The sequence below is a fragment of the Drosophila rhopaloa genome, unplaced genomic scaffold (genome assembly GCF_018152115.1).
Source record: "Drosophila rhopaloa isolate 14029-0021.01 unplaced genomic scaffold, ASM1815211v1 contig_163, whole genome shotgun sequence".
NCBI classification, from domain to species: domain Eukaryota; kingdom Metazoa; phylum Arthropoda; class Insecta; order Diptera; family Drosophilidae; genus Drosophila; species Drosophila rhopaloa.
In genome coordinates this window covers 2,852,698-2,924,786 of record NW_025335043.1, presented here as the reverse complement: position 1 = coordinate 2,924,786, position 72,089 = coordinate 2,852,698, and the positions used below count along the sequence as shown (strand labels likewise).

The 72,089-nt window shown below is 40.8% G+C and overlaps 2 protein-coding genes across 3 annotated transcripts; both read right to left on the bottom strand.

Moving 5' to 3' along the window:
* Positions 1-28,270: 28,270 nt before the first annotated feature.
* LOC108041223 (glutamate receptor 1) lies at positions 28,271-57,169 on the bottom strand. The gene is given in 18 exon segments (XM_044457872.1): positions 28,271-28,405; positions 28,949-29,420; positions 30,146-30,390; positions 31,440-31,900; positions 33,907-34,021; positions 36,398-36,565; positions 36,632-36,726; positions 37,397-37,637; positions 38,399-38,500; positions 38,687-38,854; positions 38,857-39,030; positions 40,808-40,972; positions 41,821-42,074; positions 49,890-50,019; positions 50,539-50,666; positions 51,329-51,481; positions 52,433-52,817; positions 56,675-57,169. Coding segments are annotated over 17 exon segments (3,339 nt in total). The 5' UTR covers positions 52,566-52,817; positions 56,675-57,169.
* Positions 57,170-57,873: 704 nt separating this feature from the next.
* On the bottom strand, positions 57,874-60,371 carry LOC108051862 (protein C activator). Of its 2 annotated transcripts, none has more exons than XM_044458031.1 (3): positions 60,090-60,371; positions 59,760-60,036; positions 57,874-58,348 (listed from the first exon to the last, which is right to left on the bottom strand). In XM_044458031.1, the coding sequence occupies exons 1-3, from the start codon at positions 60,362-60,364 to the stop codon at positions 57,998-58,000; spliced, it is 903 nt and encodes a 300-aa protein (XP_044313966.1). In that variant the 5' UTR covers positions 60,365-60,371; the 3' UTR covers positions 57,874-57,997. The 2 variants fall into 2 exon arrangements, with proteins under 2 accessions (XP_044313966.1, XP_044313967.1); XM_044458032.1 differs by having other exon boundaries at positions 60,123-60,371.
* Between the last annotated feature and the right edge of the window lie 11,718 nt (positions 60,372-72,089).

Here is a 72,089-nt window from a genome sequence, read left to right as displayed (position 1 = left end):
TCGTTTTTTTTTGGCTGGTTTTCCCAGCCTGCTGGTTCGAGATTTCGGTCCACTTCTCTCTGGGTTTTCCCTCCTCTATTTCTAAGCCCAAGAGCTTGGCTGGCTTGGCTTGTGTATAAACTTGTCAAATTCAACTGTCAAACGCACCTGTCAAGCGTAACAATTAGCACGGCGAGCACGCTGCAGCCGAACGACACCAGCAACAGCAATAGTAACGGCAGCAACATCAGCGATGGCAGCAACATGAACAGCGACAACAGCAACATCGACGACTGGCATTTGGCATTTGGCAGCGGCCAACAAAGGCCTCCACTCAATCCCAGGGAAGCCGCCGTGGGGAATTCCGGTGGCCGGTTAGTCCGACTGGCCAACTGACTGGCACTGGCCTTTCGGTCCCAAAGGTGGCCATGATTTACGAGCGTCTGTCGAATTTGTCAAATTTTCTCGTTGCTGCTTTCATTTGTTAAGTTAATACACAGCAAAAAAACTAAAATTAGTTTAATATTGTTTTGAGCTCTTTCTATATCTTTTTGCATTGCCTAATTGTGTCTATTATTAAATGATTAAAGGAGTTTTAAGGATTGTGGGATGAAGGGTTTTTTTTACTTTAAGCAAAATGAACGTTAAATTTGAATGTATGTATGGAATAACGGCTTAAAAGTAAATGCAGATAAATAGGTTATTAAAAAACAAAGTATTAAGAATTAACCACTTTTATTTCTGGCTTTAAATGTTTATTTCTAATTAGTGTTATATCTTATTTTTTTTTCGTAATATATAAATACCAATAGACACATTTTCTGAAAATATTTAATGGCTAGAAATTATCCTGTAACGTTTAACATTTTTGAGCCATACCAGTGTCGAAACTAGTCGCTCCTTTTAGTTTTTCATCAATTACAGCCAAAGAAAAATTAGGCAGTTGGTATTTTCTTTGGCTGTAATTTGTCGCACGTCCATTACTTAGCTGGTCAATTAGGTGGCAGCAGCTTCATTCCGCGACCATTGTCAATTGCAAAAACTAACGCAAACAATTTGCTGGCTCATGGTGAAAGCCTCGTCCCTTGATGTTGTTGGCCAAATTGCGGACCGTTTTATAAATGGCGGCAATTGCGACGGAAATGTGGCGCGTTCATGGCGTTTTTATGCGGAAATGACATTGTTAGTTCGGTAGCGTCGAGGAATTTGCATAATAATAAAGCAAAGGCAGTGCTAGGCCTGCACGGTGGCTTATAATATAAAATTGGGTGTCGGGTGCCACTTAGGCGATGCAGCTCCATTTGCATTATTCGGCTGCCGTGTTTTGGCTAACAGGCCGCCGGCCATCGCGTAGACCTGGCCAATTACCTGCGCCAGGCAAATGAAATCAATCAAAAATATTCCACGAGCTCAAATTGTTTGCTTTGGCATTCTGCTTGTTTTCCTTGCCGTGCAAATTACTTCAACAATGGGAAAACAGGAGGCAGGGAGGCGAAACAGAAAAAATAAACATTACTTGGCAAAGTTTCATGAATTTCCAATCGAGCCCTCGGGCTGGGGTTTACTGTGTACTGTGTACTGTGCACTGTGCTCGAAAATTCAATAAGAAATTATTGTGTCCATTAACGTGGGGATACTCTGCTCTTAAAGTCTCCATCAAAATCAGCTTCACCTTCAAATTTTAAGTCAAAGTTTTATTCCTCGCTTTTCGCTGCTTCGGGGCATTCTGCGAAAAAGTTTGCTGTATTGGTAAGTATTTTGATATCAAAAAGTTATTTGGCCAGACATTGTGAACGCTTTAAGGCAGAACTCTGTGTAAAATGTTTGCTTTTCATGTTGACCCACAAAAAAGTACAAGTCTGCGGGTGGGGAGGCACGTAAAAATGCGTCACGCAATTCATGAAACTGCACAAAAAGTCCTGGACGAAACAGGTGTGGTCCTGCCAGTGTGCGTGGGTTTGTATGGGTGTGTGTGTGTGTGGGAGAGTTATGACAAGAGGACACAAAAAACTCAAGATTTATGTGCTGGAGTTTTACAATTTGATCGTCTGTTGCTGACATTCGCTGTTGCTATTCTAGTCTTAACTCCCGACTCCAAACATGTCGTTAATAAATTCGAAAGCATGACAAACTTTAAGTGCAGGTTGCACATGTCGTATACGCAATTCGCACAATTAGTTTTGTTGCTCATCCGCAGCGTTGTATCTGCTGCGCTCGCAATTTATCAATTTTCATCAATCAATGTCGATTGGCAAATCTCTGGCGTTAAACTGGAGGACAGAGGAGCCATTTTTTTTAAAACAAAATTATTTTTCAATTTTGTTTTTTCACAAAATAAATGGCCGCCATTCTGTGACATGTGCGACTGTCTCGCTCCCTCTCTCTCACTCCCGTGTTCCCCCCGCCATCTCCGTCTCTTTCTGGCTGTGCAAACGTTGATTCATTAAAATTCAATTTTCGCTCTTGTCCGTGTGTGTGTGCGTCGTTTAATTGAACCCTGTAACAGATTGCGTTACATCAACATATAGGTTGAACAAAAAAAGGCTCAATCTATGCGCCTGTGTGCACGACCTTGAAATAGTTAACTAAATTGAAGCTAAGCCCCGGTTCAGAGGTCACCAGTTAAACTGCAACGTTTTCTATCTTTTTTCTCCCGCCATTCAAATTCTTGCACATTTTAGGAATAATATTTTGCTTGCGGTTTTTTAATAAACTTTTACAGCTCTCATAAAACTTGGCCAAGAAGTTTTGTTCGCAAACTTTTTGCCAAGAAATTGATGTAAAAAGCTTCAAAGCTTTTTGCCTTTGCCTTTCGATTGGGACGCGGAAAATTAAGTTGCAACTTTGCAAAAGATTAATTCAAGTAGGACGTAACAAAACGTGATGGAAAAATATTTATGCCCAAATCGTAATCGCCTGAATCACTGCCGGCAATTAGTTGGGCCCAAACTAATACTTGCGGCGAGCCGCAGAAAATCAAATGTCGATTCCCATCGTCATTATTCTAATCCCCCGACATGTTGGCCATCCATCACTTGACTTGTTGAAAATGATTTCAATCAAATGTTGCTTAAGTTTTGTGGGCAGGTAACATGAGAAATTAAGTTGCCCCCGTTTTCGACTGTTTTTCGGCGGGCAGCGGGGGGATGTTGATTGATGTGCGTGTGGCCGGAGCTTATGGCCCAGGAATTTCCCTGTGTAAGATGTTGCCCCGGAAAATGCGTTCGAAAGCCAGTCGAGTGGAAACTTTCAAGGAGCCCGACAACGATGACTCCTGTTTGGCTTTGGCCAACGGATTTGAGTATTTTTATTTGTCTGTTTGTTTGTTTTTCGCCTTTGTCTTGGCTGGCTGCTCACCCCCCGGAATCCATCGTAGTGTGTGGGTGCTGTGGCGTTGACGACGACTTGGCAGTGCCAAACGTCAAGCATCATTGGCCACATCTAGCAGCTGGAGAACTGCACTGCGGGAAATATCACTAAAGAGGCCATCAATTCTGAACACCCATTAAAATACAAAAGCGAATTTTTAGCTAGTTTTTTATGAAATATATGAGCTTGGCTCTTTTTTTATGTAATTTGTCCTTCAATCCCATTTTAGAATTTTATTGGGCCTTTTTTTTTTAAGTGTACTCTCTTACACAACAATTTTTTTTAAATTTATTTGTATACCAAAAATCTTTTATAAATTCAAATGCATTTTATTCCTAAAATCTGCTTTTGTGTCTGCTAGAATTATTTACTTAAATTATTGGTGTTATTAATATTGTTAATCGAATTAAAAATTATAAATTTCTTTCCCTAAGTAAATCCTTCTATTGAATGGAATATTTATTATATTTTATTTTTTTTCTCTGTGCTGCAACTGGGAAAAGATCCGGATAAATGGGGGTGTATATTTAGGGGGATGCAGCAGCCGCAAGGAGTATATCCCGAGCTGAGTGTCCCGATTCCTATTTCTAGTTCTGTCTGCGTACCCTGCATTATTTGCTAATCTGTACAACGACAAAAACGATTTTCAAATTCTATGGTCTGTGTGCGTATTTATATTTTATTTGTGCAATTCTGGAAGCATTTCGAAGAGCACCCCTCTCTCGGCCACCCAGCTGTTCCAACTCTAGCTGGATTTACATCTTGATTTGTTTAGCTTTTCGGTAGTTTTTCTTGGTTTTCCCTTATCGTCAAAGTGCCCGAGTTTTGGCAGTTCTTTCCCTTTTTTTTGACAGCAAGTGCTGAATAATGTAATTGATTTAGATGACTTTAAATGAATTTCCAGCGGCCAAAAGTTTTCTATTTTGAGACAATGCATTAACAATCTTGCGTAGCACCTGGCAGCTCTCAACGCATTACTCATGTTTTGTGGTGGCGAAACACACAGATGCCAGGAAAAAAGGAGGAACTTCAAAGACATTGCCGCGTGTCTCGGTGTTGAAGTGAAAAATATGTGAAATTTAATTTTCCTAAGTGATTTTTCATGTAATTCGGCACCTGTTATTATTTCTTTTCAATTTTTCGTTGTTGTCTACTCGTATACTTGATAACACTTTTTTCGTTTCCCCATACCGCCTCCACCCGTTGATCAATTGTTAATGCCATGTGGATGTATCCTTGGCGTTCTGGTTTTTTCCATCATCCTACTCAACTCCCATTCTTTATAGTAGACATTTCAGCGCCTTGTGAACTTGGTAAGAGGCCAGCCATGCATCACTGGGAAACTTTCCTTCCGTTACTGTCGTTGGCTTGCCAGAACTTTTGGCAAGAAATATGAAAATTACATTTTCTATATGTTGCCTCTTGGTTTGGGGCTTTATGGTTTGTGGCTGCTTTCGGGGCAAATGAGCCCTGCAAATGGTGCATGCAAAGCGTGTGGGCCCTGATTGCGCCCAATGATTGTATGACGGAGCGTTTTGGCCATGACATTTCCCCGAGAATTAGGTTAGCAGATGCAGTAAGTGACTGCAGTGGCAGCAGAAACAGCAGCGGCACATTAAGCGTCCCACTATCGTTTATCGCACTCAAAAACTCCCCCGCCCCCTCGCCACCTCATCCCATCACCCCAAAAATGACCCCACGCAGCGCCTGTGACCCCACGCACGCCGGAAAGTATGCCACAGAAAGTTTAAAGCTCGGCGAAGTTCATAAAAATCAACACAACCCAAAACACAACTAAATGGAAAAAGCAGGAGTTATGCACTCTTCATGAGGTGTATAAAATTTCCCAACAAGCAATTATTCGGCAGGTAATTAAATAATTTTTCCATTTTGTTTTACAAGGAATTTTGATTGGATGTGTTATTTGAGGCAGCAAGACAAATATTCAGTGAAATACATTTGTAAAATGAATAAATACATAATAATTGGGTGTTCCGTGAAACCAAATGTTGTAGTTCAATATTCTCCTAATATTGACTAAATTATCTAAAATAAAATTATGCAGTAGTAATTACCACGGAAATACATATCTGCAACATGTTGATAGCCAAACAATTTCCAATGAAAGTTTTTTTTGTTGAGTGATTTGATCCAGTAATGGAACAGCTTATTACAACAAATGGTCTGTTTTTTGTAAATTTAAATTAATATGATATTGGATGTTCTATGCCACACATAAATAATATAAAATATGAGATGAACATTATTATTGGCAAAATAAGTGTGTGCAAACAAATAATTAAAATATTATTTTTAGAGATTTTTGATTAATTGTTTGCAAAATAAATTAATACTTAATATATTTGTAACATTTAAATTGTGAAATATGATATTAATTATATTAATTAAATTGAATTAAAAGTAAATTATGTAAAAATGTAGGGTTACAGTAAACCAAAAACAATACCAAAAACAAAAATAAATCATTAAGAAGTGTATTTCCTAGTCAATGTTTTAGCTTGGCTTTTCACTTGTGTTTTTCTGCTTTTCGGAGAAAGTTGCGGGCAGAAGGGTGCTAAGTTACCCGAGAGGGGTGAGCCTCATAAATTTGCGGCGCTAATGCCATAATGCCGTTTTATGAAGATGAAAGTCGTGCGTTTATTTCATTAAACAAATAATAACAGCCGAAAATAAACCGCAGCAGCAAGGCCCCAACGCGACCCCGTCCCAGGGCTTTTCCACCCCCATTTCCCAACCCAACCCAACACAAGCCGAGCCAGGACATCCCTTCCTATCCAACGGCTTAATGAGTTGCTGCCGGCACATGCCTCATTGAAGGTCGAAAGGCTTACTCAAGATACACTACCCACAATTGAATTTATGGCAGCACAGCATACACTCGTGTATATAAATAAGAAGTGGGAAACTGTGTAAATATTTCATATGGCATTAACACAAATTTGTTAACAAATTTGTTTGTGCCTACAAATGAATTAGCCGACATACCCAATTAAGTCGCGGTTGATTTTTAACTTGCTGTCTCAATTTCGCACTTTTCACCCTTCTTCCTCACTTTCCCCCTTGAGTGTGGGGTAAATAAATCAGCAACAATAAAATGTGCAGAAATTTAAGTTCGAGCTTCGGCTGGGTCTCATATTTCAAGCTGCTTGTTAAGTGCATGTTTTATGATTATTATCGCAATAAAAACTCCCGAGCATCAGCCAACAGGCGCCTAGGAGCCCTGCCCTTGCCATTTCCCTTGCCTTTGCTTTTGCCATTGCCACAAACAAGTAAATGATACGCCCTAGTCACAAACCCGGAATCCTGGCAGGATGCAGGACTCGCAGGGCAGACAGGTGGGCCCAGTGCCTGGCCGGGGCATTATAAAGGCAATAAGATTTTCAAAATACGACAATTTATGCAATAAACTTTGAAATTTATGCCATTTCGTCGGCACAGACGCAGCAGACATCCTGCCTCTGACACACCCCTCCTCAAATTTTTCCAGGACTAAGCCAGCTCTTTTGCTCGGTGCCTTTTTTCTTTATTGCCCAGCAGAGTGCTTACGTACCCAGTGGCTGACGTCTTAAAGTCAATCCTTGCGCTAATCCCCAGCAAGTGCGTTCCCGTTGACGTTCACTTTTGACTCGGTTTTCCCCCAGCTGCAACCTTATTTTGAGAAAAACGCTCCCCGCTTTTCCAGTTCATGTGAAAGTCGATTGTCGCTAATGTAAATTTATTTGCGCTGAAAGTTCTGTGCTTTTTGGGCTTGGGCTTGGGATTTGCATGAAATGAGATAAGCAAGTAGCATTTTGCCTGGCGGGCATTAACTGGGCTCAGACTTTGTGGGGTTAATAAGTGGAAGTTTCTGGCGGCTGTTTATATTTATGAACTATTTACACAAAAAATCATAAGGGAATGGGAAGATATAGCTGTGCTTCCATGGAAGGAGTTGTCGTTGTTTTAAAGCTACATTTTAATTACTTGACATTTAGACCTGATTTATTTGATTTTTCTTTATAATAGTTTTAATCCTTTGATGAAAATTTGTTTAAATATATATATATATATATTATAAAAAGTTTGAACTTCTTTTTTGCAATTGAAAATAGACTTTCAAATGTCTCTGTTACATCTTGAATATTATGATTTAAATAAATTTGCAAGAACAACGAATGTTTTATTTGGAATTCTAAAAAAAAACACCTAATAACCCAAAACTCCTTTGCTTTCCTTCGTTTGTCCATTTGATAATTAAAATTTTGTAGCCTCTGGGGATGGATCACTTCCATTCCCCCTTTTTTTAGCTTTATTAACTCGCAAAAACGGTAAATTATATTACTGCTGTAGGTGTTTATATAGCCATAGGGCCATAAACATTGTTCCGGGCTGGCTATTGCAGCTTTTGTTCACGGAAATATAAAAAATATATTGCCTACTTTCCAGCTGAACTTTTAAGGACCCCCAAACCCCCCGGTCACGACAACCATTCGTCAGCTGAGTGTGTTTCTTTTTTTTCGGGAGTCTCCTTTTTGGGGATTAGGCCAGCGGCCGACCGCCCCTAATCTTTGGCAAATCAACACCCCGAAGAGGGAAAAAAACATTTCGGTGGAAATCTTTTTTTGGCAGCACACCTGCACCTTTCATTTAAGGCCATTCGGCTGGCCATTTTGGCTAAGCTACCGCTTTTTTCCTTGACAATATATTCGCACCTTTTTTGCTGATTTTTATTTCGATTTTATTTCGGCATTCGGCATTTTATTGAGGCCCTTTGCCACGCCCCCTTGACGGGGCAGGGCAACCTTTCCCTGTGATTATTACTATGACTTTGATGCCTGGGGACATTTCTCTGCTTCTGGTCCCAGATCATAAACGGCCAAACGAGCTTTTGAGCGTAGTTATGTTTTTCTTTTTTCCTCTGGCCTACTTGGCCACGCCCACACTACACACACACACACGCACACAATAAAATAAATATGTGTGCGAGTGGGCGGTTGAGTAATTTCCTAGTATGACCATAAAATATGGCAACAAATTTTATGCGCAAGGAAAAATCTCAATTATTTGGCAATCAATATTATAGAGTCTCCAATGGCATTCGGCGCCAATAAAGAGGCTATAAATTATACAATAAATGTCATTGCCAATGTCCTTGAAACGGGGATTGTTTAACATAATTTAAATTTATGTTTGTATTCTACGCCGGAGGAACAAGGCCGCCGACAGTTTGACCGGATGCCGGTTTAGTTCGTTTCGCACTAGAGTCCTGTTTTCCCCAAGGACTCGTTAATCAGCGTTTTTTACGCTTGCCTGCTAATGATCTGTCTGTCAGTGTCTGTGTGGGTTATACGACTAGGTATACGTGTGTGTTTGTGTGTGTTGGCCAGGTGTTGTTGTGTCCGACGCCATTTCTAGGGAACTGTGGTTTTTCGCTGAAATTGAGTTAAGTTAGCCTGGCCAGTCGTGACTATGGCAATTGATTTGCATTGGGAAAAGGTTTTAATTTTAAAAACTTTGAATAGAGATTATCTGTTAACTGAAAATAAACAAGTCTTAGCAAAAGGTTATCTCAAAGTGCCCTTAAAGTTATCGTCCGAAAAATACCGCATTTGAGACTTTTGTTTTAAATGGACTCATATTATTTTAAAACGTCCCCGAAAGTGTTTGAAAACTAGACGCAAAAAATATAAAAATCCCAGAAGTCTTCCATAAATGTAGCTCTCAAATAAAGATTAGATCATTCACTGGTAAAAAGATAAAAATAACATTTAGTCTTAAAACCAATTATGGTCTTTTTAACAAAAATATGGTATCCATTTAAAAAAATAAATAAAGGTTAGCAATTGCAGTGTTAGAACATAACCTTTTTATGTTAAATAGAGCTAGATTTTGCATATTGAAAAATAAACAAGTAAGGTTTTGCAGTTTTTTATAGAATATTTTAAAAATAAAAACTCGTAAAGAGCGACTATTTTTGGTTCCTAACTAGAATGGTATAAAACTTAATTCAACATATAAATCATTTACTAGGAGTATCTTAATTTACTATAACTTTTAAATCTAGAATGGAATTCTCTTCTTTGTTATATTGGTTAGTCCTCGTATACTCGTAAGTAGTTAGTGATAGGTGATAAAGACTCAGGGCTGCCCTGGGGATCAAGGAAGGTGTTTAGTGGCATAATAACGGAAGATCAAACAATCTATTGGGGCATCTGCTCCAAGGAAGTTGCAGGTTGTTCTCTCGACGTCTCCAAACACTCGGTTTGGTCTGTCATTTTGACACACTTTCAGCAATTACAACAATGTTTGTTTGCACACTGCTGTGGCCACTCCCCCGCACCCCGAACAACGCCACCCCCCCCCCCATGCACCCCGCCCCTTTTTCCTGGGTGATGATGGTGACATACTTGCAAACACCTACATAACACGCCAAGCAACATTTATAGCAGTCCCCAGGAGGCGAGTGGTACGGGGGGCGTGGCAGTCGTCTCGTTGGGTAACTCGATTGCTGTTGCATATTTGATTTCAATTGAATTGCCGTTGAGTGCTGCGCACACACACCACACACACACACGCATGTGGGGCTATGGCAATGCAACGCTTATTTGACAGTTGATTTGACTACATTTTCAAAGTGATTGACATTTGGCACACAGTATAGGCCAGGGAATGGCCATGGCTACTGCTCTGGAAATGGCTATGGAAATGGCAATGAGCGAGGGCCATCGATAGCCCCAAGCCCCAAGCCCCTTCCCTTTCTCGGTCAGCTTAGATCGGGGTCGAAGAATTCACAGATGCGGGAAACATAATAGACTCCCGCTAAATGGAAAAAATTTAATTCAGTATATTGTGCCATGCTTTTAGGATTAAAACAAATATAATTTATTGTATATAGGGAATATTCATATAATTCAAATGAAACTTAAAAATTTCTGAAATAAAAAAGTTAAGTTCGTAGGTAAAATCCAACTGAATTTCAGGGGAGGACATTTCTGTGTCTCACCCGATTAAACCTATTTCAACATACTCTTAAAAGTATTATTTTTGTTGTAATTATACAAAATAAATAATCTATAAAAAATGTTTTTAAAATATTATTAAATATCAGATTTAATCGTATCTTACCTTTGTCTGTAAAAACAATTTGTTAATTATTAAATGCTTTTCTAAGCAACGTAAATCAGTATAAGTATAATATTTAAGCTTAAATTTCTAATATTCCACCCTTTGGTGTACTTAATTCCCCAGTTTTAGGACTCGCTTTAATGCAAAACTTATGGCAAATCATTCGAAATTGCTGCTGGCCGAGTTGAAATTGTTTTGCGTGCTGCTGCATAGTTTTGGGGCGCATTAGGCCAAAGGCCTCTTGGCTTCCACTGGGCCACAAGGCATCAAGGAGCCGGGGAACAAATTAGACGCCATCGCTGTTGCTTCGGACCAACTGGAGGTCAGGACAATGGGACAGGCTACATGCAATGCCTGTAACTCATAGCACTTAAGGGTTCAATGGGGTCGGGCTCCGTTCAAATGGGTGTATATATATGTATGAGCGAGTACAATCCCCTGGCTGTCCATAAACTCATTTGCTTATCAGCAGCAAGAAGCGATGTGCGAAAGCGCGGCAAATTGTTTCGCCAGCCAGAAAACTTGTTTTGAAATACTTTTGCTTTTGCTTTTGCCGAAAAACCAGAAAAGGATACTCGAGTAGCAGTAGCAGAAGCAGGACCGGAACCCGCCCAGTTACCAGAAACAAATGATGCAATAGAATTTTATGAGCCACACTAAATGTGGCTAATAGATTTCAACAACGTGGCAATAGAAAAGATACAGCCAAAGTCTAAGCCAAGCAGCCTCGGCTCAGATGTGTGTGTGTGTGTGTGTGTGTGTGTGGGCTTGGCGCTTTATTACAACAATTTATTTTTATATTTGTTTGGCAAGTTGCTTAGAAATGGGCCAATGTGAGCGCATTGAGCCACTGAAAATCGCTCAAAAACTTGCAAAGGGCGTAGACCGACACACAAGGATATTCGCCCAGGACTTACACTAATGTGCATACTTGTGGGTTAGTTGTTCTGGGAAGTATTTAGCCGAAAGTATTTTAATTTGTCGGGGCAACTTTTTTATGCCCCTCGTAAGTTTTTGCGGCTTGGCTCGCATTTGAATTTATGCGACTTAATATTTTGTCAAATTCCTCAGGCTTCCCAGGCAAATGATTATCAATTTGCCCCTGCCTTCCGGGGGAAAGTGGATTTCTCACACAAACTTCCTTTAGCAGGAAAATCACATAAATGCGACACTCATTTCGCTTGATGCCACCTTGGGGCGTGATTATGAATTGTGAGCGGAGATTTGATGTTCTGACTTTTTTCCATGCAAATGTTCAGCCATCAAAAATTCCGGCGAAAATTCCGGGAAAATAACAGAGAAAAATAAAGACTGAAATGAAGCCATTAGAAAGTTGGCCAAGAAATTTAATAAGCTACCAGAACCTGCCGATGAACTGGCAGCTGAACAAACAGCGACTAGAAACCCGGTCCGGAACCGAGTGGCCAAGTCAACCTTTTGAGGTAACCGGAGCGCGGCCAATTTGGTACGCAAAAAATAGAAAATAAAAAATCCCCATTCGCCGAATCAATTTTCAGGCTGAGAGAAATTCGAAAAAATTCAGTGCAAGCTGCTGGCCAAACAAACGACCCATGTCAATTACGAGCTGAAAGCAAATATATTACAATATCATAAAAATGAAAACTCAAACAGCCAAAAGTCGACTCGGAATAAGAAGGAACTTAAGTCCCGTCCCGCCCTCGATTCTCGCTTCCTGGTATTCCATTCCGTATTGCCGCCAAAAGCGCAGCTCAAACAGAAATGAAGAGGGGACGAAAAGAAAAATGGGAAAAAGGGGCGAAGGAACACTTTGTAGCAAAGACTCAAGTTACCAATGGCCCTCATTATACCCTGAAATCGAAGAGTACGTTTAGCAGTTACTAAACTATTAAGATATTAGGTTCTGGCCTCAACGTTAATCGAAATACTTTTAGGCTCTAAAATCTCGGCAGGCACTCCTTCTTTTTAAAGATATTTTAAGCTTAATAAACACTTATGCCAAAGCGGAAAATCATTGATTTGTAAGTGAGAAGCAATCCCTTGATTGCAAAGCCTCAGGGCATTCGATATTCCGCTTTCTGCCCAATATCGCACCCATCCTGACTTTTTTTCCAGTCTGTTTATTTTTAGCAAATTGCGCGCATTGACTAACTTTCGCTGAGCACGAAACGAAACGAAAGTTGCGAGGGCCAAAGGCCAAAGGCCAGTAAAGCCAGAACTGGCAATCAAATGTTGCCGATTTTACTTTGTGTTGAGTGCAACTTAAATAAATGATCGGAAAGCGGAAACAGCGTAGTTTCTGTACCAGAATCGCTGTGATTTAAGAGCCAGTGAGCCGTGTTTCATTTGAAACCTTTAAAGTTGCACGACCATAACTTGCCTTTGTCACATGACCAGACTCTGGAAGCTGGGCAACGCGGCCAATTGGCTTCCGGCCATAATGAGCAAAACCCAGGAGAACGGCCAGAACTATGGCCAAATGATAAGCAAGCATGGAGGGCCCAAACGCACAGCTCCTGTTTGCCATGAGGTCTGAAATCTGAGGTCTGTACCATGTGCAATGGTGCACGAAGCTGGGACATGGGCGATAATTGAAACTATCATTAAGCCAGGCCAAATCCTTTGCCAAATAAGTTACCTCCTGTTACCGCCTGTCGCATTTCCACCCTGCCCGTCCTCTCCTTATTTTTTGACACACTTCTAAGGCGCTTTTGTTGGGCCAGGTAAGCTGGACAAGCCCATCAATGGCGCCCTGCTGAAATGATGGTCAGGCAACTTAAAAACTTTAAATCTGTAGTTTCAGTCATTGCATCTCTACAAGTGCACTGGAAAAATTATTATTTTTTACCCTAAACACTCCTATTTTAAGGAGAACTGGATTTTTAAATAACTTTTGCTCTGTGACCTACGAAACTTTAAAGGCCTTTAAAGAATAACTTTTTATATAAACTATACCTATATATATTTAATTTGATGAAGCACAATTAAATTTGGTAATTTAACATTTATTTATTATTTAAATCGATTTAAAAAGGATTTTTTTAGGGCCAGCTTAAAGAAACGCTACCTTTTGGGTACAGAAACATTATTAAACAATTTCAAAACCGTAAAACGTTACATACAAATTTTAACTGTGACATTTTTTGGGTACCTAAAATCTCAAATTTTTGTTCCTGAATTTTCTTTTCCTCTGTCCCCATCCAGCTGATCCTGTTAACTTTTCCTTGACATGCCTTCCCAGGTGGGTGGCAACACCAGGCCTGTTGGCTTATGAAATATGCAGCAGCACCACTCATTGGCAGCACATTTATGCGATTAGGTGCAACAGGAAGAGGAATAGAAACAGGAACTGCCAACTACCAACTGGCAACTGCCAACAGCCGGCTGTCAGCCGACACTGGGATTTCGAGGACCCGGGCCGAAAGAAACTGCTGCGTTGACAGGGCGCATAAAAAGCTACCCTCTTCACACACGCAGCGAAATCGAAAAAAGGAACGCAATAAAAAGGCAACAAGCCACTGACAGTTGTTTTTGCCTCGCTTTTCCTTACCAGCTCCTTGGCCGGCAAGAAAAAAGGTGACAATGGTCCTGGGAAAGGCGGAAAAACGGCCAGAAAATGGACAATTCCGGTCCTCAACTCTTTGCCGGATCTGCAACATATGCGGCTTTCCGTGCGGTGTGTCGGCAGGCTTGTAAGAAGCGAAAACGAAATCAAAACTAAACAACTGCTGGCGTCGGCCAAAAGCAGGGCCCATTAAATTATTAATGCCAAACCAATAAGCTGGAAATCGCTTTTGTGTCCGTTTGCACATTTTAAATCCTTCGCTCTGCACACACGTGTAGGACACTTAGAAAATATGACTAAAAGATCACTTTTGAATTTCATAATGACGTTTGCCGTTTGATTAACAAACCTATTATTTTCTAGAATGTAATACAAAATGTTTTAAGAAAGTAAGTTGTATTTTTCTAACATACATTTATAAAATTAATTCTAATGTCAGAATATTACAAGAAATATTTATTTATCAATAATTTGAATTATTATTTGTACTAAAAAACTACAAATCAACTCTAAAGTATGATTGAAATCGGAATTTAAAAAAAACAATTATGTGCGTTTTGAAAAGTAAATAAAATAAAAATTAAATGTACATTTAATTTACTAAACATCTGTTAGGCTTGCAAATATATTTAAAAGTACATTTTTCCGAATTATGCTCAATGAATAATATATAACATGTAAAATAAAATTTAAAACATTGAAAACACATATACAAATGTATTTTATATATAACAAATGTTAAAAAAAAATGATGTCAATAAAAAATTTATATAATTAAAATAAATTTTAAAAACATTCAATGTTTTTTTTCGAGTGCATGTTGAACAATGACGACTGGCTATCGGACCGCAATCGTTTGGTGGCAGTGTAAGTGGCTCCATTTCTGATTTATTCAGAAAATTTTGCAATGGCTTTTGCAATCCACTCGACTGCTAGTCTCCGCACTGCTAAATGAAGCATTTATTCGGAAATTATCGGCATTAAAATAATACGCAAATTCCATGGCCAGCATGGGCGAGTGCAACCGAAAATCTGGCATAATCATTAACTTCCGAGCGGATAGCCGTGTGTTTATCTCGGCGAGTGGGCTCGGACATTCGCACACTGGCCATCAGCTATCAAACTGCACGGGAGAAAAGATGATGGCCAGCAGGATGGTTGGCAGGATGTTCTACCCGGCCCGATCCTGGTTTTCGGTTAATGCTCTCCAACTCGTTTCGATGGCAGTAAGCCCCTTTCGCTGTGCCGCATTGTGCAAATTACAGCTGATTGAGTTTAAGCTGCAAATGCACTCGTCCTGCCGAAGGACAGAAACAGGAGGCAAAAACAGGAGCAAGGGCTATAACCGAAACTGCAGCAGTTGTTGGGCATCAGTCGAGTGGCTTGTTTGCAAATGGGCTAGCATAATTTTCGGAGCGCTTTTGTTTCCCTTTCCGTTTTCTGTTAGCCGCCTTCTTGCCATTTCCCATTTCCCCATTTCCCGTTTCCATTTTCCCATTTCTGCGGGCGGGGCGGGGAAATTGATGAGTGGCGAGCGTGGAAAAGACACGTCGTAGTCTTGGCCGCTTCTTCTGCCAGTGACAGACAGCCCGAATAAAAGTTAAAAATGTTGCCAACAATTTGGTCCGAAATGAAATGGGCCCGGGCAACGAGTCAATCGATCAACGTACGATGGCCCGCGTTGGACGGAAAAGTCTCCTTGATTTTGACATATTTTCGTCACAGTCTTCATTTGGCTCTGCCTCTGCCCTTTCCGTTCCATTCACTGCCTTTTATTCCCGCTTTGGCGGCAAGTGTCCTTCGGCAAGTGTCCTTTAAAGTGGCAGCACTCGGCGAAAGTTTAATTAAATTTTCACAAAATTGTTTGCCCTGCAATAACAAAAGTAGCAAAGTTGCAAAACTACTGCAAGTTCTTAGGCAGCTTGCTAATTTGTTTGACAAACAGCGCGGTTACCGTTTGGAGCCACCCCTGCTAAAAGCTGAGGGGTTTTCCAAGAGGGCTTTGGCTTGGGCTTAAGCCGGCAAACCGCATTACCACAATTAAAATTAGAAAGCAACGTGCTGGCACTTTTTGTGCAATTTAAATTGTTCGGCTTTGCGTTGCGCATACGCCACATAAGCCGCTCACAAAACTTTTGTCCTTCGCCACATGGATTGCCTTACGATGGCGAGTGACACACCGGAAGTACTGGAAATTGCATTGAACACGATAGCTGCTTTGGCTTTTTCTGCCCTTTGATTTTGCCGATTTTAATTAAAATATAATATCTGTGCTGTAATTACATTTCGATGGCTGTCCACTCAAGTGACGCCTTAAAAAATGATGCCAACTGCAACAGAACAATTTCCCTTTCCCTTTCCGCCGCCTTTTGGCACATAATGAAAAATGCTGACATAGTTCTGTTTGCCAGCAAACAGAACAGAAAACAGAAAAACAGCAAAAACCAAACAACAAACAGCGAACAAATTCGTTCGCTTTTTTCCCCACTTCCCAAATCGCATTTTGCTCGTTGATTTCTGTTGTTTCTACCGTGCATGTTATTACTGTCGGTTGGCAAAAGACCAACGATTTTATTTATTAATGTCGCTGATTGCCATTTGTGCCACATGCATTTTTCACTGCCGATTCTCGATTCGGGGGCCCACAAAAAATCAAAACCAAGCGGTCCGCAAGGTGCAGGCCAAAAAAGTGCACGGGCGTCAGACAAATTGTTAAAGTGGTAAACTGCATTTATTATATTTATTCATGTCAACGTTTTTAAAAACCTTGCACCTGGAAAAAAGGCAAAAGGGGTGTGGAATTGCCACATTCCCAGTACATCGCAAAAATATATCAGGCTTAATATTTTAGATATCGGTATAATATGTAAAACACGCTTTTCTATTGTTCATTGTTTTATTTATTTGGTATTAAAGAATTTTTGAAAAATTATATACATAGTAGTAATATCTTTGACTTGTACTTTATTCTGTGTAGCTTGTAAAATGTTTTGTTAAGCTCCTGTTATTAATTAAATGTACCAAATTGTGTAGTAAGTAACTACATAGAGTCTTCCACGCCCTTTTGATACCCTTTGATGGCTCTACATAAACCGAAAAAAATTGGAATTGGCTCGGTTTGAAACTCATGAAAAAGCGATGGCACAGCCGGCAAAGTAAATGCGTAAAAACCATTGCCAGCTTGATTATGCTGCTTAACGGCGCGTTCTGATTGACATATCCATTCTTGAATTTGTGCCAGCAATTGCAGTGTCCCGAGGCCAGGCAGCCCAATATAAAGCTGTTCCATTTTATTTACTCCTAACGTACTTTATTGATTTCAAGCACCCTGCACTAGCATTGATTTCAGCTTCTGCCCTTTTACCAAAAGTTCCCCGAAATTTCTACCCACCACGAGAAACTCGCGCAACTTTCATTTATCATGAATAATTTATTAATTTGAAAGTTGCCACTGTGGCAAAGGAAACAGCGGCAGTAGCAGCAGTAGCAGCAGCAGCACTTGTTGCAGTTGTTGTTGCTGCCGCTGGCTGCCTCAGCTTTTTGTTTAAATTTTCAAATGACAAAACTTTGCACATGGCAAGCGTTTTTTGCGCTTTTGGCATTGGCCAAAGTTTTTAATTAGTCTTTGATAGGAAAGCCACCAAACGCGCGATCCCGATCCTTTGCCATACTAGAATGTCCCAGTTTAGTGGAATTTTCTGGAATCTGTGTCTTTGTCGCGTACCGGCAAAGGGGTTAATCAAAGTTGGGTGCACCTGGGGCCGCTTGGCTCTCAGATTTTAGGATTGAAGTTGCAGTGTCGGCTTCTTGTGATGTGGCCGCTAGCAAAACCATAATTACGCATACGCCACGGTGCACGCTGGAAAATTGTCAGTGTAAATGCAAATGCATATCAAATTACGACTCTGGATCGGTTGAGGGGCGGGAAAGTTGACTGCCATGTCAGTTTGTCACACTTATCGCTGTGGCAACGGGACGTATACTTCATGTGTTGCTGCAAGGAGTTACATAACGTATACGCCCCGTTGACGCTCCCTCCAACTTCCATTTGTATTTGTGTCTGCCATTCGAATTCTTGTACTTCCTCGTCTGGCATTTGTTTAATGTTTTTATGTTGCATTTTTGCTTGAAATATGCACACGCTACTTTTATTGCCAACTCCCCTCTGGCAGCTCTCTGGGATTTTCGTGCTCGCCTGCATTTTACACATGGCAGCCCCATAATATCAAGTTTGCAGAGACAGCATCGTTTTCCCTCTTGCCCCGTCCCCCTCCTCTCGTCCCCCTGGCTCCCATTGTTTAGGTCTAATTGCTTTTTCGCTTAGTTTTCATGTCGGTGCTCGACTGGCTTCTGGTTCTTGATTTCCCTGCCGCATCGCATCGCATTTCCGCTTCCTGTCCCAGCTACATCTATAGCCCACACCCTTTGGATGGCAAAGTGAAAGTAAATACTTAATTATACCGAAAAAGGATGGCGCATTTCTTGCTCGGCTTACAAGCGGCTTACATTCTGTGCATCCTGCTCGGCTGGGGGACAATTTAAAATCGAGTTTAAGCAGAACATCCCATGGCCATTTGCGGTAATCAATTTGGATGGAAATAAATGTGCCAAGTATCTCATAAATACAATGAAGCCGTACATCAGTTTTCCCCCCACTTCAGCACTCAATTATCTGTCTCCGTCGTCTTGGGTCGAGTAAAATCAAGTATGTGCCAGGGCCATCTTCAATTGCAATTTATTTCCGACAACTTCTGCACTTGCAGAACTCTTATTACCTTTCATTGGCTTCACTTCGATTAGATGCAGCCAAAGCCATAAAACTAAGCAATTTGCATCTAGCACTCTTCACTCTTCACTCCACACCCTTCCCCCGCCAGCCCTTTTCCGGGCTCTTTAAGTTCGAGCTTGATCCCCAGCCAATTTATTTTTATGCAGCAAATTGCAGTGCGTTCCCTTCGTCGTCCTGAGGATTTGCTGTCATTTGCGTACTTTATTTCTGCCACTGGTCAAAGGCAAAAGTTTCCTCAGAGGCAGCGAAACTTTCTAATATTTTTCAGCACCTCAGCACAAGCGATAAGATCTCTCGCACGCTCTCCTCAGTCTTTCCTCGCCCTGCGTCTTAATTAGTTGAATTCTATGCATTTTCCACCGGCACACCGGGGAATTGGCCTGGGAAAAATTGGAACCGGCAAAGGTAGAGCGGGTAAAAAAAAATAGAAAACCCGGCAAGAACAAGTTTCGCTCTTTTGGCATAACTTTGCTAATCTTTTGTTACGCCAAAGTTTCGATGTAGATAAAATGTGGCAAATAAAAATTGTTCAGGCGTGTGCTGAAATTCCCTTGGGTCTTTTGCCACCGGGAAGCGAAGTAATGATGTTTCCGGAAGTAGGTAGTGTCAGAAAGTTAAACAACTGATTTATTAAAACTATTTATGTTCTTCAACAATGTACATTTCAAATGTAGATGATGAACGTTTAAATTAGTTAATATGGAACGATTATAAACTGAAGTTAGGTATGTTAATGGTGAACACTTGTACAAGCTTATTTGCAAAGATATTTATTTATTTTTCTTACAACTAGCATACTTTTATTTTCAATTTTTGAGACACCTCTTCAAATAGTTTAAAACCTGTTGAAATATTTCTTGGCATACTTGATTCCTTTATTCACAGCCACTTGAAAAACTAACTTATAAAAGTTAAAAAATAAACAAAAAGTCACATTCAAATAGGTTACAACTATTCAATTCCTCCGCCCTTTTGAACTGATAAATCGTGTTAACAGACCCATATCGTTGTCGCATCATTTATGTGCATTTTCGGCATTTTCCGCACTTTCCGTCAATGCAACTGACAAGTTTTCAATCTCAGCTCGCCGGCAGCGTCAAAAATAATTGCAAAATGCATCAATCAGCTGTCAGGACTGGGACTTGTCTGTCCTTCAGCTGGGAAAAATGTACCATAAAGTTTAGCAGAAGTTGCCGTCGTCGGTCTGTCAGATGCAGTCGCTGTATTAATGCCACGACAGTTCATATTTTGACATATCCAGAGCCACGAACACAGCAGCCAACCAACCAACCAACACAACGTATTTCAATTTGTCCTTTGCGACACTTGAAGGAGTCGTAACTGCTCATTAGCCAGGATTACGTCTAGACCGCATTTCCGATAATTACTCTTGTATTGGCAGACGGCAAAAGTTTTTCGGCCCGAAACTAAATCGAGCACAAAGGCCACCACAGCAGCCGCTGGAGCAGTGAAGCAAAGGGGCGGAGGATCTGCAGGGGCGAGGCAAATACAAGGAGCAGGACTTGGGATTATGGCCAGAGGACAAAGCGCAATCAGCAAGTTGACTGCGGTTTCTCGGCCTTCTCGCTCCTCGTTTACGTCTGTTCGCCTAGTTGGCCAGCTAATGCGGTCGATGTCGCCATCCTCTGATTGATTTTTACATGCCGCTTTGTGGACGATACTCGTCGTCCCTATCCCACCCTCCCCGTCCCCTGGGCCTGGTCGTAATACTTTTAATTGACAATTGCGGAAATGCAAGGATACAAGGATAAAAATCCAGCAGCCGACCGCACAAAAGTTTTCAATATTTCAGCAGCAGTTGACGGGCGGCGGACAACTGACGGAATGAGACGGCAGTTCAATATCCAAAATGGCATCCACATGTAAACGGGAAACAAGCAAATTGGTTAACAGAAAAACCACAAAACCTTTTAATAATGGATAGGCCATGGAGGAGAGTGGGCCTCGAACAAAGGGGCAATGCCCTATAAACGTGTGTAATGACTTATTTGAACTTTTGGCGATGCAGTAATAATTGTGATACAACACAAAGGCGTAGTTGATATAAGCTGCTATTCCTGAATATTCGTAAAAAAAATAAAACCAGCAATCAAGTTGGTTAACAAATAAGTGAGTGTTTTTGCGCTGTAAAAGGTTGTTTTGCATAGCAAATAATGCCTATATTTGTTGGTCTAAATTTGAAAAATGTATTGTATTCTCGGGGTTAAAAGAGACTATATCACAATTTTTCCGGCAAAATGAGTTTAAATTTAATCGCTTGAATTTCAATTGTTAGAGACTCTTTTTACTAGTTTAAAAAGAGTATGAAATTACTTGTTTTGGCTGAACCGTTCAATAGTTGGGATGGATTATTATAAAGATTGTATTTGTAAGGTGTAAAATTAAAACTAATTTTTAAATGGTGTTAATGAATAGGTTCATTCTTTTTGAGTAAACTACTTTCGTATGAATTATAGCATTTCCATAAACAGCCAAAGGGCTCCCCCATCTAAAAGACTCGTTTAATATTCTTGAAGCGTTTTGAATGTTACGCAACACGACTCGTCCGCCCAAGGCAGACCCGCAATTCCCAAAATATCAATTATAGGACCGAAAAATACGAGCCGGGGAGTGTCGGAGTGGCTCTAATATAACTGGTAATTAAGGCGAACGCAGACAGGCGGACGACGCAGGACGAATCTCTCCGGTTGCCGTTCCTCTTGGGTTTCCCGGCCACATTTCGAATGCTGGGAACGTAATTTGGCAATTTACGTGGACGCTGGTCGGCACTAGTAACACAAAACTTATATGCGGGTGTTGAATTTCAATAAAATATGCAAGGTAAGTGATATGGCAGCCAGCAACTGGCATTACTTGCCACTCCAAATTGCCATCCCGTTCCGCTCCCATTCAACTAGGCCGTTGCGGAAGGATGGTTAAAATAAATTAAAAATGGTGAATGCATATTTTGCACATTAATTGAAGATGACCGCTCATTAAGCCCGTCGGAACAGTGGAATAAACGGGGCTGCACTCGAAGCACGCATGCCACGTCCTAATTGGAAAACACCAATCAACAGAAGTGACGGAAAATATGTAACTTACTTTTTTCCTTTTTTCAATATTTATTTTCAATGTTTATTTTGAAAAATATATTAGAGTTTTAACAATGTGTTATACAATATAGTGATTGAACATTTTGATTGTAGCTTTATAAAGTTTTGCATCAAAAAGAACTAAGGTTTTGAAACCGTTTTTAAAGGTGTCTAAAAGTATGCATTGAAAAAAGCTAGTTATGGTTGGGTATGAATCCTTTAAACTTGCGGACTTAAGATATATTGTTTCATAGTTATAGACCCATTTTAAAGCTATTTTATTACTATTAAATAATCGGTGTATAGATAGATTTGATTTTTTTCTACGAGTTTATGAAGTATACAAAGTATATAAAAAGTTTTAAGCTTTTCATGAATATTCTCAAAAAAATACATATATTTGCGATTTTTTAATGGTCATTGGTTACATAATATTTTCTGTGTTTCTTGTAATCCAATACATTTTTTTCACTGATAAGCCATGATCCTGCTGGCCAGTGTAATCCACTGTGTATTCGCTACTCCATTGCCATGTAAATTGAGGGGCTTTAGCCCGCCCTCATGCATTTTCATTCAACTCCGGCCGATAATTAAGAAGTGAGGCAAGTGGACGCCAATCATTTCGATAAATATTTAAAACGACAAACGCGGCCGGCATAAATCAATGGAAAGTGTAAGGCCGCCGTGACAGGCTCGACCGCTACGGCAACCAAATAAATAAACACATTCGGGCAGATTTATTAGCACGTATGCAAGCGGGGCGGACTGGACAATCTAGGCCCTCATTATGGTAAGTGATTCGCTGCCTTGGCCTCCTCCTCATTGGCCTCTTCCCACTGCCACTTCCACTACCATTTTCGCATCCACATCCAGAACCCTGAATCGCAGGAGGCAATCGCGGGCAATTGATTTGGCGTTTGCCTTTGATCGATTAGAGTCATCAAAGCTGCGCCCTCTGGCCCCGCAGCCTATTTACTTTTGCTATGAGAAATTGACGGACCCGTCCGGAATGTTTGCCATTTCATCACGGAACGCTCCACTGGGCCGCCCGTCGAGCGAAGTGCCAGTACACGTTTGGGGCCTCATTTGTTTTTATGCCGCAGTCGAAAGGGACGGAATGGAGGAGAAGGCCTAAAAGGGAGGGGTCTGCACCAATTCGAAAGGTATTCAAAAATTTGCTAGCCTATGCTAGAGATGGGCAACACTTTCGTGAAAACTCTGAGATTTTTCTTTGCCTTGTTTTGGTCTTATTTGTTTCAGGCTAAAAATCTCGTAATTTTTCTGAGCAACTTTTAATAATTAGAAAAACCTTAATTAATGGTTTATTGACTTTTTATTGGTTTTTGAAATTCCAAATCATTTTGTTGTGCATTGGGTTGTCCAGTTAATCACCTCAGGGAAATTACTTATATTTTTATTTGGTTTATCAACTTGCTAAACTTTTTCTTTAACAAAGGTCACACAGATTCAAAGCTGGCATTATTCTTTTCACCTTATGATTATTTTTTATTACCAGGTGTCCAGATGGAAAAATGGTTCAAAATATGAAACCATATAATTTTAAGAAAAATGCATATTACTTTTATTTTGAAAAATTTTGAAGTCATTACTCACGAGTTCATCCTTAGCTGGAACATTTTCGGTGTTCTCTTTTTATGATTCCACTTTTGGCTGGCCTTTTCCTTATTTGCTTAGTGTGTGCGTTTGGGGAGGGTAGTATTTGTATTTTGGAAAGGGATGTGGGAGGTTCGACCCACCATTATACCCTCGTACCATTCCCAACTGATGCCTTTTGTGTACTGGGCAAAGTTAAAAACGGCGCTAATTTTATGACGGCCCAACTTTGGCACTTGTCAAATGGAAAATTTCAGACCCCAAAGGCTGTTTGGATGGGCTGGGGTTTCTTTTGGCCCAAAAGTCTCTCGCTTTGGCCCAGTGGTTTTTATGCTAATGTGGAGAGTGAGTGCTAGTGGGTGGTTGTGTGGTGCAGATCTTTTGAGGTTTCCAGTGGTCTTTAGGCCAGCACCGGGCATCCTTAAGCCGCCCTGCTAACTCCGCCAGTTGGCAGTTGGTGGGACTGACTTGGCTGTTTGTGTGTTAATTACTGCGGCGTGTGCGGCACTCGTGAATCATGACTTCCGACTTGCCAGCCATCCCGCCATCCCGCCTTTCTAATTATGTTGCAGTGGAGTTGGTGGCAACAAAACAAACGGCAAGGCAACAATTCAACCGCAAACGCATTTAGTTCATGTTGCACACACAGCCCGGGAATCTAGTAAATAGTTTACCGAAATCAGCAGGAGGAGGCCTAGGCTACTGAGTTTTGAGGCAGTGATGGGAATTATTTAGGTACACCTTATGGTACTTATTTTAAGTGCTTTTTACCTCATAAGTAAAATAAATAGTGTCAATCTAAGTGAACAATAATGGGAATGAGTTCCGTTGTCAATCATAAGGCGTCTAGAAACCCAAACAATGTTTTTTATTATATATAAAAATTAAAGGTTTTGAGTACCAGTTGTTCCTTAGTGTTAATTTTATTAGGTTGTAGCTACATACATCTAAACATTAAAATTGCAATATGGTTTTAAAGGATAGAAACAAATTGAAATACGAAATCAGGAACTTATAATATATATATTATTATATTTATATATATTATTTATTTTTATATTTATATTTCCTATATTTAAGCTATAAATATTTGCTACATAATATTTATTTGCAGTACCAGAGCTTATTAATTTATAGCTTTTAGTCGTAGTACTACAAGCCAATTAAGTATAATAATATTTTCACTAACCTTTTTTTCTTTTACAGTTAAGTAAGTTATGCTACTTCTACCATAAATATAAATCCACTTACGGAAAAACGGCTTGCACAACAAATTGTACTAAAGGTATACCTTTTCCATCTCTAAATTGGGGTGGTGGGTGGTTCTTGGGAGGTGGGTGGTTAGACTCCATGTCACTGCAGTGCACACGGCGACCTCATAATAAAGGCATCCTCCCGCCTGTTTGTGTGTGCGAGTGCTCCAGCATTTCTCAGCTGCCGCATGTGGCAAGTGCGGTAGACCGTCAATTTGTGCAAATGCTTTCAGCTACCTAAGTCAGTTGGCTTCGACCGAGCAGAATTCCAACCAGGCTGGTTTATTTGCTCAGCCAAATTTGTCTTAATTCATTTGGATTAACGACGGTCCAGAAGAATGGAGTGCTGACACCCCGACGGAAGATGAATAATTCATTCACTCAGTCGGATGATCCATCAGATTCGGATTCCGATTCCCCCAAAAGGAAAAGAACGAGGCGTTTAAAATGTTTATTATTATGCTAGTTTTATTTACCATCTTTGTTTGCGTTCATTATGCTTTCACTTCGGTTTCGGGCAGTTAAATGCAATTCGATAACAATATGTTTGCTAAATATTAATAAATATATCAAATGTCCCGCTTCGTCTGTTGCTCATTTCCATATATTTACTTTGGTAATATGTTACAAATAAATTGAAATTTATACACATGGTTATGCACGATAATATATGATGGGGTTTCTAAAAAAAATTAATCTCAAAGGGTTTCCGGGCAACGTCAGAACTCAATCAATTAAAATGAAAGTGTCATTGAACAAAACACAACTTTTTTATATTCAAATTTGATTTCAACTTACGGCTATGCTTTTTAATACTAATTGTTTTTTGATCTCTTTAATATTGTAGTCATGTTGCCGTGGGCAAAATTCGCTTGATTTGCCTATTTTTTTGTGGCGGTGTCAATTGAGTTTTTCATTCGGTTTTGGCACTGTCTCTGGTTTTTATTATCTGATTTGATTCGTAGTTCTTCCTAGCAACACATTTCCAGTTGTTTGCTTAAATACGTATTTGTAGATATATATAAATACTTATTTGTTTAGACAGTTTACCATTTATATTTATAGGTATTTACTCTAGCACTTGCACATACATGTATCTCGGTAGTTTTATTTGAATTTTTGTGTTTACTATTGATATTAAATTTATTTATGCACTTTAGCGGCTTTGTTTGATTTGAGTTTTGATTTTGTCATAGATTAAATAACTAAAATTGAGTTTAAATGCAATTCACCTGCAACAGTTTTAGTTAGAATACTCCCCGCCTGGCTTATAAAACATTTAGGCACCCAACAATATAAAAACCATAAGGAATAGGCGCATAAACCGAAACATTAATTGATTTTAAAAATAAATTCTCTAATCAATTTTATGCACACACAAATTTATGCTAACAACGATAAATTCATAAATATTTTACAATAGTTTTTAGTATTTTTTCGAATTCAATTTTTTATGTTCAACTTGTTATGTTTGCTTGGATAATCTAAGTACCATTTTTAATGCCTTTTGATATGACTTGATCATTGTTATGGTATTTCGCTCCTTCCTCTTATTGTTATAATGTTCAACTATTGCCCATTTATGTGGCATCTCTCATGTTTTATGTACAATAAAGAACGTGACCCATGCCAATGCAAAGTATACTAAACATGCTAAAATTTAACTACAATTAGAGTTTGTTTCTTTACAATTATTAATTACAGCTACATCCTGTTTGCCTTGTCCAATTTTAATGCGGAAGTATGCGGCTCTTGTTGTTGCTTGATTTGCCTCACAATTCAAACGTTATATCTAGCCTATCCTAATAGTTAGTAGCTACTCATCGGGGTCAAGGTAAAACAATTTTTACCCAGGAAGTTATCTATTTATTTAAAAAACAAAAAATAAATCTCATTTATAGCAAAAATTGATTAAAATTGTGAAAACGTAATAATCTGTCAAAGCTCTTCCCATTTTTCGCAGCTCAGAAATCAAAACAATTTCAATTAAAACAAATTTAATTAAAATTCTGCTTTTTATCCACTCGTTTTTCATTTTTTAGTTGTTTGTCCAGCACTCATGACTTCAACTAGGGCTTAAACTATTTTCCTTATTTAGCGCTAATTAATTTATTACAATATTTATGTTGGGCCCCCCTCTGACACTCGCTTTGTATTCATTGGCGTATTTTTTTTTTGCCTGTGTTTTCTGTAATTTAATTATAAACAAATAAGCGACAACAAATCCCGCAATGATAATTGAGGAGAAAAAAAAAAACTGAATATCCCGCTATGAATACTTATCCCGTGTTTTGTGCGTGTTTTCACAATTTTCCTTTTAGCTATTGAGTTGCGGCGCATTTGTTGTTTATTAAAAATATTAATCAGTCATTTGAATGCAATGAATTGCAGTGTTTATATATGTAAGTATGCAGCTTGCCGCGTATTTATGTGTGTGTTTATGGTTATTTCGTGTTTTGCATGTTGTTTTGTATGTTGTCATTTGCTTGTTCGCCGCCCCCAAACCTCCCATTTTCCCGGCCCACATGACTGCATCTCATCCGATCCGATCCTCGGCACAGCTCGACTCAGCTGACTGTTAACAGTAATGCAATAATTTATACCACTCATTTGCATTGCATTGCGGACAGGCTAAAAAATTTACCAACTGATTGCGCAGCGCAATTATTTGAATGTGGCCGCATAAATAAAGCTGCATACTTTGTTGCATCGCTCAGCGCCGAGATTTATTGTGAAATTCTTGCGCACTTATTGCAAATTAATAACCATTAATATGGCATGCAATCGCTTCAAAATTCGGCAAAGAATTTTTGACATATTCTACCATTTTCACTTTTGCAATGGATTTAATTTGAATTTGGGGCATTTTTAAAATGTTTTCTGTATATCTCTTTTTTGGGTTAAATTTTTTTAATTTTATCAGATTAGAATTTTAAGGCTGCATGCTTGAAATATTATTTTTTGTGATTTATTTAAAATATTTAAATTGAAAGGGCAAGTTTTAAAGAGTTTTAGAAAATCTTAAAACATTTGCAAAGCCATGTCTTGTTTTTACAACATTTAAAAAGCTTAATTTTCGAGCAATCTCGAAAGGAAAATGGCGAAATATCCAAAAATTCACGCAAAACGCCCCAAAGTATGCAGCATTTAGTGAGCTCCTGTCCATGTGTGACTGCGTGTGGATGTTTGGCGGCTTTTCGACTGGCACTTACAACTAGGTGTCCTTACAGCTAACCCATCCGAGCACTTACTTGCCATACGGATGCTGGTTGATGTCCGGCGAGTGGCGCATCAGGGTGGCACTCCCGCTGCCGGGCGACAGGGTGAGGCTGCCCTCGTGGCTGCCGTTCATGCTGCCGGAGCAGGTGGCCGGAACGGACATGGTGACGGTGCCGCCGTGCCCGCCATGCCCACCATGCCCACCGCCACCGCCCATCATCTTCTCCGTCTCCTGGCGGCTGTTGGCCATTATCCGGCGGATCGTGGGGGCGCAGGGGGTGCGTCAGAGGCGCGACTCCTGCGCGTGCTCATGTCAGACCTGCCCGTGGGCGTTCATGTGCAGGGCGTCCCCGGCGTCGGGGGGCGTGGCCGAGAGCTGGGCGGGCGGGTAATACTGCAACGAGGCGCAATTGAGATACTGTGCGTGGATTAGAATCAATGTCCGGATGCACATTGGAAGTGCGTTAAAAATAGGACTTTTAACAGCTATGAATTGTCACAAACACAGAGGAAAAATCTAACCTTTTCCAAAATAACTTTTAAATTAAAAATTATTGCTTTCATAACCAATAAATATGTTAACAAATATTTATGTAGATAAATTAATGTCTTTTTTTCTTTATTTTGTCACATTACTGAAAGTTTCTTACAGATTTGGATGTGCAGAATACGAATCCGAATACTTCAGGCACATTAATTGACTTTAGAATTGAAGACAAAAACAATAAGAATTTGTGTTTTTAAAATCCTTTAATGACTTATTGAACCAATTAGCTTTTAAATTTTACTTTCGAAACTATTCAAAAGATTAACGAAGTTTTTAGAGAAGGAATTCGATTTAAAACATCATTTCACATAAAAAAATTGAAAAATGTTGGTATAACAGGGTATAATAAATTAAAGACCCTTTTTCATTATAAAATGAAATTCAAATTATATATTTTTTCAAAGTGCAACTCACCCCGACGCGTCCATTGTCATAGTCGCGACTCGCTTGGATGGTCAATTTCGCTTTGGCGTGCATGGTGTCTGTCAGCGTGCTCCTTTGATGTGTGGACGGCATCCCGCCGGGCACGGCGCTCGAGGGACCCAGCATCATGGAGCCGTTGGCCTTGCCCAGGCTGCCGCCGCCCCCACCGCCCAGCCCCAGGCCCAAGCCCATGCCCATGCCCATTCCCATGCCGGAACCGCCGGACGCGGAGCGCGTGTCCTTGCTGCGGAAGCAGTACTCCAGGATGGCCACGAACACGCTGACGAGCAGGCCGCCAATCAGTATGTAGAATATCCCGGCCACATTGCTCAGCGATAGCTCGTTGTGCGAGGCGCCCTCCTTGTGGGTGCTGCACTCCGTTTTGTCGTACCACCATTTGTTGCGCAACTTGATCAGCTCGCCGTTCTCCTTCAGCGTCAGCACGGCCAGATTGATGGGGTCCCTGCGGAGTGGGGAGAGTGGGAGGGGAGGTGCCTTTGTTAAGTATGTGGGTTAGCTTTCATCTCTGGTTCGCAACTCCCCAGCATCTCACCCTAAAAGGCATCAATTTCGGACTGCCTTACAGAGCCCGGATTCCGTTGCTACACTCAGATTAATCGTATTTTATACTTTTTCAGATTTTTAAAAAATAATTTTAATTTAGAATTGTGGCCAGGGTAAAAAATATTATTCATATTAACTTTCTTTAAAAATAATAAGTAAGAGATTAAAAGTTTATCCGGGGGAAAAGGTCTCAATTAGCTTTTACAGGCTGTTAAAACGCTAATCTAAAATTACTTTGCTGGATAAAACATTTATAAATAGGAAACTAAATAAAAAAAATAACGAAGATGAAAACTTAGCATTCAATATTATTATTGTTATTATTTTATAAAAGCTAAGCATTAAATTAATTTCAAAATATACACATTTAAAGAATCGAAAATAAGTAATTCAGTGATATAAAGATCTTTCAGAAATTTATAAAAATCTTTTTTGTAATATATAATAGTTAAGCTATGTTTTTTTTTAATTCCGAAAATTAATTTAATTTAATTTTTTAATATATAGGCTTAAGGGTCAAGGTATGTTATAAATATGGTTGTATGATAAAAAAAAACTTGTATCAATCAAAATCGTTTAGATGCCTGTCAACTTAAGTTGCCCCATTTCCCGCAGTGTACTCACTTGAGCGCCGAGCCGAGCGGCGTGGCGATGCCGAATCCCTTTGTATCCAGATTGCGGCCCACTTTCATTGTGTCGCAGGGCTCGCGGGCGTTCACATACTCGTTTTTGGGGGACTCCACCAGCAGGGCGTACTTGCCCTTGGAGGTGCGCACGCGTTTGATGCCCTCGTCGTAGGTATTCACGAAGACGTGCTTGCGCGAGTTCATGTACTCCCACATCTTGTTGTGGAGTCCGATTTGGGAGCGCTGCGGGCACAGAAGGCGAACGGAAATATAAAGTACGGAGTGCGGATAAGCCGGAATGGGCACGCCACATACGTATACGCCTCGGCATCCCGGGACAGTCCGAGCCAGGCGAATAGGGACACCCGCCTGGCCCAGACATCCATCAGCATAATGCTCCTAGTCGACTACCAGCGCCTGTCGCCCCATATATGTACCCAAATATATAGAAATATCTGCTCACATGGTGGGGCAGCGGAGCGTAAGTGTGCTTAAAAGCATCTCAAATAAATGTAGCCATAAAAAATAGAATTGCGTCCCATTTCTTTTGCATTTTTGGCCCGATTGACGGCCGGAGAAATGGAATGTGGATTGCTGAACGAAGGCATGGGCGGTAAAAGGGCGGTGACGGGCGGCAAATTGCTTTTTATTCCTCGTCTAACACAAATTAATCCTTGGCCCGGCTGGGGCCTCTCAATTCTGACGTCTCAAAAGGATCAGCTCGCAAATTCTAATGGTTTTCTAGCTCTTGACTGTTGGCTTTTATTGTCTTTGATTCGCCCATTGTGCGGTTGTCAAATGAGTGTGACATGAGCACCCCAAATTAATTTGGCTGCTAGGCAATCGGTTCTCCAAATTCTCTGAGGAGTCTGTCAAACAAGAAGGTACATAGGTATGCAGAGAAAATATTTTGGAAGAGAATTTCACAGAAGTCAGCGATTAATAAGTATTTATTTATATTTGTATTGATTTTTTTTAAAATCTACTTAATCATTTTTCAAGACTTTTCGATTGTAAATATTTATGTAAATGATAGATATTTATTGGTTAAGGCGTTGTATATTAAAGAGTAGGATTATTTAAGTAAGAGCTGTGTATCTGAATTCTCTAAAGCAACTTTTACATCTCGATATATTTAGCTTTATCTCATAAATTTCACTGCATCTGCCAACAAATATTCCACCTTCACTAAATTTTATATTCCATTTTATCAAGGTCTATATTGTAATCAGAAATTCTGGTGCCCAAATAATTTCCCCCAGTGCAGAGGCCCCTGTCAATTTGCCACTCACCCGGAAGAAGTCCCAAGTGGAGCCGTGCAGCAGAGTGCCGTACTGCACTTCCGTCTGCATCGCCAGGTCCTCCGGCGAGTTGATCGGCGTGACCATCCGCTCCACGGTGAGGAAGGCGGCCAGGTTGGCCGTGTACGAGGAGATGAGTATCAGGGTGAAGAAGAACCACGAGGCGGCTGCAATGCGTCCGGACACGGACCTGGGCGACAGATCGCATCCCTGCTGCATGAAGGCTGCCAGGGAGAACCAGAAGGAGTTCCACACGCTGAACTCGTTCACCGCCGTCGAGGCAGAGCCCCCGGATCCCAGGCTTCCGGCGGAGAGGGCGGCCTGCAGGGCGGCGGCTCCGGCTGCCGTCTGGGCGCCCGGAGTGGGTGGCCCGGGCGGAGCGGGCAGGGGTGCACCTCCGATAATGCCGGGCGGCTGCTGATTGGCAAGCTGTTCGTGATGTGCATGCGGATCTGAAAGAGGAATCAAGCGGAATCGGGGGCGGGGGGAGAGCCCTGTGAGTTGGCCACAAAACGAAACCGCAGACGGCAAACGCAGTCTGCTCGAGCACAGGAAAAAAACAATCTAAATTCTAGACAATGTACACAAAAATCAGTTGAGATGCACCTTTAACCTCACTGATAGATGCTCAATTTAGTTGTGTAAATTTTTTTAAAAGTGTATTTTTTTAAAATTATAAGGCCATATGTTGGCCTAGTTAAAAACAGATTTTTGCTTAAAAAAACAAACACATTTACTGGCTTAAAACAAATTTTTCAATTTTCCAAGCCTGTTCCCATAAATAATTAAATGAGAAAAGGTGACTAAGAATTTTGCAATTATTACCAGATTTAAGAGTATATAAAAGCCTGTTAATTGACTCCCTTTAAACTGGGCTAATATACAATAAAATTGTAGTATAAAATAATATTTATAAACCAATTCTGATGGAACATGCTAGCACTTAATGAGCTGCGATGCGGAAGTACGAAAGTTGTAATGTGTCGAAACAAGAATTTGTTTGCCCTGATCAAATAGTAAAGGTAAAGATATTTTAAACATAATGAGAAGCTCCTAAGTCCCTCCCAAATAGCCTGTACATTCTGATTCCAAATCCTCTATATTCGCTCAGTGTGAATCGGAATTGTGCAGGGAGTGAGCTGTCAGTACGTGCCCATGTCGACTGTCCAAGTTTCAATCATTTCGTTTGGCTTGGCTTTTTGCGCCTGCTCTAATTGATATGCAATCAAACCCATAGCCAAGTCTCTGTTCCCCATTTGCTTCAATTGCAAAGCCATTGACTGCCAGGCGGAGATGTGGGGACATTGCCGCCCCTGCCCCTTCCAATGCCCCTTCCCCTGCCACTGCCATTCCTGTTCGTGATGCTGATGTGGATGCTGATGCTGATTCTGCTGCCGGCATGGCGTGTCCTCCCAGACTCCTGCACCCTTTGCCAGGTTTTATTTTGCACTTGCCTTTGTCCCTCACCAAAGCACTGGGTCTCTGTTTATCTATCTCCGTTTTTACACTGTCTGTAAACGCTGCCTGCATACAAAATGTTGTTTACTTTCCGCTAAAATTACATTAAGGATGTTTTGCAGGATGTCAATAGATTGTTATGAACAGCCACTCCACAACGCCGGTCCTGTTTCTCTTTCAGGCTGACTAACTGCCAGTTCATATGCGACTCTCGCTCCGATTGTCAACAGAATTCATACAAAAACAGCAGTGCCAGTGGCAAATTGAATTGAAATAATTGAATTTCCATGAAATCAAATGAAATCGAATGCAAAACAAGTCAAAAGTTGGAGCAGATGCATACAATTACGAGATTTTGGGTCTTCCGCCTGGCATCCTCTATTTTTTTAAGCTAACGTATGGTGCACTCTAAGAAAATGTGTACTTTTATGTACATTTGAACTTAAGAAGGATTAAAAAGTAGTAAAGTTTTCCCAGATTAAGTCAGCGAAATGCCCAAATTCAGCTAGGACGCGCAATTTTGTAACTTCTGCATCTCAGTTCGTTTAGGACAATCAAGACTCATGAAAATACAAATTGTTCACCTATAATATTGTAGCTTATAATAACTTAATATAATGTAGGTTTATCTTCCCATATTCGCTTATTAATTATTATCAGTTTTACCAATTTTGTAACCCGTTTATAAATAAAGACAATTTTAATGCAGATTAACAGAAGATAATTAAATAAAGAACTAAAATGTGTACCTTAAATTATAAATGTACTTATTTGTGTGGAGGGTATGAAAATGATATGAAATGAATGAAGCTTTTTTTAAAGGTAATGCTAATTTTTCAGATTTTTTTGTTCTTAAGCGAGTTCCCTCCATTAAAACATTGTTGCTTCTATTCCAGCATAAACTTTTCGTGAGCGCGCAATTTAATTCAATATTCAAATACCCAAGCTGGCAGCCAGGTTCGTGGCAATAAAACAGGTGTGTGGGTGCAGGTTCACTTACCTGGCGACTGTGATTGCTGCGGCGGCTGTTGCACGAGCCGCCATTCATGTGGCGAGAAGCGCGACACAAAGAACAGCACGATGCTCACGCCGATGTAGCTGAAGATGACGCTCACCTGTTGGCGGGAGAAAGGAAAAAAAGAAAGTTGAGAAAGAGGTGCGGAGAGGGGTGGCGCGTAAACATGAGACGCTCGTGACACGGAACATGGGTGGAAGGCACCTGTGCAAGCAGCCACTGCTGCTGCTTTTTTTCATTAAATTTTCTTAACTAATTGAAGCGGAAGCGGCCGGGGCTTCCTAGAAAATAACGAAACATTAACCTAATGGAGCGATGGGGCGGGGCGCGAAGGGGCAAGACAATAGCAGCCAAGGACATCGACAGGAGCAGAAAACTCCGCTGTCGGCTGTCTGGCAACAGTTGCTGCTGTTGGTGTTGCAGCGACTACACAGAGCTAAATTTGGTATATACGATTTCCATTCGGTAAATTTAGATTTTGTATTACATATTAATAAAATTACTAGCTCAAACCCTTTTTTTTGCACCTTCTATTCTCTAAGTTACAAAATGAACATAAAATAAATAAAGACTATAGTCAAAATAAATAAAACATAATTATAGAAAGCAATCGAAAATATTCAAAACTTGCATATTATAGACATATAGACGAAGTCCCTGGCAGCTTTTTATTTGCTTTATAACAACCACAGTCCAAGGTAGCTTAAAATATGGCCACATCTGCCACTTAATAAATAATTACAATACATAAATAGAATAAAAATTAAATTGAAGGAAAATATATGAGATCCTTAAAAATATTTAATGAAGATCTAGAATTTCCCAGAACTAAAGTGTGTATCGTAAAAAACTATATTATATATACGTTAAGGATTAAGTTCTCTAACTGGTTGTGGACCGAATGATGATTAACTGAACTATTTTTTCGCGCAGTGTAAAGCCTCCCTGTGTTTATGTGTGTGTCGGAGCTGTCAGCACCTGAATGGGTGCCATGGAGAGCGCCTTTGTGCGGAAGGAAAGGTGTGTCCTTGTCGTTTGTCGCCGCCGCTTTCATATGCCTGAATGGCTTCACCACACACACTCCCACACTCTAATAAGTGGGATTGTGCCGCTTTGTTGCTGCTTTGCAGATTGTGTATGTGTGTGCAGCTAAAATGCTTCATTTAATTTATGATAAATTTTTTGTAAAAGACTTTTTTATTAGCTTGTTAACTTTGCGCCTTGGCTTTTGCCTTTCCTTTTGCCCCATACACTTTCGCTCCAATCCTCGGAGCCCAGTTACTCCCAGCCCCTGGAAACTAATTTGCATTTCTAATTTTTTAGCTCATGTCAAATTACGCATTAGCTTTCACTTTGGCGCGCTGTTCGCTGACTTTTATTAGCATTTAATTTTCCGTTTGTCGCGCTGTCAACACTCTTTGACTTTCGAGATTCGGATTTGGGCTGTGCCCCTTTTTTATGAATTTTTTATTGTGCGTAAATTTAACAGCCTCTGTCGTCATAATTTTTGGCATTTACAGCGCATTAGTGTCGGTGGGGGGATGAAGGTCGTGGGTACTCATCTAATTTGTTTAATTGTCTACCCAGTTATCCCTCCACAACATCCAGTAGTTGAAGATGGGACCCCCTGTAGTACATAAACATCAACTAAACGCTCATACAAATTTGATGGCTTGCCATTATTTAAACAAGCCCCGAGCGCCGAACTTCGGTCCAGAGACTAGTGCTAAATTTAAAACTTGACGGCCACGTAATTTCGGGAAAACTCCCACGGACTGCCGCTGTTTATGCGAGTAATGTTAAAAAAGGCAAACAGTGGCAAAAGCACAAAAAACTTTGTCGTTTACTCTATTAAACTTTGGGAGCTTACGTGGTGCCAAGTTGAAGCTGAAACCAGAAGAAATAAATATACAAGTCGAAACTTTGCCGGAAACTTTGCCCGAACAGCGATCTCAGCTCGAGAAAAAGGCGAAAAAAGTGCCGCAAAAAATAATGAAAATAGGGGAAAAAATTGGCGAGCGTAAAAATTACCAGGCAACGGCGGCGAAACAGAAACAGAAATGAAGAAATTGTTTAAAAACTTTACTCATTTGTATGCAGCGCAATTTTAGCAACATTTTGACTCGTTACCAAAGTGAAAATAAACACATTGCGCTGTGTGTTTAGTCGGCTGAAAGTCCAAGACAGTTTGTGAGACGGGAAATAATTAGAAATTTGGAGGCTGTGCCAAGTGCCAGCTGGCAATATCAATAGTAGTGGCCAAGTCTTGGTTAAAATGTTATCGGCTTTAAGGACACGGGTCCTGGCCAATCCGCTCTCAATTGGGAAAGCCGAGGGAAAATCCTCGGCAGTGCCAGCATCTCGAATTGCATCGCTTCGCTGAGCGCCAATGAAGCAAAGTGCAAGCAGCCAAAGGAAAAGGGGATTGGGGATAGGGAAACTCGGGAAACACGGGAAACTCCCAGCATATACGCACCCAAATTTCCTGTGATAAAGGATTCATGAAGCTGAACACGCCGGGCGTCTGCTTCACTGGCTTCTTAATCATGATGGAGATGCCCAGCGACATGAACGGCTTGCTGAAGTCGATGACACGTTCGCGTTCGGCGGTAATCGTCATGGCGGCAATCGCAATATCCGCTTCCTGCAAGCGAAGGAGTTCAGAGGGGGGCGGAAAAGGGAACGGGACACCCCGTGCGGAGGAACTTACCTTGCGCACCAGCTCCCCAACCATTCCGTCCCAGCCCCCGTGGGCGCTGGATTTCTCCGAGCCGTAATTGCCATCCTTGACCAAGCGCAGCTCATCTGCAGTTGACACACAGAAAAAAACGGGAGATATGTTTAGCTTGGGAGTTTAAAACAAAAAATATTTATCAGTTTTTTAAGATTTGGCTTAAAAGATTATTTTAATAACAACATTATTCTTGTTATAAAAGTGAATATGTATTAGTTATCAAAAATGGATAAGTACTTGTGATCAAAAGTGGATAAGTACTTTTGATAACGAAGGAAAAGTTTTGCTCGGCAAATAAATAAATTATTTCTGTCTTCATTCAAATTTTAAGTGAAAAATTATGTATTTTTAATTAAGAAGTAATTTCGAATGTGTAACAAAACATTTTAAATTTGCATAACTAATATGTCCGTTATAGGCAATTTTTTATTGTAGTCAAAATTTAAATTAAATGAAATACAAATGAAAAGAATACCTATTTATACAAATAATTTTAACGTTAGATTATCATCCAATTATAAACCACATAAGACAATAATGAGTATTCATGGTGAAAAAAGTTGCAATTCAATTTCAGATTGAGAAAAAATTCTGAAAATGCATTTTTTGTTAAAATTAAAAAAAAACTAAATCGGAAAGGAATAATATACAAATTCGCTTCAGTGCACTGAAACGGGTATCGTGAGCGGGGAACTCACACGCCCGATTAAGCAGGGCATCGCGCATCACGCATTCACTTACAGTTAATGCCCAGTTCCTTGGCCAGCAGATCGGCCAGGTCCTTGCAGTATCCTTCGAAGCGCTCGTTGCCGTGCAACTTCTCGTTATACGCCTCCTTCTTCAGCATGATGTAGGGCTCCTCCAGGACTGTGGTCACGATGTAGGTCCGGTTCTTCTCGAACTCCACGTGCGGACGCAGTCGGACGTACTTGGCATTTAGGGGCTGCAGCCCGGCATCGTCATTCCACTCGGCCACCTTGACCTGAGTTGCCAGAAAAGAAGATTATAAATTACTGAGGTGGGCAGGCCATAAATAATGCAGCCATCGACACCTTGCTCCCCACGAGGGACCAAGCCGAATCGATATTTGCCTAACTCTGCATTATTTTCCATTTTTCGCAGTGCTGCCAATTTGTCTTTTTTCGGATAGCACGGATTTCTTGGCTCGAACTGACTTATTTATGTAGTTTTGTATTGGCTTAATGTTGTGTGACAATTAAAAAGATTAAATTAAAACATAGTTCTTATATGCAAAATTAATAAATTAATGTACATAAAACATAAACATAAAAATGCACAAAATACATAAATCGAAAAACATGATTCTAAAGTAAATATCAAATATTGTTAAATGCTTATTAAATTAGGCATTAGTTATATAGACTTTGTATTTTATGTGAAATCATATTCTAAACATTTAATTTGAAGCTATTTTAAGTTAACCCAATAAAAATTAAGTTTTCCTAATTAGGAATTTTTTTAAAATCATGTCCAATAAAAGAATGCAAAGAATTTCATGTGAATATATAAAACACTTGCTTACAGCTAAAGGCAATTCCATAAAAACCTATGTTTAAAATAAACGAAAAATCTCTTTGTATATCCTTCCCTGAATTAAGCCAAGCTAAAACTAGTGCCTAGAAGTCTAACACTGCCACGGCTTTAACATTTTCCCGGATGGCTTAACGCTGCCGCGGACCATTACACACAGCCCCAAACAACACTAGACAACAAAACACATACCATGGCGCTGTTTACTGTCATCTCGACGACGTGCAGCGTGTAATTGACGCGTCTGCCGTCATCGTTGAATTTGATGTCCCCGGTTAGACCCTCGATTTCCACCTGCGGATGCAAAGATACCAGGAGAGGAGGTACAGTACAAAATGACAACATTGAGTGGGGGTTGTGTGCTTAATTGCTTTGTCAGTTTGCCCGACTGGCAGGTGTATCGATGTCGATGATGTCGACGATGTCGGTACATTGTGTCCACATCATCTTGTCGTCGCGGACATGGATGCTCTAACTCACCTTTCTCAAATAACGCGATATTTTATCTCCATGCTCCCAGGCATTCACCCAGCCCTTGGCCGTATTGCAGTCCAGTGCTCGCGAGGCCATGCCACCGGATCCGCCGGAATCGCCGCCGGGGAATCCACCGCCTGGACCACCACTCGCCCCACCCCCACCCCCTCCCCGCCGCTGGCACTGTAGTTGTAGCCATCGCTGGACGTCGAGGCCGCCGCCTGGGCCACCATCAGCGTCTGGCTGCGACGCTGCACATTGTTCCGGAACTGGTCCGGCTTCTTGCGCAGGATTTTGTTGAACGCCTCCACCAGGACGAACACCGCGTCGTACATAAGCGCCGCCTGGGCCTGAGTTTTCGAATACAAATGGGGTAATTGTTGAGTATTATAACTTAAAATTTAGAATAATAGACAGGTATTATTATTATAAATTATTTTAATTATTTAAAAAATAGGTTAAAATACGACCAAGACAATTAACAAGTATATTTTATATACATCTACTATCATTTTAATTACTGTTACTATTTGCCATTTTATTTCATTTATTAACAGTACACCTAAACTCTTTTATTTTTCACATTTTTAGCTGAAAAATACTAATAATATCGAATAAACCTTTTTCTTCATAAGTTATTAAATTCTTTCCTTTAAAATTTTGTAGACTCTTAATGCAGGCTTTAGTTATTTTCTTAAACAACTGGCCGAGAAGCAATGTTGTTTTATTATTATATAAAGGTGGATTATGCTGAATATTATATAAAGGATTATGCTGAACCGTTCCTAGAAGGATTGATTTGGGAATTATGCTCTTAGATGGGGGATGATTGTCAAAAAAGGACCCCGTGGACTCGCCACTGGTGAGGTGGTTTAGCTACTGGCATTTAATGAGTGCATTACACGCTGTTATTCACAATTTTGCCAGCCATTGCCCTCTGGGGCAGACCTATCTTTCGCCTTATTTACCCCGCCGTGGCAGGTGTTGGCGGCGGGGCGACGAGGGGTTAAGCTGGCCCAGGGCCCAGCGGGACGTGATCCACGGAACGTGTCGCACATTAACCCACACAAAAGAGCGGGCCAAACTTTGATTTAATATTTAACCGCTGGCTGGGCGAGTCCTTAAACTGGCCTACTGGCAACTGAGCAAACACGAAATGAGCGAAAGGGAATGCCACACAAAGACTTTAATGTGAGTTTTCCCCAGCACACACACGCAAGTCAAATAAACAAACAAGCGCTGCCAAAGAGAGCAGCGGTCCAGAATCTCGACCGGAACGGACCGAATAGAAAGGACAGCGGACCGGACCAAACTGGACCCAACTAGACCGGAGAGAACTGTCCTGCAGCTGAATTCAACTAACGTTTAAGCGCCACAAAGTGAAATCTTTGTCAACAAGGATAATGCCAAGGAAATACAAATATAAACAGCCAACAAGCGCAAACTAAACCAACTTGCTGCTGTCACAAGGCTGTCTTTTTTACACTTTAACACAAAATATTAAACACTAAATACATTAAAAGGTTAAGAATTATTGCTTTTATTTATTATTTAATTTTAAAATAATTTATAGAATACTGTTAGTATTTTAAAATAATACTTTTTCGCCTTTACTCATCTATTTTCATAAATTACAAATTTTTAAAAATACAAACTGAGAATGATTATACAGACTTAAATTTTAGTCCGATTTGAATATTTTAAATTTTTTGGCTATAAAATTATTTTTGAGAGATATATATGTATATATTTATTTTGTTTTGCTAGTCACTTGCGGCCATTTATCTTCAGTGTATTTGTCTAGGTCCTGGCAGCATTGACAAGGACAACGGAGCAGCAGCGACAAGGACACATGTGCCTTTGACTGCAAGTTGTGCGATGGCAATCTGTCTCCTGCCCGCTCGCTAAAAGTGAAATCTGAAATCTGTCGCAGGATGCGCATACTAGAGCAACTAAGAGGACGAGTATTTGACTACACGCAACACAAACAGAGCGCAGAGCAGCGACAAAGCGCCGCAAACTGTGTTCCACTGCTGTGCCCCTCATCGCCCCGGCCAAACATTAAATCCTCGCAAATATTTAACTGCCAAACTAGTGCGCCGGCCCCGCCCGTCAGCGGCTACTCACCGAAATCGATTCACGGCCAGCGCCCACTTTCATCTGGGGGTCCAGCCGCTTCCAGCTGTCGTAGAACTCCCGCACCAGCCGTCGGTTCGTGTCCACGATGCGAAAGCCCGTAATGTTAATGGCACCGAATTCGATTATCTCGCTCTCCCAGCGATCGTCCATGACCTGCAACGCAGCACAATGGAATTGAAATGGGGTGGATGGAGGTACAGTGGGAGAAATCGGTAAAACCGGTTTTCTATTCATTTTAAATAAAATATAATTTTAATATTGATTATATTGTATATTGATTAACTTCTTATTCTTTATTGAGTAAATATCATATTTTTGTATTTTATTCATAAATATATAAATTTTGATTTTATCAATATATATATTTTAGAATTCCTAAATATATATATTTTTGTATTTTATTCATAAATATATATATTTTTGTATTTTCTTCATAAATATATATATTTTTGTATTTTATTCATAAATATATATATTTTTAAAAAGACCATATGAAATAAAATTCATTTAGTAAAGAACTCATTGTGGGTATAGTTAAAAATTAGAACATTGTGAACCCAATTTGTTTAGTCAGTTCTGCAACGCAATAAAATTGGTATTTACCAAGTCTTTATTTAAATATTTGCCTATAAAGTGTACACGTTTTTTTTCTATTATGCCTTTTATAATTTACAACAAATTTATTTTTAATTTAGTAAATATAGCAAATTGTTTGTCGTTTCAATAAAAGATATCTTCATTGTATTTATTTTGATAAGAGGTTTGTATTTATAAAACTAAATTGGTAAACATTAGTGATAGTGAATTTAACTCAGTCGTTATTTGTGAGAAAAGTTTATGACAGCAAGTAAAGGAAAAACATTTTTGTGATGTGATTATAAAATCTTTACCATACTGAGAATTAATTGAATTCCACTGCTTCTGAATTCCAGTGAGTATTGGTTTCGGTTTGGGGCATGTTCTAGTTTGGGTTCTTGGGCTTGTGGGGCAGCAACACTTACCAGACCACTCAGCAAATAGTGGTAGGTGCGACGGCCGAGTCGCAAATCGCGCACATGCTGGATGAGTATTTGCTTGGCCATTTCCGTGGGGCAGTCCAGGACGATGTGCTTGTTCTCGAAGCGACCGATCTGCTCCAGCGTGTGCAGGAACTCGATGGCCATGCTGACGTTGGAGATGCGCTTGACCAGCTCCACTTGGAAGGACTCGTTGCCGGGCCGCAGGCCCTGGTATATTTGCTGAAGGCGCAGCAGACCTGCGGGGTATCAAGTGTGATCCTGTTAATTAACTGAGTTTCGGGCAAATTTACACACATTCCGGGCCACCCGGACATATGGCCAAATACATAGATGCATTAGCAGAGGCACACAAATTACAGCCATCAACAGTTTTGCGAGTCGTTAGCCACTGCGAAGGAATAAGCCCCTGGCCCCAGGGCCCCCAAACCCCAATCCCCAGTCCCGTATCAACAAGACGAGCATTTGCAGCTCACAGGAAGCCCAGAGGTCGGAAGGGGTCAGACAAGGGGTTACGCCCATCAACCCGACGAGAAACCAAACTCAGGGCGTTATTTACCCCGAAATCTGTTGGTGCAGAAAGCTCGTATTATACTAGCCGAATTAAATTCGGAAATAAGCGCCTTATTTTATTATAACCGTTGCTAATCAGTTGATGCTATCATCTGAATTTATCTCGATTTTCCAACGAAGTGTGTCAACACGTTTTACGATTATGGCAAATAAGAGCAAAATTCTGCAAAAATATAAAGCCCTTAAAACCAAGTCATTTTGTTATTGTTTTTGTGTAAAAATTGCAAAGAGCTTATGAAATTTTACAAGACTCAAAGGTTGTCAAAATGTTCACACAGGAAAAGCCAAAACATAATTTTCTGTGATCGAATATATGAAAAATAAAGTTGAAGTTGTAGAACTTCAGCAATGAAGAAGTAAACTCAACCAACTATGCTTCGAAATCGATTGACATCAAATTTAATAAGAAAGCTTGTGAAATGCTTAGAAATCGATTGACATAAATTTTTAGGTTAAATTTATATATTGGAAGATAAAATAGGATTATATCGATAAAATATATAGCAAATAAAATAATCCCTTTTCATATGCCAATTGACTTACAATTTATGTCAATAGATTTTGAAGCTAAGTTGGATGAGTATTTATACTATTTTAATTTCAACCTACAAAGAATTGAAAATATCGCAATACTTTATCTATAAATGCTTACAAAATGAATTGACATTCATTTATATATTCAAGTTCCTGCCAGTTTTAAATGAGAATTTTTCCATTGAATTTCGTTCACGATTAAATTCTGGTATATTTCTGTTCAGATTTAAATCCTTTCAAATCTGCCTGCACAACGCTCCAGTTTTTTTTTTGTCGCCTGTGCCTTGACATTTGCTTTGTCTAAAAATAGGCCACACATGCCCCGCCCCCTTGGCTGCCACCGCCCCCGCACAAACAAAAGCCAAAGGAGCAAAATCAGTTTCAATTCGAAATTTACCGAAAACGGATACAAGGATGCGATGCGTACATGCCACTGCGTATCCAGGAGATACCCCTGGACGGTTGTATGGGCCCCAGAATTTAGGACGAATGCGGCATGTTGGCAATGCCACGGCCCGGGGCAAGGCCAAGTTTTGGACCACTTGGCAGGGCCGTCGTTATCCTTTTGGGGCTCCGTATTCCGGCATTATCGTCGGCCCACTGCCATCCTGATATGCGCACCAGAATCCGAGTCCTCTGCCAGCGCAATTTGCATTTGTGCTTATTGAGTTATGGCTGCAACTAACTGCTTTCATTCGCACTTAAATCGAGCGCAGGGCTCGAGGCTCCAGCTACTCCCTCTCTCCCTCTCGTCCTCCCGCAGGACTTCCCCCCAACTTTACGAGTCAGAACTCAACGATTCAATGCGCTTGGGACAGAGGAGTACGTACAAACAGACAGCCTGAGAGACGAACGGACGGACGGACAGATGATTTGTATTACAGGCTACGCAGCAAACAAAGAAAAAGGCGAAAGGAGAAATGTGAAGGAGCTGTGGAAAAGCAAGGAAAAGCCAGCCAGGATGCCGAGGATGGAAAAATCTCGACTGGCTCTCGGTGGATGTCGCATGAGACATGGCGGTGCAACTCCAATGCGCCTTCAATTTATGTTTGCGGATAAAATGGGATTTGCTTTTTGCTTCTGGCTTCTGCTGGATTTTGATTTAGACATTGTTGTTGCTGCCGCTGCCACTACTGCTGGCTGCCACGCCCACTGCTACGCACGGGCGGAACGTACTCAATACATTTCCAATTTGTTGTTGCTTTGATTTGCACTTTGTGGGGGGAAGACATATATATCCCGAACTTTTAGGGTATCCAGGGGTAGTTGGGGCAAACGTAACTTAACTTAATTCTTATTAATGAAGATGTAACTTTTAAACGGTGCTATTTAACTATTATTCACTTAACTATACATTTGATTGAAGTTAAATACCGTTGTTAAGTAATAATTTAAAATAATAATAATATATAATATTTGTATACGATTAGTTTATTAAATATTTGTGTGCTGTAGCTTATGATTATTTTGCTTCAAACTCAGTTTTTAAGTCTTGATGGTAAGCTAAATGTAGATTTTAAGCTAAGAAAACTGATGGAATTTGTCACTTTTACCTAACTACGAGGACTAAAGGAAAATGATCAAATCTGAATAATATTTTAAATAAATTCAAAACTGATTATGGTCTGGTCTGATTATGGAATACCAAATGAACATGATACTTTCAAATGAACAAAACCGTACACACGCATTTACTATAATCAACCATTTACGTGGCTAAACATCGACACTCTTTGGGCAAGGCATATATCCTTTAGGGGTATCAAATTGTCCTGCATAATATATAGACTCCCGACTCTATATCTTCCTGTGTGTGTGTGTGTGCTTGTGTGTGTGTGCATGAGTGAGCGGCCATTTTTTGTGCGCTCCGCTCGTTGTGCAATAAATTTTCTGCCTTGCCTTTTATACAATTTCATTTGCTGGCACTTCCTCTGCCTCCCACGAAATCCCCACTCTATTTCGCATCCATTCGCTTGGCTTGTGTTTGGATTTGATTTTTGTGCTTTTTTCGATTCCAGATTTGCCGCCCGGATTTGGATTTGGGGTGTGCAAGTGTGCGAGTGTGCGAGTGTGCGAGTGTGCGAGTGTGCGTGTGTGCATGTGTATCTATGTGTGTGAATCGGAAAATCGAAAGTGTAATTGAAGAGCATGCTGTTGCGGCCGAGGATTTTGTTTTATTTCATTTTTGATATCAAAACATTTTTGTGGCGCACCCCGCATATAATTCGAATTTCCCGATACCCCCCCGCCCATCGACTTTATGGCTCGAAATTGGCATCGCATCCCTCCCAGAGACCAAACCCAATCCCAAACCCAAACCGAACCCACATCCGAATTCAAGTCCCCATCCGCACTCGTATCTTTGTGTATTTGAGCATTTCCGTTGATTTTTATTGTTTTATTTCGAGCTGTGGCCGGCGCTCTTTCATTTTCTTTTATGTAACGAATTTAATTCACAATTATATTTATTTTTTGTACCGCATTGCCAAATTCAATTTGTTTTCGAGTAGCAAGGCGAATTGGAATTGAATTTGAAAAGTGCCAGGAGACGAAGAGGCAGATTGCTGAGCTCGCTGCCACTCAATCTGGCCACTATCTCCATCTCTCCAGTGGCAATGGCTATGCAAATCTGTCAACCACAGCCACGCCCAACTTTCACTCGGATGCGAAAAGTAAACAAGACAATTTGTTATGTTAAACAAAAGTTAGTTTTGCGGAAATGAAGTTTTCCTGCCTTCGCCAGCGACACCAACTCACATAAGCAGATGCAAAGATACACAGATAGTGGAGCTTGGATACAGAAAGAGATACGGATACGGACATCAGATATCACACACGGCTAACAAGTAAGACATTTGCCAACATATTTTATGGACAAACTCGACGGCGGGGAATGAAACGGCAGATAAACAAATGTAATTACTATGGAGAAAGTTGGGAAAAAGTAATGGCCAGTGGGGAAAGCATGGCCTGCCTCCAGCCGCTTTTCATTTCCCGATTGACTGCAAATCCAAATATTCCATAATTTATGCATTAACTGCTTGTAATTAGGATACAGCAGAGGGCCACGCCCCAATTTAGCAGCTTGTTATGGTTTTTTACTGGTCCGCCTGTTGTGCTATCAAAAACTTTGCCGCTTTAATTACTTACAAACTGCGTCGTCGTCGACGGCCTCGTTCGGTTAATGGCAACTGGGAAAATTATGCTGACAAGCTCAAAGGCTTTGCGCATATGTTTTCAATGGCCTCCAAGGGGCGGGGCAGAAGGGGCGGAGAAAAGCGGGCAAAAAGCGGGGAAAAGCGGTAGCTGGCAGCATTAAAAGTATCAAATAACATGAAAGTGAAAGCGCAGTAAACCCCATAATGGTTAAATTAATGGCAGTCAGCCGGAACTGGAGGAACTGGATGCCTCTCCTTTTTCTGGCCAAGGACGAGTCCGTTGTCTTAACGCAATTTGCGCTGCCATTTGACGCAGTTTATGCAAATTCTTCTGTGATTTAAATTATGTAACACTCTCTATGGTGGCAACAATCAGCGCTCGCTTATTATTCATGATGCCCACACTAAACCAGATTCGTTTCAGATTTTTATATCCACACAAAGCACTCATATCGAACGCCGAATTGCCACGGAAGATACATATTTGATGGCCCCAGCCTTTGCTGTCTCGATTTGGATGGTTATTTCGGGCGCAAAGACAATCAAGTCTTTCATCTATAAACAAAACCATTTGCATAATTCTGCAGTTAGGGTTCGGGGGTCGCATTGATTAGCCGTGGGGTTCGTCTTTAATACCTAGGCGGGGTCTTTAATAAACAATAGTGGGCAGTCGAGTGAACTGCTGACGTATTCATTGCAGCATGAGCAAGCAGATTTTCACACATCCTAAAAAGAGCTCACGCACCGTTCTGTATTTGTCTCTCGGCGTCTGTATCTGTATCTGTGCCTTTGTATCTGTATCTTTATCTGTGTATCTGTATCTGTGACTCCTGCGTGGAATGTTTGTTCTTTTTTTTTCTCGCCCTGGCCCCGCAATAAATTTCATTTCACGGCAAGTCAATGTGCTGTTAACACGGCAATGGGCCGAACCACGCCTACTCGGCGCTTTTTCTTCTTTTCTCCCAGATTTCTTCTTCATTTTCGGCAGCTGCCAGGACACACATATAGCTATATATATATATAAACACACGTGTAAGTAAGACATTTACTTTCATTGCAGACTGTTGATTGTATGCTTTTTCATGCCGAAATATCGATGGCAACGTGGCAGACTCGTGGGGTAATGGAGAATTGGTTCTACCACTTATAAAAAGCCTGCGAAATAACACTTTAGCCACGCTCTCATAAGGAGGAGAAATTAATGATTTTGTGGGGCAAAAAAAAAAATATGTGAATTAAAGAAGAGATTTTCTGATGCCTTGGGGATCCTGAAATCTGGCTGGAAACCGGCTAGCCGAGCATCGCCACCTGTCACTTTTGCCTGTACATGTCATTTGTTCTAGTGTCTCGTACGTGCAAATACTTTGCAATTCATTGGCACTGCCTGTCTGTGGGAAATTTGCTTATACGGCTCATTTGACGTGGCTGGCGTCGATGACTGGAAGCGGGACAGCTGCTCGGAGCAGTTAGCATGTCAAGCGGATGGCCCGCCAAGTTGCCCCCATATGGAATGAAGTTATTTCAGCTCGCCTGCCATTTCAATCGGTTGAGTGGAAAGTGATAAGATTGTATTTTCTTTTGCGGAGCGTGCACAATCGTCCTTACTTTAAAGGGCTTCCTTAAATTGGTACGGTTAAATTAAGCAAAATAATACAATTTTGAAGGCACAATTAACATGTAACTTAAGTTTATTTCCAATTAGCTTCTTAATTAATTACTTATTGATTGAAGACAGCTAATAGTACCATATATATACATAGAAGAAATATAAATTATTTATGTTTTGAACACTTTCATTTTGTAACGATTCTCCATAGCTAAATTATTATTTAAAGATAGAGTAGATATATACTCTTAAAGCAAATAGCTTTTCTAAAATCACTATTTTAATTAACCTATCTCTTTGTTAAATTAATAACTTCTGAATAAATTCTTTAAAACTCTATTAAGTGACAAGTACTTAATTCGATCGAATAACTTATTATTTTAATTCCAATTAAACTCTAAAACCCATCTATAGTGTTTAAAATTATTTGAGACTTATTTTAATGCCTGCAATGGAATTTAGTAAACTCTTCAGCTTAAGGATTAAAGGCTAAGCTCGCAAGGAATTTATATGGCCCAAACTTTAAGAGCGAATCTTGTGCGCGGATTTGTTTGATGACCTGTAGATGGCACGCCCGCTTTTCTTGTCTGGAAAATCCAATAGCCGCAGGCAGCACAAGTGTTTTTTAGTGAACAATCTCACACACTCGCGCACATAGACTGCGTAAATATAATGTGGCATAGCCAGGGGCTGGCACGTATTGGAATTTTCCGGCGAGTCAACGAGCTCTGGGCAAATACTATAATTTCGCAGCTAAAAGGAAAATGTGTGTAAGCCAATTTCTCGGCCAAGTCGTAAATACAAGCGAAAATAAACTTATAAGCCGCTGGCCCACTTCGCATGAATTAGATCCCGGCGAGGGGGGAAAAAACCCATAACGAAATATTGTTTGTGTTTGCATCGATTGTTGTTTCTGTTGTGATTGTTCTACACGCCACTCGAAAAACCGTATCTGAAGCCGGCCATTGCCCATAAATAGTTCTTTTTTTGGCCCATTTTTTTTTTGTTCTGGCTAAGGCAAGGCGCAAAATGTTTTTCCTATTTCTTTGTAATAAACTCGTTGGCGCGTCGAATAAACAAAAGAGGAAGCCATTCCAGGACAAAACAGTTGCCTGGCCAAAAACAAAGGCCGTTAAGGGGCGTAAGCGGAGCAACGTGCCAGAAGTTTCCTTGTAAACATGGCCATAAACCAGGCAGCCTAATAGGAAATTCGGGAAAAATGAAAAACGGCCGAGCAATTTTGTCTACCCCGTATCTATTAATTGACCTTTAAGTCATATGCAGGCAATCAGAATTTATTAAGAAGCCACCGAATTGATTGAGTGGCACTAGGCATTTGGCCCGGCTTAAAACAACCGATGAGCCACACAAACACACGCTCAGAGTGAAAGCGGGATGAATAGAGATTAACAAACACAAACGGCCGGGATGGAGATCATAAACTGGCTCGAATTGATTGAGTGCCGTGGGCCACCGCAAAAGATTTTCACGTGGCATTCATTAATAATAATAATGCAAGAGCCAGACACTAACCGTCCGTCCGTCTGTGGCCACATAAACCAATTGTCCGACTGCCAATGGCGCAAAATGTCAGCGAGGAAAAGAGCAGGCGGGGACTCAATGCAGACGGCTGTGTCATTAAACTTTATTTATGCACTGGGTAAATGGAAAATGCTTGCAGAAACTTATAACAAAGCAAATTTACGCTGGAGCGAAAAGGGGAAAGCACGGACACACGGACTTACAACTTCACTCGCAGAAAAAGTACAGAAAATTATTACTTGGATTTTAGATTTAGAAAAGCTTAGCGTAATGCTATTACATTAAAAAGCAATAAAATATATTTTCTTTATTCTGACAAAAAGACAAATTTTAATCGTAGATCCTTAAATTTTACGTTATTCAGATATTTTTTAAATGAAGGTTTGAGCTCTTTAAAAATAACTTTGCTAATCGTAAAAAGTTAATCATTTTTGTCAGCAGGATATGAAAAATATCAGAAACAATTTTCTGGAGTGTACTTCATATTGAGTTGCCACCCGACTCCATAGTTTGCATAGATGAGATTGCGAGAAGCGAAAGCGGAAAAATGTTTATTGACTCGGTCTGCTCCTTTCGAATCCGCTTCCTCATTCTATTTTAGTCCAGGGCCATGTATTAGTATGCATGCTGGTTGTACTCACCATCGTGGGAATCGTAGAGATAAATTATTTTTCGCCAGCCATAAAATTGTATTGTATCAATGATGGCCTGATGATAATCCGGGCGCATGCTGAGGGCAAAGTCGAGGAAGCCAGACGATGGCGTAAGCACCTAAAACGCGAAAATTATGGAAAGCAGCCGCAAATCGGGTGAGAAGGAGTGGGGGGGGAGAGCAAGGACATGGCGAGTTAGTAAACATGAATCATTATTGAGTGCTCATTGTTGTTGGGCCCTGCTTTTGGGCTCGTTTCGGGCATTTGCCTGGTTGATTTATAGGGCGCTCGACCTAAACGAGGCCAAAAGTGTGTTATAAATTTTTAAAGCGCACGCACACGACGGCCGGGGCAGGACATCATTAGAAACAAGTGGCCAGGTTGCCCGGCTCCGGCTCGGTCCCAGCTCACTAGTATTTATAATGATTTGTACCTGGGCGGCTCATAAATATTTGCCACTGGCCCAGTCCCAGGACCAGCTGTGTGCGAAGTGCTTTTCGGGTGGGCTTTTCAAGGTTACCAATTTATATTGCGAGCCAGCAGTGCGTATGATTAATATTTCATATTTAAATAGGCAAACGACCTTGGCACTCGCTTGGTCTCGCTTTAATATTTATTAATGCCTTAATGGGCTCACCTTCTCGGGGAACCAGGGCGTCACGAAGGGCATCTGGAAGGTGTTCGAGTAGGAGTGCAGCGTATCGAAGGAATCGGGCGAGACAGCGCCCAGCATCGAGTATACGCCCCGTGAGAACTGATTGCAAACTGCAGAGAAGGAAGTGAATTGGAAAATACATTTAACTAGTAACTTAGTAAGTGTAATTGTTTTAAAATATTGCTAAGCATTTTCTTCTCGTCTAAACGAATTATTATTTGAAATTATTTATTTATTTAATAGAATTTGAACAGAACATAATAATTATAAATTTCAGACTTAAATTAATTTAATTTTTCAATCAAGTCAAATATATTATAATTGAATTTATAAATAATTTAAATTTAAAATCATTGGCAGTTATAATTAAATAAGGTTTATTTGCAGACTGAAAATATGAAAAGTATAACTTTGCAATGTCCTCTTGATATTTGAAATGAAAGAAACCAAACGTAAAAGCAATTTGTATCGTCTTTCAGCTGAATAGAATGGCAAAATCATAAAACAAAATGAAAAAATCAGAAAATATAATGGAAGACTGTATAAAAATGCGCATAATTAATATATTTTCTGCGTAACGAGATATCTTGTGGTGTATTTGCATTTTATATTGTTGCAGTACCTACAAATATTGGTGAACGTCGATTGCATCCCATCAATTTAATTCAGAGCTGAATCAAAATTCAATAGCTCAAATAATTATCGCCTAACGAGAGTTTTGAGTTCGTGATTCGCCCCATAGAGATATTGAATTTCCCCACCCGATACTCACTCAGTCGTGACAATTTGAAGGCATCCGCCGTGTTGATCACGTCCACGTAGGCCTGCAACTCGAATCGGCGGGATGAGACGTTCAGGTTGTGATTGAGCATCGCATACTTGAAGGCCGACTGCACCTCGTCGGTGCCCTGCTCGAAAATGGCACCTGTTTCAGGTATTCAGGTGTTCGGGTTTTCCCAGGTAGAAGGCGGCATGCAAAGATGTGTAAAATTGCTGTTAGTGCTCGACTCGTGGAAAAGTTTCGCTTTTTCGGGGATGCTGCTCCATCGAAATTGTCAATTAAGTTCAAAGCAAAGGCACTTTAAACTTTGTAATTGCTTTTGCGCTCGAATTTTATTTGTGTTGTTGCTCTTGTAATTTTTTCTTCTCTTTTTTTTTTTGGGAAAACTTTGTTGCTGCCATTCTGGCTTGTGTTGTTGTTGTGGTGGGCAATTTGAGCCAATTTTTAAGTGGCGTTTGCAGCAAGCTAATAAGCGTGGCGTTTCAGTTTTCAAAGTGGCCAACGAAAAATTGAGGAATAAAACGAAAAGAATGAAACTGACTCTTGGCCAACTTCATTTGGCAGATGATTCCCGGGAAAATGCAGGGAAAGATAACAAAGAGCTTAAAACATTATTGATTTAAGAATGTTGAAACGCTTTTGCATTTTTTTTACGATTTATTAAATTAAAACTCTTAAATAAATGAGTTCATGAGTTATATATTTTTTTTATTAAGGATAAACTTATGTTGGATTTCGCAGAAAAATCAAAAATTTAATAGTTGTGATGTTCAGAATTTTATAAAGAGCTTTATAAAAAATGAATAGGGCTTTCAAGTATTTAATTTTTAATATAATATGAAATTTTATAAGCTTTTAAAGCGAAACGTTCGCATATGAATTATTTGGACCGTGAAAGGTGGTTTCTCTGAGTGTTTAAGAAAACGGTGAATTTTGGGGGCGTTCTAGCCATTTTGCAGCTGAGGCGTGTGCAGCTGAGCGGTTATAAAATAAAAGTAAGTGCCAGGACAAAACCAGGACACCAGAGGCAGCCGGTGGGAGGCTGCAGCTCGAGTCGCTGTCAGATGCATTGGGCTTACGGTTACGGTTACTCACCTAATGGGATTTTCTCGGTTAATGATGGCTGTGCGCTAACTCCCCCGCCGCCGTCCCCGTTTCCACCGCTGCTCCATGTTAGCCATAATAAAAAGCTTGGCCAAAGGCAGCTCAACTTTAAGCCAAAGCGCATTTTGCAGCCCGTTGATACTGCTGCGGATGCTGCCGTTGCTGCCTTGTTGTTATTGCTATATCCTTGCTATATCCTATTCCTGCGGAGCAGGACTCCACTTGTTGTTGCTGCTAATTCCGCTTTTCCCCTTATTTTCTGCACTTGTAGTCGTAGTCGTAGTTGTAGTTGTAGTTGTTGTGGCGTTCGCTTGTCGTCGCTGGCATTGCGAGCATTTTGCCGCACTTAGCGCAGCATTTGCATAATTTGTGCTGCCTGCATTTATTTTCGGTTCAGCGATGGAGAGGGGAGGAAGGGGGGCCAAAAAAAGGTATGTTAAATATATCAGAAGATTTTCGGGAGATTTCGTGTTAGGTTATCATGCAAATTGCGTCCGTGTAAGTCGCTTAAATTTTCGGCTTTGTGTGCTTAATTAAACGTTTTCCTGCTTATTGGGGCAAATTAGTATGTATTTTTTAATCCCACCCTTTGAACCACCCCAGCTATTCACTCTGGCACGCGTTGGCCTGCACGTGTCTTCAACACCTGAAAAGCTGGCAACTGCACAGGAAAAAATTACACTAAGTAGTCACTGAATTGGAACTTTTTCGGCATAATATAAGGTGCAAACATTATTTTTAAACTATCACAATTGGGCCTTTAAAAGCATGACAATTAGAGTTAATATAGTCCGGGATGCTACAAAAATATTTTTTATTCCAATTGCAAACTATACATTGGTGTCACGGAAATTGATTGACTTTGTGCAAGTTCTTAAAACTCAAGCAAATAGTTATCTTAAACTATTTGTAAATATTATTGCTAAGAACCCGTGTGCTTTGCATTTGGTAAACATTTTTTAAGCCTTCTGTAGCCAAAGACCTTATAGATTTTTGTTTTATCTTAGAATAGAACAGAGTCTTTATATATACGCAATAGAGATATGTAAATAACCCCGTATTTTTTATTGGCAAGGTTTTTTATATAAGAAACTAAATATTTTTATAATTTAAAATTCAATTTTCTTTGGAGACTTTTGGTAGTATTTTCTGGATTTACATTATATCAATTACACCTATAACGCTTATACAATTTATGTGAACAAATACATAAATACATTTGTATTGAAAAATGTGACTGATAGCATTTACTATTTCTTTGAAGCATTTCATTATTTAAGACTACTTCGGTTGGCATTTTCTTGCTCTGTAGCAACAGGTAAACGGGCAACTGGCAACTGGCACCTGGCACAATGGCAGCCGACTTGGCAACTGTCGCGTTCCATTCACTTTCCGCTGAGGCTAGCATTTGCGAGTGTGTGTGCCCAGTGAACTGTATGCAAATATGTACACCTGGTCTATATGCAGGTGTGCGGTGTGTGTGGGTGTGTGTGTCTCCTCATGCGACTGCTCTTGCTGTTGTGTTTGTGCGTTGTCAGTGTGTCACTGTGCCAGCAGCTTGTGCAGTTATTGTTGCCTCAGCCTCTGTCGTCCTGCCACGCCTCCTTTGCAACCTACCGCCCCCTGGGCACGCCCCCGCGGCGCATATCCCCCAGTCGTTATCCTTTCGGTTCGCTGACTGTTTTTGTGCTGATTTTGCGCTTATTTTAAATGTCCTTTATGCATGTTGTTTTTCTGCGCCCTCTTTGCTGCTTTATTTTTGTTTACGTTTTTGTTTTATGCCTTTTATTGTTAATTATTTAAAATTGCAGAGCTCGGGCTGACTGAGTGACTGCCCGCTTGGCTGTGTGACTCGGGCTGTCGGTCTGTGGGTCCCTCCTCTCGAAAATGTCTGTTTTCCATATCCCTTTGGCCTTTTTCCCTGTTTTCCGCCCCCTTTCGAACCTCTCGAACGCACGCTTATTGGAATTTTATTTTTGGATCGCCGTTTTTTTATGTGGGGGGAAATGTTTTTACGTTTCACGTCTGCATTCCCCCGGGGCTTTAAGAATGGTTTAATTTTTGAAATTGTTTTTAAATCGGCTTATTTGAGGTATGCCGCACAAAAGCGGCCCCATCTGTATGCGCTCCGTTCCCGTTAACTCTTGAACATTGCTGGGGTACATCATATTGGTTTTGGTATTTTTAAAGGATAAATATTCATAGCTTGGGCATTTGCTTATCTGATTTTGGTTTGGGGAAAATCGAATGCAGTTTACCTTTTACTATTTTTGTAAACATTTTATACTGCTGATGCATGCACAGATTTTATCTTTACAAATATGTAGATTGTAATATAGCATGCAGAAGGCATAATTTATTTTTTAAAAATATCAAAGTTGTGTATACTGTTTGAAATTTATATCCGCAATATTTTCTACTTGCTATCTTATTCCTTTAGTGGTTAGGAAAAAGCTAATTAAAAGTTATGAAGGCACACTTTCTAAATGTTAATTACACAGAAAGTGTAAAAGCTAGCTAAGCTATCTTGCAATCAAATCGAATTCCTAGAAACTAAAGGGTAATAGATAGACCCTCTCCAGAGTTCGTTCCCCTGTACTTAAAATGCTCCATCCTTTGAAGTTTGTTTTGCTGCTTAACCACTCTTTAAGCATATCAGTTACAGTAACTAATCCCCCGGGCGGCAAAAAAAAGGGAACCCTTTCTCTGCGACTGGGCCCATTCATTCATTAGGCAAACATTGACCGAAGCAATCTACATAAAACCACTTGAGTGAAAAGTTGCAGTCTGTTCAGAGTCTATTTTAGTCGGGCCCATAAAAACCAGAGTCCAGACCAGGATCCCAATTCGAGTACCAGAACGGGGATGAAGCAAAGGCGACATCGCCGTGGAACGGGCTTACTCATCGCGAACGGGATTATTTAGCGCATTTAGAAAATAGGTTAACAGACGCTTAATATTCATATAGCCGTGGCTCGAGGCTCTGGCACTCGGAACTTTATTCGTTATAATGACGATGGCAAAACTAACGTAGAGTGCGACAAGAGCTGCGACTCGGCCAGTTTCCATTAAACGAATGATCCCACTTAATTAAATTTAAATTAGGAGCCTAAAGTTGAACGTCACGGACGTTTAAGTGGCTCTGAGTTGAATCGGCCGGGACTTGGCTTATTTAGAGGGGGCCAAACAAAAAGACGGCCGAGACACAGGCGGACCCAGATAAGTGAAACGAATGAATGGGCATTTAGGCCGGAGGAGCTGAGAAGTCGAGGAGCTGCATCGCTGTCCTGCAGAGGCACTTCCGTTAATTAAATAATTATTTTGTAGCCACTTGCTGATTACTTTTTGCCCGACTTTCGCCTCTATTCATTCGCAACTTAACACGTTGCTCCGGCTGGAGATACTGGATATTGTATACTGTATACTGGATCCGGATCCCTGGCTGACCTTTGCGAGTGGCCCAGTAATTTACAGCCAGCCAGATGATAGGGATCGCCCAGAGTCGGGACCTTCAAAATTTGCCTTTCAAAACGAACTCTCCCACAATGTTTTTTGCCTTTTCCCTTGTCGACGGGCACGTGCGACCCGTGGATGAAAAACAAAACACGATGCCAGGTATTTAGCGAATCCGGGGAGATAAAAATGTAACAGGAAAATTATTAGGCCGCAGATAAAATCCATAATATAAGGCAGCTCATTTGCATTTCAATGAGGTGATTAGTATGCCAATGTCATGCCGAAAAAGCAAGGCAACCACCGAAACCCAATAACTGGGGATATCTGAATTTTCAATTTGCCATCATTTCTAATTTATATATACGACACTTGATTATATCTGTTTTTTGTTTTGTGTGCCAAAAATATATCTTTATCATTTGGTATTTATTTACATGACTCTCTTTTAATGTTTGCATGCCAAATATTTGCTTTGTATTTAGCCTTAGACCCGCCAAGATGTAAAGAAATCCTGGCAATCGAAGACAAGTGCCCCGATAATTGATAATTTATTTTTCTGCCTCTGAATCTGACAATTTCCCATGCCAACGAAAGCCAAAGTCACAAATAATGAGCACAAATTCCGCTGTTTATATTAATGCTCGTCAATAACCAAAGGTCGGGGCACTCACGGAGTCGCCGAGTCATTCCCAGTCAGTCATTTACTCAGTCAGTCATTCATTCAGTCAGTCATTCAGTCAGTCAGTCAATGGGGCCTCAACAAATTTAGCAACTTACAAAAAAGAGGGCCGGGCATTTGTCGCTGTTCATTTGCGGCTTACAATTCCTTCCAGTCTTTGAGATTTATTTTTCTTTCCTTTATATATATTTTTTTTTTTTTTTTTTGGTGGCTTGTAAGTTGTTTGGTCACACACAGCACACTTAAATTGCGGCTTTTCTTGCTTAGCTTTTTCTTTTGGGCGAAACTTGAGGAATATTTGGGAATTGGCTCTTAAGCGACTTTTACATTTGCATAAGCTGGCACACAATTTTGAAAATGATTGCCGCTACTTTATTATCACTTAATGCGCGCGACTCCGGTCCGGTTTTTCTTTTCTTTCTTTTTCTTTTTTTGCCTTGCGGTTTCTTTTATCACTCGCCTCGAATTCGGTTTTTTGGCCCGATCCGTGTTGGAGTTCGTTGAGGTCCGTCCGATTTTCCGAATTTCCGATTTCCCTAGACCGCTAGAGAGCCAGCATCCTTATGACTATCCGCCGTAATCGTCCTGTTTGACGCGCGCACGACTGAGTACTGAGTTGGATGCTGAGCAGGTGTGGTTGAGACTCGAAATCCGGCTGGGCGACAAAGCTACAAAACGCAGGCTCTCTCTCGGAGTTCGGAAAATCTCGGAAAACTCGGAGGCTGTGCTCAGTGTACTAAAAAGGGCGGCTCGGCGAGAGATTTTCCAGCTGAGAGAGAGAGCGCACACGCAATTGTCTGCAAAGCGGCCAAAAGGCGAGAGAACCCGCCAACAGACGCGTGTTTCTGGCAGTGTTACTGACCTAGTAACCATTTTTTTTCTTCTTGAAATTTACTCTTGGCCAAAACAACAACAGCAGCAATAACAACTAGAGTACATCTTGTCGTTCTCTGGTCGGTTGCCCTTTTATTGCCCGCTCGTGAGTGCAGCACAATCTGCAATTGTTGCTGTTGCTGTTGGCAGTTGGTTAGTTGTTAAGCCAAAGCCGAGTGTTAGCCGGAATCCATAACCTGAACTTAGTAGCCGAATTCAATTAAAGCGCTTTAAGAAAGCCTCCTGCCTTCGCCACTACATATGGAAACAGAAAACAAAACTTACTTGGGTTCTTTAAGAAAGCTTATAAATGTTGAATCAAAGTGAATTTGGTCAAAAAAGTACATTAAAGGGTAATTTATGAAAAGCAGATGACAATTGCTATTTATAAAATGGAATAGGAAAAATAATACCTCAATAAAAATACTTGAAAATTGTAAATTACTTTAATTTCGTAATGGAACATCTGTTCTATTCTATGCTATCAAAAGTTAAAAAGTTTGTCTGTTAAATTTGGTACACATTATAAAAAGTAAAAATTACTCAATTTAAATAAGCATTATATAAAAATACACTAATAAAAGAGGTGCAGAGAAAGTGCTGCCCGCATCGTCGCTTATTTTCGCCTGGATCCAATCCGAGTTCTTATACACATCGGTGTACACAGATGGCAGGTCGGCGGAGCCACAACCCACCAGAATACTCACGATCCCGTAGACCGTATTTTCGTGCATCAGTGGAGACCCCCAGTCGCCGACGCACGGTTGTTGTGCCGTCAAATTGTTGTCGTCTATGGCGCAAAGGAGGTCAAATATTGGGACCTTCAGAAGTTCGGCGCACTTGAGGGAGTCTATAATCTTCACGTCGATATGGAGCATGTACGAGGCAAGCGGACCGGCCTAGATAAACACATAAGCACATATTAGTAACATATTTCCAAAAGATCGAGATCATTTTTATGCCCTTGCAGAGCGTGTTATAATTTCAGTTAGTTCAGTTTGCAATGCAGTCAAAGAGACATTTCCGACCCTATAAAGTACATACAGTATATTGAGCATCACCAGGAGACCCATGTCCGTCGGTCCGTCTGTCCGATTCTGTATGACTTAGAGCTGAATGAAACTATCCCAAAAGTCTTCTATTCTCTTGTTGGTGTATATAAAACGGAACAACATACATTCTACAAAATATAACTTCGTTGTTTGTAAAGATATACTCCGATATGTAGTATTTTCAATTAATTTAATTTTAATAAAAAACTGATGAAAAATGTCTTAAAAAACAACATGGCTCTATTGTTTTTAGACATATACACAAACAATTCAAAATTCTAGAACATTACATTTTTGCTGCAAGGGCTTATTAACTTTGCTTCCTTTTCTGTTAAATATATTTTAAAACAAGAAAGAAAAGCTAACTTCGGGCGGAGCCGAAGTTGATATACCCTTGCAGAATATTCTGTAAATTATATTCTCCAAAATTATTCATATGATGCAATCTTAATACTCATAAAAAATCCCAACTTCCTAACTTCACAAACACCAAAGTTATGGCATTTCCGATCAATCAGTTATATGGCAGCTATAGGATATAGTCGGCCGATCTTTATGAAATTTGGTAGGTCGGATTGATTGGCCAAATATAAAACCCATATAAAATTGCAACTTCCTAACTTAACAAACAGCAGAGTTATGGCATTTCCGATCAATCAGTTATATGGCAGCTATAGGATATAGTCGGCCGATCCCGGCCGTTCCGACTTATATACTGCGTGCAAAGGAAAGAAGGGTGTGTGCAAAGTTTCAATTCGATATCTTTAAAACTGAGAGACTAGTTCGCGTAGAAACAGACAGACGGACAGACAGACGGACAGACGGACAGACGGACAGACGGACAGACGGACATGGCTATATCAACTCAGGAGGTGATCCTGATCAAGAATATATATACTTTATAGGGTCGGAGATGTCTCCTTCACTGCGTTGCACACTTTTGACCAAAATTATAATACCCTCTGCAAGGGTATAATAATGTGATTGGTGACCTTAACAAGGGGGTATATGTTGCCAACCGTCAACAAAATACTTTAAATAACTTAAAGCGTCAATAAGTTGGACAGTTTGCAGTACAATCTAAACCAATTCTATAACTCGAAGTCTCCACAAATCGAAATCATTCTGGTGACAGTTGTAGAGTACAAGTTATAATAGCTCGACTCAATACATTAAAACGTTATTTCTTTTGTTTTGTAAACTTTGCCAATTTAGTTTTAATGACATATATGTGTAAATGATTGCCTATCTCACTTACTAGAAACATTCGTCCCCAGCCCATGACCAAACATAGGGTACCAGGTTCAGGAGGATGTTGGGGCAACCTAGCCACAGAAATGTACTTATTGTTCCTTGGCAGTGGTTGCTTCAACTTTAATAGTCCGATATCCTGTTTATTGACCATTGTAAAGTTGTCAGGCAAAATTATATTCTGTACAGGAGTTACAAAGGTCCTGTGCTTAATATATTTGAGTCTGTTGACAGAGGCAGCAACAATGAGCAGCATTCGACTGGCATACTTAATCCTTCGTTTGCTGCGAAATTGCTTAAATATTAATTAACTAACTAAAGCGAACGGAATACCCACTTAATCAGGCAGTGCGAGGAGGTCAAAACATACAGTGGAGACAGGATAACCCCAGTACAGAAATGATTGTCTCCAAAATACTTCAACGCAGTTCGCGTCCTAATGGATACTACATAATTCGACAATCGTAAGGTCTCTTCGTTAAATTGGGCGTCGGATAAGCGCTTAGCACGATTGAAGGATATAGAAGAATCATTCTGCGACGGATCTGCACGGCATGAATGTGGCAGAAGTAGTGAAAGTATTACACAACACAACAAATTTCGACTTCTCATGACAGCGTTTTCAAGGGTTTGGTGTTTGTTCTAATTTCAGTAACAATTTGTAACTTAACTGGAATTGAAACAAACATCTGAAATGTGTTATGTTTCGTTACCATTTTCACTCTGAATTTCAAGTTTGGTTAACAGTGCAGAATTTAGAGTGCCCCAGAATTGGCTGCAACAAAAGTGAAGGGATTAAGTAAGTGGCAGCAGAACAAACCGTTTTACATGGCAATTATGCAGGAACAAGCCTGACCCCTGATGCCTGAATTTCGGCTCGCAGGATCCGAGTAGAACTAGACCCATTTCAGCAGCCATTTCAAGGATGAATCCTGGTCCTGCAGGAGCAACATGTGTGCACGCGCCGCTGCTCATTGGAAATTCAATTTTCAATAAATGCACACAAATTGATTTCCAGCTCGGGGCCTTTAAGCGGAGTTTTGAAACACAATCGCACGCACACAGCTGCTTCTATGCCCACACCCATTCGAACACACACACCCACACCCGCACATACACCTGCATTAAGTGTAAAACTTTTCAATTTACGTTCTGTTGTTTTTCAGCATCAAAAATCCCGGGTTGTCAAAAGTATTTGTCGAGAGATTTTGGGGCTTCGATCGCCGGCCCTTTTGTATTTGTGCGCGTTATTAGACTTTTTGTGCGCCACTTAAAGCAATTCCCTTTCCGAATTCCGTATTCAGAGTGCCATTCATTCGCCGGCGAATCGCACACCTCCGCCATATTCCATATGCCACACGTATGCTCGCTTATCCGCGCCTGAAATTCCGCATCATGCAGCGCAAACACTTGTTAATTACTTTTATTATATCCACAGCTTCACTTGCACAGTCACGCAATTCATCGGCTGCGGATCTGGATCCGGGTCGTGGTATGGGTATGGATATGGGTGCGAGTGCTGGTCCCGGGCAAGTACTTGGGCATTATTGCCTGTTGCTTTTGCCACTGCGGCACTGTGGCAGTGCCACACCAACACCACAGCTGATGTGGTCGGTCGTAAACATGCGGCGGCGGATGAGTGGGCGTGGAACTCCGCCGGAGTGCGGACTCCGTATTCCGCACTCCGCACTCCACTCGAAAGTAGCGGGTCGTCGTCACACACAAGTAATTGCAATCAGCACCTTGGCAACAAGCAGCTGGGCCAAAATACAAAAAAAAAGAAACAAGAAAACTGGGCCACGAACGTATTTATTTATAAGGCAATCCGTAACTCACGGTGCGTGCTGCCGTATATCTTAACACCTGAGTGCCAAACGAACTCTTGGAACTCAGCCCAAGCGAGTGGATTTAAATTTATTGGTAAGTAATGAGATTTCAATCTTATTTTCTTTTGATTTAAGGCGCTCTTTTGAACTCTTTTTGGCGGACATCTAGTGTTTAATGGTCATCTGCCTGCAATTTATATGCTAATTAAGAGTTCTTTATTGTAATTTCTTTGGCGCCCTGAGCAAAATGTCGTAAAAATGATAAAGTTGATATTTATACGACCAAAATGCAGATTGCATTAATATATCATAAGAAAGTGACAAAACTGCTACAATAACTTCATATAAAATGTTGATAGTACAATGAATGGTCCGAAACTTATATTGGCAACATTTTACATTTTTTAATATGATTAATATGTTAAATTCTAATTAAACAGACGACTGAAAAGATTCAAATCTTATTAAGAATATAATTTAAATGATAAAATAATTAAAAAAGTTGATATTAAAGGATAATCAAATTATGACACTGCATTAAAACATAAATTAAAGGTTAATTACCAAAGTCAAATAATGTAAAAATATATACATAATGGTTTGAGGCCGAAAGCTGTTTTTGCAGTTCATAAGTTTGGGGCACGCATTACAGAAGGGTCTACTTTATTAAGCGGACAAGTGCCGCATTTCCCGCACAATGGGGCGTATGCTTTATGTTGATGTAGGTCCACCACCCGGGGGTAACCACGCGGCGTATACGCAACGCCAGCTAAGCCAATTTTCAGTGGAACGAGTGCCGCAATTATGCGGCCTTATTCCATGTGGAAATTAATGCGAATTGCGAGCCATGATTGGCATTGTTTTCCTCGCGTGTCACGGGTGTCATGCGTGCCGCAAATCAATTGAAATCAAATGTGCAACAATAAAGAGCGACGCAGGTCGCAGCAACATATCGATTGGCTGTCACTTGAGATGCGGCCGTGTCAGCCCGGAGTGGTAATAATTTAGCAACTAATTAAGCGACGGAAATGGTAGGAATCATACAGAAACGCAGATACAGACACAGATTTTTACCCACACATAGATCCGTTCGAAAATGGCGAGCTCACACGCACACAGAGATAGCTTTTCCAATTAAATTTATAACTTATTTATGATGGCAAGTAATCTTCTTTGGGCATTAGGAGATGTAATAAAAATGATTGAAATATAATTGAGAAATGACATAAAAGCCAAACAAACACACAATCAGCCCACACCACTCAGCCGATACATTCACACTCACACACACACACTCGCACACATATCTAGCTTATAAAATCCTGTCGGCTGGCTTGGCAGGCACTTACAATCAACGATTACCTTTACACCTGCCATTGTGAAAATAAGCCATAAGCGGAAATTACATCAAAAGGATATTGTTATATCGATGAGCAGCCATCGAGGAGCAGGCGTCACAGCTGTAGCCGAAAAGCAGCCAAATAGCAGAAAAATAAAGTATGGCAAAAGGTGCCATAAAATAAATAACACGAGGAACCAAATAAACATTTTGGCAAAGGCCAGGACACCGGGATCCGGGCATCAGACTCTAGACTCCCGACTCCGGGATCCAGAACGAATCCAAAAACTTCCATGCGCCATGTGGCATGTGGCATGTACATGTGTGCAGGGGCATGTGTGTTTTGTGGGGCGGATGCTTGGCATAAAATAGACTTATCCTAATGAAAAAAGTCTCGCAGGCACGTTAAGTAAGATATGTGATACCAGGAGGCGACGGGATATGGGATGTGGGATATCGTTGAGACTCTGGCTGTGACTGTGGCTGAAAACTGGAACCGAAGCCGAGCCGAAAGGCAATCTTTAAGGCGTCGAAACGTTAAAAGTTAGGCCTGGCAATAGTGAAAGCTAAGCGGCTTATGGCCCGGCCATTGGCAACAAGGACATTGAGAACAAGGTGGAACAAGGGCGCTTAAAGATTGCCGATGGGGAGATTTCATGACTCATTTGCCTAGTTTGCGATACGATAAGAATTTAAATTGAAATAGTTTTTACGCCAGACACAGAGCCAGAGAGATGAGATGACGACACGAAATTCGTGTGTTCCGACTAATTTTGTAATTTATTCGAGCCCCACAATTTACATAGGCAAATGAATGCCGCCGGAACGTGCACAGGCCCCAAGGGGCTTTTAGTTGTATTAACTCATGTTGATGGCCACGATGGCTTCAAACAGGTAAGCACCGCTCGCATATTTTCGGCTACCAGGAAGGCATAAAGAATTCACATCCACGCTGCTGCTGCATTCCTTATTTGGGTCAATTGGAGAGCATCGAAACTTTATAGCTCTGCCGGCCCTGCCCATTTTACGCCTCAAAAGAACACTTGAAACCTCAAGGACCCAAGGACTCGCGAGCCACTCGCTTCATTTTGTCAGCCCTTTGTCTTAGCCTGCGGTGAAATGTTTGCACTGGGCATTGTCATCTGCAGGACGGGCAAAAGCCAAAGGAGTCAAGTGTTCATTATGCTCGAGGATGCGGATGCCGCTCTCCGCCGGCCACTTGAGCAGTGTGAAAAAGTGGAAGCCATAGGACTCTCTGCACTTGGGCAAATAATTGCGTCTTTGGCCTTGAACTTAGTTAATTTAATTTCAGGAAATTAATAAGAATTTCTGGGAAATTTTTATTGAATTTGTAAAACGACTAAGGGTATTTGCTGGAAAATGAAAATTTATTAATTGTTTTTGTAAGCTTTTTTAATATTTTTTGACATTTTGGCTATTTAATATGTCCGTGTGAAATATTAAATATTATAAAGAAGAGTTGAGTTTCAAAAAATACGTTTTCGGCTCTGTGCATTAGATATAAAGTTTATCGCTCATACGTACTGTGGCCTTAGATCAACAAATTTGTTTAACTGACATCACGTGTTGGGTGAGCAATTTGTACACCATTTCGCATGAGCTTAAACTTAAAATATAAATATGTTGGTTTTTAAATTCATTTATGGTACACCAACAGCTACAACCCCACTGGTCATGTATAATGCTAAAAATATTTGTTACAGAAGTTCTTTATTATAAACCCACCTATTGTAATCAATTAGTAAAACAAAATATTTGTAGCATAAATATTGTTCCCATATAAATTTACAAAAGGGTACACACTTTTTTTAAGAGTTTCCTTGACTTTTGAGAAACCCACTCTGTATTTGCTCCTCCTGTACAGTTTTTCTTAGTGCTCCGAAGGCTGACAGCCTTTTCCGAGATAAAACTGGTAAATAGAAAGGCTGCAGATGCCGCAGCTGCCGCTGCAGTCGCATTCCGTGGTTATTGTTGTGCCTGCTGGTGGCGACGTCTGCAGATTGTCTGTTTGATTATTTGAGTAGAATTTAATTAGCAACCGTGGGCGGTTGTGAATTTAATGCATAAATCAAATGACACTGGCTGCTGTTTTCCATTTTCTTAATTTTTTGGAGGGGGAGTTAAAAGGAAGCGCCGGTAGGCACTACAGCGACCTAATTGCCAAATGACCTGCATTTGGGCTCAAGATACACGGCGCAAGTGGCTGGCCGGAATCGGGAAACCAGCGGAAGAAACTGCTGAAAGACGAAAAACAAACAAACAGGAGGCAACTTTGTCGTTATTACCTTTTATTAACTGAGAAGCTCGGGGTTTGATGGGCTCCCAAAAGGTCGGACTGCTGGGACTCACGAAGATCTGCCTTTAAAGTGGGCGGGGGTGGGGGTATTTAAAGAATTACATTTTTTAGTGGAGCCCTGCCACCATTGTCTTCGTTTCGTTTCGCTGAAGGGTATTCTCGACTTCGTTGCCCGGCCCGCTTGTTTCCACCTTTTCATTTCTTGTTTCAGTGCCTCTGGCTCGCGGCATGTTTTTCATTTTCCTTTTCAATTACCCCGCCGCGACGTTCAGTTGGCGCATTTCTCATATATTTTTTTCGGTCTGGCCCGGGATTGTTTGTCTAAAAGGGCGGGTAGTTGGCAATGGGGGGAGGGGGAGGGGGGTGAGGTGATATCGCAGGATCCGGACCCTGCTCCTTGCACGGCTGCATGCATTTAAGTCTAATTGCGAGGCTGCATTGTGTGCGATATGATATTTCGCTTCGTTTTGGACTTCAGCTTGGGGGCTTAGACTAAGCGCCTCAGTTTAAGCCTTTTTCAGCTGCCAGCTGGGGACTTAAAGCCACGGCAAGTGCGGCAGCGGGGCAGTGGGGCAGTGTAATAAGGAAATCACAAGGCAAGTACAGGGGAATTAACTCAAAAGTTGCACGCAAATATCGAGAGTAGGAAGTGGCCATTCGAGGCCGCCGGAAGTCGCCAAAGTGCCCCACTTCCGGTCGCTCTGCTAACTGTTATTGCCTGCTCATTGCTCATTGCTCATTGCGAGAGGAAACGCAAGCGGGGGATAAATAAAAATTGATGGCCCACTTCAATGGTCCCGCCTCTGATTCAGCTCGACCACACATATATCTCACTCAACCAAGATCTAATAAACCAAATTTTCGTTAGCTCATTAAAATGGCTGCCCAGCCAAAAGTGCCGCCGTCGCCTTGTGGCCGTGCATTGCGTACTGCGGATGCAATAAAGTGCAGGATTTATGTGCCTGCCACCCGGCAATTGAATTAAATTTTCCAATGCAGCCGCAATCGCGTCTTGTGGGTTGGATTTCGGGGCCAGCAAAGGGGGGTGGATGGGGGTCGGCAAGGACGACTGTCTGCAGTAATAACTGTAATTTTTGGCAAATGTGCACGTCCTTTGCCATCTTTCCCAGCTCGTCATGTGCAACATGGAATCCCATTCCTGTGCAGTCACATTACAATATGGTCTTGGGTCTGTACTTGATATTTATGTCTTAATATATGCACACACGGCCGGCCCCAAAAATCAAAGTAATATTTCTTAACATCTCAAAAGGTCCTTCGTACACTGTATCCTGGTTTTGTCATCTCGTTGCTCGTGGAGAATGCGTAATGAATTATTTAGGCCTGGCCCATGACAATTTATCGTTGCATGCATTGGCATTAGTTTAACTTAATTATGTGCTCTCCGAATCGAAATTAGTTTCTGGCCGATGTGATTCGGTGACCTCGGTGCAAGGCTTTAAGTCACTTCTATAATTGCTTTAAAATGCTGACCAAACTAAGCTCCAAACAAAGTAAAAAATGTGGAAAGCTCCCAATAGAAAAAGCAACATGGCAAAAAACGTGTAATTAAATATGCAAACTAAGTGACAATGTTTCTAGTTATTAAAATCGAAATTGTTGCGCGTAAATTAATTTACAATTTCGCTCAAGGGATTTGCCGGCAGGAAAGAAACGCGAGCAAAAAAAAAGATTATTAAATAAATAAATATAGACAGGCGGCAATCAGCTTATGTCGTGCAGCATTTCAGTTTTTCATAATTTATTTAAACAAAAAATAAACCATTCAGTTTTCATTATTCCCGATTGTCGGTCTAAATTTCTGGCCAATTCTTTAAATTTTGAACATGGCCGGGTAGCTGGAAATAGCGGAAGCCTCTGATTTTTGGCAACCAAATTCCATTGAATTTGCTTTCGAAATTTATGGTTTAGAAAAATGTTGCCAAAAACTAGACCGGAATGGTGGGTGGTCGGTGGGGGCCCCAGCAGAGATAATAGCTTTTGATTACAGTTTATGGATGTCGCCTTTGGCTTTTGGTCTCCATGTGTCTGTGTTGGCCAGAAACTTCAGTTTTGCCCCCCGAAAGTGGGCTGCCTTTTGGTGGGCGGGCGACACAATGGCGACAACACAGAATCCTGGTAACACAACCACGGCCAGAATCAGGTCCTGGTCCTCGTCCTGGAATAGGAGACTGGCCTACAGCGGCTTAGAGGGGCTGGAAATGTATGGCAGGCGTTTGCAATTATTGAAATTGTTCCATGGCACGAAATCCAATTGACTTTTATGCAAATGAAATTACGCGTTTGCTCCCGTTTCGTTCGTATCGCTCGCATCGTTCGGCTCTAGTTCGAGTAAAAGCAAAACATTGATTTTTATTTACCGCTCTGAATTAAGTGCAGCGAGCAACAAAAGCGGGAAAAGCAGCAAAAGCTGGTGGGGAAAACACGGCGAGCCACATTTTCATAACGTAAGTGAATAGAAAATTGAATCAAATCTAATAATAAATGCTTTTATGCAGCCCTTAAGCACTCTGAAAAGATGACGACAATGCAGAGGTTCCTGGCGAGGATGACGACTACGAGGAGGACTACGAGGACGATGATGATCATGTTGTTGGGAGGATGGTGGCGATGTTGATGCTGATGCTGATGGGATTGGGCCCTGGAAATAGGGTATCCTCTTTACTCTGGGCCAGATTGGTGTCGCTCCGTTGGCCAAAGCTGCAATGTCGCCGCCGCTGGCAAACGAGAGTGTATTAGTGCGGCATGCCCCATTTGGCCAACACACTGTTGTTGTTGGCAGTGGTATTGGTATTGGTATTGGTTCAGCCATTGGTGTTGCTGTTAGCAGACGATGTTGCTGCTGGTATGTATCGCTGCTGGCTTGGATGTTGCTCTTGTCTCTCGCCAGTTACTTAAGCATGTGGCGCGCTCCAAGTTTTAGCATGTCCTTCGCCTGTCTCACAATTTGATTTGCCTGTCCTCGAGCAATTTAAATGAGTTTGCATTTCGCCTTTGTTGTCTGCCAGCCAGATTGTCTATCCATCTGCTCATCCGTCCGACTGTCTGGCCGCTTTTAACTACTTTGACTTGCAATTCATTTAGCTTTGCATGGCAAATGAAACGCACCTGGTGCACCTGTCCCATCCGAAATGAGATGAACTTCATCCTTGTTTCCCCAGTTATCCACTTTGTACGCCAGAGCCACTTTCCCCATGGCTAAAACGTGTTGCCAGTTGCCAGTCAATTTCAATAATTCAGACCATAAACAGACCGAGGAACCGTAGCCGAAACGAAACAAAGCCATAAAATGAGCTGGCAAACTTATGGCAAATGTGACTGCGAATTTTTGGCTTTGCCCGACTTAACGATTATATTTGGCCAAATTGCAAGGTGCGCAAGGTTGCAAAAATGTAGTTAAAATATGATGGTGTACAATACCATCAGTATTACCTTTTTAAGTTTCAGAAAATCTTTAAATATACCGAAACTTTAGGTAAAGGAAACGAATGCTTAATTTTTAATTTTCTAAATTATTTTATATTTTTTTATGTCACTATGAAATAGGTCCTAAAAGCACTAATGGAGATATACATATGTCCATTTGATGCCAATGAACTTTTGATGGACACGGAATAGATAGACATATAAACCATTTTATAGCCAAATAGAGCTATTCAGTTTGTTCAGTTAAGTTGTACTCATAACTCAATAAAAAATCTTGAATTCCCGTTTTTTATCGCCACACTTATCGATATGGATTTACGGGTAAATACAAACTTTTACACCACATAAATTGCTTGGCATTTATATTATTTGCTTAGCATCGTTTATCAGGCGATGTCCGACCACTCGCGATCCAATTGGCTGCCATAGAAAAATACGAGGGACGCTGCTTCTTTATGGGCGAGTCCCTGGCAGCGCTTATTTATTAGTTGGACTTTTGAAAATATCGCATATTTATATTGTATTTATTGTGGCTGCCCGTGGCCGCCTCTTGCAGCTTTAATATTTATTTCCGTTTCCGGTGCCCAGCGCCAAGTCCCTCAAGCTGCAGCTGTGTGCTCATTACTTCACTTGCGGCGTACGTAATTCAAGTTGCTCCTCGGACGAAATGGCGGATGCCAACGCACACAAACACAAACACAAACAGGAGCATAAACAGAAACAGAGACGCGCAGGACATTGTCGGTGTGCCACAGACACACACACAGAAACCAATGCAGATGCAGGAGCACACAGACACACACACAGGGCGACAATTGGAAATGACACAGTTTTGTCGCGCAGTGTTTGCATGACTGGGTATTTGTGCTATTTATTTTTCTGTTTTTATACCCGGTACTCATACAGTCGCTATGTTTTATAGTATTTTATTACTTGATTCCCAACACTTATCATTACAGCATTAAATAGTACAAAGTAAATAAATAAATTAAATAATCATATTATATTAAAAAGAAGCTGGTAACGAACAATTTTAGACCTAATAATTATAAGCATAATTTTTAAATTTTTGTTTTTTTATCTATTCATAGCGAACATAAGATGTTTTACACTCAAAAAATTTGTTATTTGAATAAAACAAATAACTGGCGAAGCTGCCTTTTTTTATAAACGTCTTTAAATCAATAAATATTACTGTAATCGGATTTATTTAAATATACGGTGAAATTTTAAGTTTTTAACTAGATTGCAAATCGAATATGCTTGCCATATATGGTATATTTGAATGTAATTGGATATTTGCTCAAGTGGGATATCCTTAATGAAAAAATATTGATTTGCTTAATATTACAAATTAAGTAATTATCTCAAAAAAGAGATTTTTCAGGAGTAAAACCCCACAGTAAAAGCCCTGTATATTTTGGAGTCTACTCTTCGAATATGTTCTTGTCACTGTTTTATTTTTATTTGCATTATTTCTTCGCTGGTCCTGGACTGGCTTCTAAAGATTTATGTGCGAGCTGCTACTTCAAATGTAATTTACAACAGACTCTCGCCAAATTTATGCGGGCCGAGGAACTGGATCTGTGAATCTCAGACTGAGCCCAAATCGTAGACTTCGTCTGAATGATTTTTAAAAGCTCTTTTCCGCTTCGCGATAAGAGCCCAAAATAAAGTTTTGGCCCATGAATTCCGCATTAATAAGATAATATCAAACTGAATACCTTTCCCGGAGTTTCGTGAGCCTGGCAATAACCTGATGCAATTACGAGAAACTGATTACCAGAACATGTCAGCACAACAGTCTGATAGCCGGGAAATTGTCTAGTTTTCAGTCAAATGTCATGAACCGAGTTGAGTTCGTGGTACTTCGAAACTGACATTTGCACTTTTTCCCAGGCCCATGCCTTCTGTTCTTGGCGGTCTCGTCTCACTTCCATCTACCACTTTTTTTCTCTTCGTTTCGACTCCATTTTTCGTTATCCCTTTTAGATATTCATATTTTGCCATTGATGATATTTTCACTACTTTCGTATGCATTACACGAACGGCGCCCGCACAGCCGCCCATCTATATATGTGAGTGGCTCCTGTATGTGTGTATGTATGTGTGGGGTTTTTATATGGTGGAGGGGGGGAGTGGAGAGGGGGTCCCGCCTTTGGGCCGTATTAACTCTGCCCGGCCGAACATGGCTGTGTGCGTCGAATTTGCATATTTTTTGACTTAACACATCCTTCAAAAATTGCGAAACGCGTTTGCGATAGCTTTGGCATTTCCTTGACGTCTTTCCGCTCTTTCCGCTTTTCCTTCATTTTTTCTATCCCCATTTTTTTCGGTGAGCTATCTATTTGGCCTCTCAGTGGAAAAGTTCAACCCATTAAAGCCAAAATGCTTTAAATACCACATTGTGTCCGATGTGCGGGCCTGGCTTTTATGGGACTCCCGTGTGCTGGCCAAATTGAATTGGCCACATTAAGCGCTCGCGCCCCCATTGTGGCATACATGCATGTGCATATATCTGTTGGCCAAATTGATTCGCAGTCACTTTAATGGCTGGAGTGTATTTAAATTTCATGCGGTGCTGGTTTGGGCCGGGCTCTTAAGACAAGTGGCGCTAATCCTTGACTTTGCTGCTAATGCACGTCGTATGTCAAACACCAAAAACGTTTACACCCCCCGCCGGCATTCCCCATTTCCCTTTTTCCGCTCAATCCCCCCCTCCCCCCTCTTCAGCCACCCGCACTAGTAACGCAATTTATATGCCTTCCTCACTGGCTTGTTTGTCTTGGCAACGTCTTCTGCGCTTTTCCCCTGCCGCAATGCCCCCTTTTGTGTGCCATGCATTTTTCTGCACTTTTGACTTTTAAGCGTGCACTTGGCCAGGCTCAGAGCCTCGGTTTCAGCCTCGGTTTCAGCCGCAAACCCACCAGCGCTCCTCCCCGAAAGCCCCACTCGTTTTGTACGCGTTGTTTGTCTTAAGGGATATATACTCTCTGGTGTATGCGAGGATATTTGCCAGCACTCTGCCGCAGGCATTTTGATAAGAAAAACAAACCCGCACACACACACACAGCACCAGCAGAAGCAGAAGCACACTGGCACAGCGAGTCGGGCTCAAGTGTCATTTATGCGTTTTAATGCCGGAATTTAATTTTCAAATTAAGTAAATAAGTTCGCGTAAAAAGTTTCTATGGATACAAGCCGAGTATCTTCATCTTGAGCTCTGCACAAAAGGCGCCCTTGGCTGTTCATTTCGCGAATTGCAGTCACTCTGTAGCCGTAATAAACTCTTGGCATTGAATAAAAATTATATGATAAACTATAAGAGACTTAACGTTTCTGCGGTACTTAAGGTATAATTGAAGCGATTCCAGTGCACAAAGTACTTGGGAAGTACGAAATTCGAAT

What these genes read in the sequence shown, in the direction of transcription:
- LOC108051862 (XM_044458031.1), bottom strand. Translation starts at nt 60,364, where the DNA reads ATGAGAAGTCGAAATTTGTTGTGTTGTGTAATACTTTCACTACTTCTG. An exon ending in TCCTCGCACTGCCTGATTAA is followed by an intron (nt 60,037 to 60,089) that starts GTGGGTATTCCG and finishes GCAATTTCGCAG; the next exon opens with CAAACGAAGGATTAAGTATG. An exon ending in GCTGGGGACGAATGTTTCTA is followed by an intron (nt 58,349 to 59,759) that starts GTAAGTGAGATA and finishes GTGTTTATCTAG; the next exon opens with GCCGGTCCGCTTGCCTCGTA.